The 68,283-nt window shown below is 40.9% G+C and overlaps 3 protein-coding genes across 3 annotated transcripts in view; 2 read left to right on the forward strand and 1 right to left on the reverse strand.

The window, feature by feature from the left end:
• Window positions 1–27,565: 27,565 nt before the first annotated feature.
• On the forward strand, window positions 27,566–33,682 carry LOC129086801 (gastrokine-3-like). Its single transcript, XM_054593516.1, has 6 exons — window positions 27,566–27,583; window positions 28,804–28,857; window positions 29,031–29,165; window positions 30,810–30,917; window positions 31,864–32,005; window positions 33,588–33,682. The coding sequence occupies exons 1-6, from the start codon at window positions 27,572–27,574 to the stop codon at window positions 33,680–33,682; spliced, it is 546 nt and encodes a 181-aa protein (XP_054449491.1). The 5' UTR covers window positions 27,566–27,571.
• A 5,360-nt stretch (window positions 33,683–39,042) lies between these two features.
• On the reverse strand, window positions 39,043–45,641 carry GKN2 (gastrokine 2). Its single transcript, XM_054593517.1, has 6 exons — window positions 45,630–45,641; window positions 43,565–43,618; window positions 42,995–43,132; window positions 41,040–41,150; window positions 40,250–40,406; window positions 39,043–39,125 (listed from the first exon to the last, which is right to left on the reverse strand). Exons 1-6 carry the CDS (start codon window positions 45,639–45,641, stop codon window positions 39,043–39,045), a joined length of 555 nt encoding a protein of 184 aa, XP_054449492.1.
• A 20,127-nt stretch (window positions 45,642–65,768) lies between these two features.
• GKN1 (gastrokine 1) overlaps window positions 65,769–68,283 on the forward strand; it is a 4,479-nt gene continuing 1,964 nt past the window's right edge. Inside the window, exons 1-3 of the mRNA XM_054593513.1 lie at window positions 65,769–65,804; window positions 67,509–67,562; window positions 67,651–67,788. Of these exons, the coding sequence (XP_054449488.1) occupies window positions 65,793–65,804; window positions 67,509–67,562; window positions 67,651–67,788 (204 nt within the window). The 5' untranslated portion in view covers window positions 65,769–65,792. The remainder of the gene's footprint in view (window positions 65,805–67,508; window positions 67,563–67,650; window positions 67,789–68,283) is intronic.

Here is a 68,283-nt window from a genome sequence, read left to right on the forward strand (position 1 = left end):
TTTTAAAAGTCACCTTATTTATCTTGATTATAAAATCCCATTTCTTATACTAAGATCAGGTTGACACAATCATTTAAAAAAAAAACATGAATAGCAAATATGTATGACTTGATCTGGCTGAGTTTGGGAACTAGATCTATCACATAGAAACCACTTCACTTTAAATCAGTGATTCTTGAAAAACAAAACTGTGCAAACCATTGCATGGAAATGGGTATTAAAGGTGAGAGTTTCAGTCATATCTCTGCTCCTGTCCAAACAATAAAAAAAGATCCCAGATGAAAGAGGCTAGAAGTAACAAAGCTCTCCCTCCGGGAAGAGAGCACCATGAGAAGTCAAAGGAAGCTTGGGATCTTGAGATCTCACTCCACGTGCTAAGCAACATTACTACCGGGTCTAAACCATCTATAATAATAGATGCAACTTTGGTCCCTGGTTTTGATCCAGGGGATACATTTAAGTGATGGTTGTTTTGATGCATGATCATTGGATCTACTCTCAGGCGAATTCCACTGAAATGTAAATTTAATACATAAATCAGGGAGTGTTTGCAAAGCTACGGAGACAAAGATGATTAGTAGTTGCAAGGGGATGGGACTCAGGAGTGATGGCTAAGGAATAAGAGTTTTCTTTTTGTGGTGTTGAAAAAGTTCTAAAATTGACTATAGTAATGATTATACAATTCTGTGAATGTACTAAAATTCATTGAATTACACACTTTAAGTCAGTGAGTTACATGATATGTGAATTACATATATCTCACTTAAGTTTGTATAAAGAACAAAATAAAAAATGAAGAAATTTATTTCACAAATCTTTAATCCTACTATGAAGATACATAGCCTCTGTAAGTATTTTGGGGTGTAAGTATTCTGGAATTTTCCCATAATATGAGAGCTGTAATCTACCTTTCTGAACTTAACAATGCAACTTGAATATCTTTTCATGCCAATGCACATTTATATAAGTATACATTTATATAATCTTTATTAAATGGCTAGGTAAAACTCCATTTGCATAAAGCTACATTTGGTTAGCCAATTTCTTATATATTTAGATTGTTCCTTTTTTTAGAAAACTATGTAAATACTTCTTTGTACCAAAAGAAAGATTAACAGGGGAATATTTGATAAGCAGACGCAGACCGGATGAACTCATAACTTGGTCAGTGGTACAAGCAGAGGAGTTGACTTCTTCCTTGCATTAAAATGAAAGCTTGCATTGTATAAACATGTTTCTATAATACATAAGCAAATACTGTGTGCCAGGCACTGTGCTTTATGCTAGGGATTCTGCAAATGTCATTAATTACCTGTCCTTAGTTTAAGCCTGAATTACCACGTCATAGGAAATAGTCCTAATTCTTTTTAGGTAAAAATTCACAATAATAACATATCATATACCAGACACTAGTTCATTTTCTGAGGTGAATTATACTATCACAACCCAAACCATAGAGTCCAAGCATGTTAGTACCTGCAGATCATCTATTGAAGCCTTCCATCATTGAATTGTCGATGTGAAAACTTAGGCCTAAGGATGTTTAATGACTTTTCCCAGGTGACTTAGTTTGTTGCTAAAGGAACTGGGATTTGAACCCAGTTCTCGTTGAGTCCAGAGCATTTCCACCATTTTACATTAGCATCCCACAGCTAATCCCTTCTCGACCTTCCCTGCAAGGGCTTGATTCAAAGTCTTTGCCCTATCATGTGCCCTATCTGAGAATTGAACCGGCAGCCCTTTGGTCCACAGGCGGGCACTCAATCCACTGAGCCATACCAGTCAGTGTATATACCGGCCTTGTGGGCCAGGCCCTCAGTCGTGTGTGTGAGAGAGGCAACCAAACAATGATATTTCTTTCCCTCTCTTTCTCCCTCCTTCCCCTTTCTCTAAATATAAAATAAAATCTTTAAAAAAAAAAAAAAAAAAGTCTTTACCCTCCCAACCAGGGCTGTGAGAGTAGAAGTTTGATCTGAAACAAAATTATCTTTTTCTCCACTGCTAATTATTGCTAGGGATTGGAAGAATGCTATCTGTTAATACAATTAACACTAAGAAGTGAATGACAATAGGTTTAATCCTCCAGGGAATGTTTGTGTTTTAAAAGGAAAGTCACCAATAATACTAATACTCTTTGCCTACTTGTAGCCGTTGACCTTCTACACAGCACTTTCCTGTTGGAGCTGCCTAAGAGTAGGATATTTATTGTACAGACGGAGAATGTGAGGTTCAGGGGTACACCTTCCTTTCTCCTGAAAGAAATAATAGGCGGCAATGCTGTGTGGGGGGTGGGGTGCGGGGTGGGGGGAAACACCCAGATCTTGCTCACTGAATCCCGAGCTTTTCCACCAACAGCTAATCCTAATGAATGAGTGGGATACCTGCAGGGGGTTAAACAGTGTAAGCTTTACCTTCTTTCTCCAGGAATTCCTGTCAATCACCTGGCTCTTTATTTTGAAAATTTGCGTCCTCCATCCCACCTTAAACCTAAAAACCTGGGGTCCTTAGACTACAAACTAAGAGGTTCGACTATTTCCTCATTTCCAGAGGGTGGGTGCTGTTTATACAGTTCATGGAGGAGCCCAAGAGGCACTAACTTTTAAGTTCATTTAACACTGCTTTAGAAGAGGCCAGGTCGTAAGATCAAAGGGCAGCAGCTATGAAATGTTAAAAGGATAGATTTTCTATTTCTTTAAAAAATGAGGCCCAGGGAAGCAAGACCTCCTAACCTTCTCTGCATTCTTCCCCATGACCCAGGCCCCGCTTGCTGGCCACACCCCGCCCTTTTCATCAGGACTCCTCCGCCCTGACACGTCCCGGGCTCTGCTTCTTCCAGCTTTTCAGCAGCAAGTGTGGAACACGCATTCCTTTTAGAGGCTGCAGCTGCGCCTCGTGCGACAGGCGACAGGCGGGCGCACAGTGCAGGCGCACACCACAGTGCACCGAGTGGTGCAACGGGTTATCACAGTTCAAATTCCTGCGGCAGTCACTTCCTCTCCTTATCGGGGAATCGGGGCTTTTTATGAGGGTCTGGTGGGGTGGATGTAAGTTCCTGCAGGGCACCAGCTGTCCTAGTGAGCATGACTTCTGGGCAATGCAATCTGGAAGTGAGCTCTCAGCTGAGCTACCGGAGGATGCCTCTAGAGAGGGGCTCTTGGCCCGCCTGGGCGATACAGTCATGCACTCACTCACCCACAGGCCTGGGCACAGTGGAAGTAATGAGTCAGGCCTGGTGCTTGCCCCCGGGGACGGTGGGAGACAATACCGTAAATGTGCAGAGAGCTGTACGGACCCTTTGTTACCTGACTATGAGAAGACCTAGGGAGAGATCAGGTTTTAGTAACAAGACTGACACTGGGGGGGCTTAAGAATCTGTCTCCCGATCCTCCGTGAATGGGTTGTGGAGCCAAAATTAGAACCTAAAGCTGCCTCCTGGTTCAGCGCACTCCCTGCCACCAACCTCCCACCCATCCCATCCTCTGTCTGAAGGACAAGCCACAAGGAGGGTTTCACAGGGTCTTTATGTACAAATTGCTTTTGTCGTTTCTGGGTTAGGTCATCACAGCTTGCTGAGGCTGTCGTTGGACAAAGATTATCTACTTGGGAACATGTTTTGGTGTAAAATTTTCAGGATATTATTTCCAGGTTTATTCCCTTCAAATCTAAGTCAGTTCAAATACTCACCGTTAAGAATATTCAAGTAATACAGTGCTATGGTGGAAGAGTTTTCCCTCTTTTATCTTGCAAAAAAAAAATTATGCTCTTTTAGTTTTTCCCCTTCCCTTCCTGTACAGTTTAATAGCAATTTCTTCCTAAATCCATTAGGTGGGCAAGACAAAGTACCCATCCATGCTGGGGAGGTAGGGCCAGAGTGGGAAGCGGAGGCCCAGAGCAGGAAGCCAGGGTCTGAGTGGGGAAGGAGGGCGTCTGCACTGGGCGGGGAGGGGCGGGGGGGGGGGGTATGTGTGCTGGTGGCCATGGGCCATTGGCCACTTGCAGGATGATTGATTATGTAAGTAAATATATTAAGGATAATGGAAGCCAGGTTTCTCACTGCCAAAGAAGGGAGTTTTAAATATGAAAAGTGAGAAACTATTGATACAATGAGCCCTGTGGTGTTAAATTTAAATTGTAGGTATCACTGTGAACTATAGTTTTTTATAGATATGAATGATAATTACAGATGTGAAAGATACATTGATAAATGACCTATATGTAGATATAAAATGTGACACATACACATCTATATCTGTGTCTCAATCCATTTCTAAATATGTATGATATACTCCCTGCCTCTGACCAGCAGGCCTGAGAGTGCAGACACTGCAACAGCAACAAGCATATCGAGAGACCAGATCCTGGTTTCTGAGCACCACTCTCCAGTAAAAGGAGCCATTGGTCCTTGAAGAAATGGCTGATTCCAAGACTGGAGCAGCGAAATTACAAGATAGCCTGGCACACCTGTTCTGCTCAATAAAACACGAAGGAAACGCTCAAGGGATGATGGGGGCCTGTACAAGAGAACAAGCCAGTATGAAGCACTCCCTCTGACCAAACTGGGGACAATTTGCTCATCAAATAAATAATGACATTAATGGATATCAACTTAATGGCATTAATAGATTTCACCTTAATGTATGCTGTGTTTTCCAGATGGGCTTACATTGGTCTAGAAAACCCATCTAGACCATCTAGAAAACACAGCATACATTAAGTTGGACCATATCGAATAAAATAGCAAACCAGAAGTCCAAATGAAATAAATAAATAAATAGAAAAGAATACTCAATGAAAAATGAAATATTTACATATTCCTAAAGTGTCTCTCAACCAAAGCCTTATTAATTATTAAAGGCTGAAAGAGTAACCTACAAGTGAAAAGCTTGGCAGAAGCCGCCTCAATCAAGTGCTTAAAATGAGCATCATCAGGAACAGAACAAAGCAAAATCATGCATAATCTGATGTGATATAATGGGAAGGCCACAGCATCATATCAGTGATACTCCTGTCAACGATGTATAACCTGAGTCTAACCATAAGAAACATCAAATCAACATACATTGAGGGGCATTCTACAAAATAACTGACCTGTAATCTTTAAACCTGTCAAGGTCATTAAAGTGAAGGAAAAGCCCTGGATGGTGCAGCTCGATTGGTTGGAGTGTTGTACCATGACCAAAGGGTTGCGAGTTCTATTCCCCATCCTGACATATACCTAGGATGTTTGTTTGGTTTGGTCTCCTGTCTAGGAGCCTACAATTTCCAGCCCAAGCAGGAATGGGAGGCAACCAATTGATGATTATCTCCCACATCAATGTTACTCTCTCTTCCTCTTTCTCTAAAAAAGCAATTAAAAAATGTCCTCAGGTGATGATTAAAAAATGAATGAATGAATGAAGAAATATAAATAAAGTGAATGAAAGATGGAGGAATGTTCCAAACTGCAGAGAACTAAAGAGGCATGACAACTAAATGCAACACATGATTCCAAACTGGGTCTTTTTTCCATAAAGAACCTTAATGAGACAGTTGGTAAAACATGATTGGAGCCTTAAGGATTAGATGGTAACAATGTTCATGTCCTGATTTTATTGGTTGTATTGTGGTTATGTAGAAGAATTTTCTGGTTTGTAGGAAATACAATTAAGAATTTGGGGGCAATGTGCATCAGAATGGCAATTAACACTCACACGGGTCAGAAAAATAAAGTTCTTTGCCCTCTAATTGCAACTTTTATATAATTTTTTAATTGTGTCAAAGTAAAAATAAATAATCAATAAATAACATGGAACTCTGCTCACCTAGTTGACAAAAACTAGGAAGCATTCTGCTCTGCCTGTTCTTTCTTACTTACATTAGCATGTGATATTCTGTTCCCACCAAATGAGACCATCAAGATGGGATGTTCATTTATTTCATTTATCTTGTGGTGATACTTTGAACAATAAAAGCCCTTAAGTGGTGAGCATTCTCCCAGCATTTACCTTCTTAACAAAGGCATGTGAGGTGAGGACATTCATTCGACCAATACACTACTTAATTTTTAAAATTAGGTATCTCAGCGGAAGCTAACTAGATTGTCTCAATGCAGTGAGCACACTGGATCTCTTCCGTGGAGATCGCTTAGTCTATATCTTGGTCTAGAAAACATGGTCAGAATGGCTGCAAGGTTTACCTGTAGCTGGCCCTCTGAGAATATTTTTCTCTGTGGCAGCTGACATTGAATATCTGTGCTGTGTGTGCGTGTACGCGTGCACACTTAGGGTCGTGAAAGTGGGTAGGGGTGGAGGAAGCCCCGGGAACAGTAGGCACTTGGTAAAGCCTTCCAACTCTAACATTCTCAAATCTCCTTTTGGACCTGTAGGGACTGAATCCCCGCATGCAAGGTACTGAGTGGCCCTCAGACTCAATTTTCCAGTTTTATGATACAGTATTATAATTTCATAATATTAACTTTTATAAATGACAACATAGAATGTATATGGAATCAAATTTCAAGCAAGTTATAAAAATTAATAAATAATAAGACTCACTTTACATGGCTGGTGTGAGAATTTAATTAAATGCAAGAGGTTAGTGGGGGGTTGGACCCACAGGAAATATTGAATGATTTGTCACTGTTGGGACTATTATTTGGTTTGAAAGGAGGCACAGAAAAAAATAGCTCTGTGTCCTTCAACAAGTCACATAACCTCTCCAATTCTCACTTTTCAATGTAAAACACATAGTTACTGTTCCTTTGGACACCACTGTCCTCTCCTGAGGAAGCAGGCTAAACCAAAAGCTTTAGTACTTGGGGCTGACGGTGCGATGGATTGGTCTAGACCCATATCACTCCTCCTGGGTTAGTTCCTGAGAGGGAGGCAAGCGTTAGAGCTGAGTGAGGCAGGTGACTCAAGTGTAATTTCTAAGTGAACGAACCTGGTCAAAGAGCTGTGGAGCACAGGTGCAGCCCATGACCTCCTCAATTGAATAGTAAGTCCTTGTTTTGGATCACTGAAGCTGTTTGCCAAGAAATGGTGTGGAAAGTCGGACAAAGGATGACTTCTGAGTTTTAACACATCACAAAGAGCAGTCCTCTGATGCTGGATCGGGCAGGTTCTTTTCTCCTGCTGACAGAGCAATAACACCTTCCTTATACCATCTTTGCCTTGCCAGGTTGTGCCAGATAGTCTTTCTGGATGGCTCACAGATCTCCCAGGAATGTTTGGGGATGTCACTGATGCTATGTGATAAGCTGGGGAAATGGAGTTGAACCACATAGATGCTGTGCTTTGGAGTCTCAAGGGCAAATTAATAACACCCTTGTTTCCAAGCTCAGGCATGAGAGTTAGACACAAGAGCAGTTACGTGGAGGTCAAGAAATCATCTTTATCACTAATAAAAGCTTGATTGGTTTAGGTGTTTTCCCACATGGACTCTTAATATTTGGCCAGCCATTTAACTCACTGACACCACCTCCTTCACAAGGCCTGCCACCGAGAGCTGACCCCACAGCCACTTGCAGAAGATGCCAACTCTCTAGGGACACATAGATCCTGATGCGAGACTAGTAGAAGTGAGCTCCCTGTGCCACCTCCTTCTCCCATATCACCGATCAGACAAGGCACATATCTTCTAAGAAGAAGGGAGGAGAATGCAGAAAAGCTGGAAATATTTCTACCATATTGTTTTCCTCCTGAAGAATAGAAGGCATGCCCTCCCCTCCACGGAAACACAAAGAGCAAAGGTGTGGTGCTTCCCCCGCACGTCATGTTGTAAGAACAAGCCCCAAAACCTTCAATAACAAAAATGTGTTTCTTGCTCATAACATGTCCGTTACATGTTGGCTACAGATTTACTCCTTGGAGTTTTCACTCAGGGATCCAGGGACACAGGGCAGCTTCTATCTGAAGCATCACTGTTGCTTTTGGCGGAAGGAAAGGGAATATGGTGGATCAAATGCTCATTCCTTAAACTTCTACCCAGAAGTGACACATCCCACTTTTGTTCACATTTATTAACCAAAATAATTCACACAGGCAAGTCTGCCATCAAGGGGCAGAGAAGTGCTTCCCTCCCTCCCAGGGAGGGGCAGTCAATATTTGGAACAATAATACAATTTCCTCTATTTCCCTGCACTGAGAAAAGGGGAGAGATGGCTGGCAAGCACAAGGAGATGACATAAATAAATTCCGCTGTGATAAATCAACAGTTATATAGAATCAAGGAAACAGCTGGTGGTCTACTGTGAATGTACATCTGCCATCGTATGAACTGCTCCGCTTGGCAATTGGTCTGTAGGTCCCAAGCAGTAAATAAGTAATAGTGAAGGGCTTTGAACAGCTCTTTCCAAAACGAGGACACTAACTAGAGACAAAGATCAGCTATCAGTTAATTTCAGAATTCTGGGGAGTGAAGGAGAGGGGCAGAGGAATATCACACTACTGTGAGAGAGGAAAAAATAATTTTTCTTCTACCCTCCTAAGTTCTTCAGGCTAGTCCAAAAGCCAAATTGACATGAGACTGATTAACAGGAGAAAGTAACCTAATTTATCCCATGTGTATACATTGGGGTGCTGTAAGAATATGGGATCTGAGACCGAATCTGGCAGTTTAAACTTCTGTGCCATCTTGAGCTATGGAGAAAGGGGGATAATGGTTTGGACTTCAAAGGGGAGGAAGATAGTTCACATGGAGGTGGAGAAGCAAAGGTTTGGTAAATGAATGTTTGCTGGGTCATCCTTAACAATAGGTTACAGAGAGGACTTTGATCGAACAGGCCTTGCTAGATTCTTCCCCGTCTATCACATCTAGTTCATATTAAACTACAGTTATCTGTGATGATAGCGCCCTTCATGGAGCTGGTCCTTTATCTAAATTCTTTTAGGTTAGGGGGGGAGGTCAAAGGTTTTTCCTCAGTCTTTTGTTTCTCAAAAATAACAGCTTAAAATAATCAATATCCCCAAAGGCATATTTTGGGATGGGAAATTCTGCTTCCCCTCACTAACTAGAAGGTGTTACAGTGAGGGATTTAGGCAAGGAGATAAAGTGGGCCTTTTGATAAGGAGATAATTGAATGTTGGGTGGGTAGGTTGGATACACAATATGTGTGTAAAGACCTATCAGGGCAAGGCCTGCGCCTGATGTCCGAGGGGCCTAAGGTGGTCCTTGACTTTTGAGTAGAAACACCAGTGAAGGTATTCTGGCTACAGCCACCAAAGATATCCATGGGTCACCCCCAGTGGTGTGAGTGGGCAACAGTGTGTGTCCAGGGAAATGACTTGATCAAGGAGGGACATTTGGCTTTGGTCTTCCCCAACCTGTCCCAATAGCTCCAACTTGTCCTTCTCAGGGGGCCAGACCATCCCCCAGTTCACTTGGCAAATTACTCAGCACCTACTGCTGCCAGGCCACAGGGTAAATTAGAGCCCCAAAGAGAGCAGATAAAGGTCTTTTCAATTCTCTTTATTTTATTCTGCTTGCTTAGGGTTCTACTTGCATTCATTTAGAATGTGGGGCTGGATTGCAGATAAGAGAGGAATCAAGTGAGGATGTTTTGGCTTTTTTAGACTGTCTCTTAAACAAGGTGGGTTTTGTTTTTTGTTTTTTGGTTTTTTTTAAGGACATGGTCTTACAAGGCTAGCTTAAGAAATGTTTACCATGTGGTTAAATCTTTTTAAAATCTAACACAGTTGCTGATTTCTGTTCACCAGACTGGCTAAGGTTTCCATGTTTTTCCTGCTCCTGCTCCTTGTTGGGCTCTTAGACACAACATTCCTTTTAGAGGCACAGGTAATGGAGACCTGCTTCCTAGGAGGTGAGAATGAACACCCCCAACATCCATGCTTGCAGTATGAATCCAGGTTCTGCGAGTTTATTTTTTTTATTCTTGTTCATTCTATTACTGCTGTCCCAATTTTTCCCCCTTTGCCCTCCTCCGCCCAGCCCCCCGGCCCCGCCCCCCCCCCGCTCCCACAGTCCCTCTTCACACCGTTGTCCATGTCTGTGAGTCTTTCAAACATGTTCTTTGACTAACCCCTTCCCCTTCATCCTACCATTCCCCCTCACCTCCCTTTCCTGTGGTAGCTGTCAGTCTTTTCCATGTTTCCATATCTCGGGTACTGTATTGCTTGTTAGTTTATTTTGTTCATTAGATTCCTCTTATAGGTGAGATCATATGGTATTTGTCTTTTACTGACTGGCTTATTTCACTTCACGTAACACTCTACAGTTCCACCCATGCTGTTGCAAAGGGTAGGAATTCTTTCTTTCTGCTGCATAGCATTCCATTGTGTAAATGTACCACAGTTTTTTAATCCATTCATCTACTGATGGACACTTAGGCTGTTTCTAACCATTGGCTATTATATATAACACTGCTATGAACATACCCTTTTGGCTAGGATCAGATGTAGTGTGTGCTTTAAATCAGGTTCTGTGAGTTTATAGGAAAAGAATTCACAGAGGACAAAGAGGAGCTGGGGTGGGGGTGTGTGTGCGTGCGTGCGTGTGTGCGCGCGCACGCACGCATTACATCTGATCGGCGCTTACAAGGAAAGCTTCTCTCATGAGTCCCCGCAGGCCTCCTTGAGTCACAGCCCCACCTCCCCAGAGAACTGCTCCAAATTACCTTACAAGGCAAAACGGAGGCTTTTAATTTCTCTTGTTAAGGTTATAGGAAGTAGAAACAGCAGGTGCTGAGAGGCCTGGCCCAGGGTCACATTTCCATGGTGACTCAGCAAGTCTTCCTGGAAAACAGGCTCCCTGGGAGGGGCTCCTGTTTCAGCAGCCTGCCAGTGATTGGCAGTGGAGGTGTTGCCTGTTGCTCCTGGTGCTTGTTCAGCGTCTTTGTCTGCTCTCCCCATTCTCTGGGGTCGAGAGACAACATGCTCAGGTCCTTGGAGACACTTCAAGAGACTCCCGTGGGTGATTCATGAGAAACAAAGAGAGGTGTTCTGGGCAGAGCCACAGCAGGTGCAGGGAGGATGTGAGTTAGGCAGGCAGAGCCCAGGGTCAGAGCAGATGTTCAGCAGCAGGAAGGTCCAGTTAGGACTTGTAGGCAGAGCAGAATGAGGTAGCAGGGAGGACTGGGTAAGAAAACAACCGGAGATCCAGGGAAACGAATGTCTAAGCCAGCGAGACCTGCAAGGCTGAGTTAAGACCAAGCCTGCAGGCCCTGAAAGAACCATGAAGTAAGGTCCAAGGGAGCTGGAAGAACTGAGGGGCTGGGCTCAGGTACAAGACCATTAGTGGGCCTGGATGGAAAAGAAAGCCCCATTCATGAGGGATGTGAGAAGAGCTCAGTAACAAGAACCAGGAAACAGAGTCAGAGCAGCACAGACCCTGAACTACCAGGTCCCTGGCTCATGGGCCCTGGAATTAGCATGGGCCAAAGCATCACTGATTCCAAAGCCAGGGCCACAGGTGAGTATGGCTGTGGTCCTGTTGCCCCACAAGATGCGAACTGATTTCCTGACAAAACCATAAGATCCATGCCTGCCTAACTTTGGAGAGCCCCTCGCTTGCCTCCTGTTGCTTCTTCCCTCCCCAAACCCCATCAGATGATCAGATAGAGACAATTACCTGACCATTTCTCTGCACCCCATACCTCAGCATCTTGTGCATCAATACACCCAATTGCTCTTGGAAGGTCCTTCCTGCTTTGGAAGCCCCACAGACTTCCCCATTCAACCCCAGTCACCTCATCCTGGAAAAAAAAAAATAATAACCTTGTTTGTCATCAGTTTCCTTGTCTCTAACAAAAATTATTAGCTTGGTGAAGGGGATGAATTGGAAGGGAAACTTAAGGTCGTGCATGCCAGCTAGAGTGAGATGAAGATGGTGATGCTAGGAGGAGAGAGAAGAGAGATGTGAAATATGCCAAAAAGGAAAAATTCAGAGGTTTGGGGACCGCCCAAATTAGTAAGTGGAGATGAGAGACCATGGGAGGTGGTGCCAAGATTTGGAATTTAGGGATGCTCTTCCTGCACACATTGGCCTGCTGCTCCTTTGGATTTTAGTTGCTACTTATTTTTTTTATTCCTCTCGGATTGGGGGAAGAAGGGAAATCTGCAGCCTGCAGGGGGATGTGGTGGGAAAATCATCTGACCTGACGCAGGCTCTCCTCCCGTGGAGGCTGCAGAGCCCGGAGTGGGCGCTTCACCTCGCGGGTCTATTTTTTTCCTATAAAATAGTGAAAGGTCACTTTCTCTGTCAATTTTGAGGGAAATAATGTAAATAAAATGTTTGTAAACTGTGCAGAATAACTGCAAGTTATTATGTGCAGATAATTACAACCGGATCTTTCTGTCTGGCTCATTGATTCTTGTTGAGCCTAGGTCACCTTCTTTGCTCCTACACCCACCTGGTGGCTGCTTTGTGAATGCCAGGCCACAGTTGGAGTAAAGAAAAAGTGACAAGTTTACAAATAAAAAATTATTTGTAGTTCTCCCTAAATTAGTTAATACATTCAACACATTGCCAATCATAAGCTCTTGACAGGCTGATTCTAAATTCATATGGAAGACTGAATGGGCAAAAATGGCCTAAATAAATTTGAAAAATAAAAATTGTGGAGGGGGGGAGTGAGAGCTGTTATTATGACCTAGTAAAATGCCTGTCACAAACCAATATCCAACAAATATTTGTAAATGAAGAAAAAAATAGAGGTAAAGATAAATATATTACAAACATATGGTTATAAAAACTGGTATTTTCACAATAGTAAGCAAATGGATCAATGTAACATAATGGAAAATCTAGAAGCATATCTGTATATATAGAAATTTAGCGCATGATAAAAATACTATTTTAAGTTAATGGGAAAGTAATGTAATAAATGGGATTGGAACAACTTGCTATCCATTAAAACATAGGTCACACATTCATAAAACTAAATCCGAAATGAACTGTTGATCTAAACTTAGAAAATGAAACCACACAGCGTTAAAAATATTTTGGTGGTAGAAAATGCTTTCAAACAAAATTTTTTAAAAAACACAAAACTAAGCCTTATATGTGTGATAAAACTGATTATATCAAAATAAAAAAATTCTGTTCAGTAAAAAACCATAAATTTAAAAAGATAACTGCCAGTCAAAGAAAGAGAAACACCACATGATTTCACTTATATGTGGAATCTAATGGACAAACTGAACTAAAAAGCAAAGTAGAGACAGACCCATAGACGGAGAGCAGGATGCCAGCTACGGTGGGCAGAGGAGTTTAGTGGGTGGAGGGACTGAGCAAAAAGGGAAACGGACTCACGGACACGTGCGACAGTGTGGTGACTGCAGAGAGGAGGGGGTGCCAAGGGGCTAAATGGCAATGGAAAAAACACAATAAAAATTGAAAAAGATAACTGAAAGTCTGAAAGAAGAGTATAGCAATGAAAGAATAGTATATGAAGAAGCTCATAAATTATTTTTTAAAGGGAGCAAAGTATAAAAATACTCAATTCACAGAAGAAAATCAGGTGGTCCATAAATGTATGAAAAGACATACCTAGTCAATTATTAAAGACATTCAAAGTAAAACAATTATGTAATTTTAACCAATCTGATTGACAAAATTGAAAAAGTTTTATATACTTGGCAGTCTGGGAAAAAGACGCATTCTCTGTTGGTAAATAGGGGGATTACTCAATAAACTGTGATATCTATACCATGCACAAACGCAAAGGGATAAAAGTAGATATCAGTGCATGACATAGTTCTGGTTCTGTACAAATTGAGTGAAAAACACATTGAAGTAAAATACACGCAGGATGATACTGCTTATGTGAACATAGATTTACTGTGGGCTTTCTGTGGAAGTGTGGGGGCATGTGCGTATATGCATGTATATCAGCACCTACTAAAGGTCCCATTAGATGTCCACCAAACAGAATATGGTGGTCACCTTTGGAGAGGAATTGGGATTGAGGTGCCGATCCAAAGAGTCTTCAGCTATACCTTTTGTGTTTTAATATGGTGCATTATTTGTAATTACAGACTTATTTAACGTGACAGATGTATTTTCCAAAGTTGGCTACAACAGTATCTTCAATCTCTCCTGCTCTTGACAGTGTGACTTTGCCATCCCCCTTCAGCTTCCAAATGTGAGAGTCAGCATCCAAAGATGGGTAGTCAGATGACGTCTGAGCGAAGGCTGCAACCACCTAACACTGCTCTGATTATTTAAGCCTCACAGCAATCCTATGAGGTAATACTGCTGATACCTCTGTTTTATAGAAGAGGAAGCTGAGGGTCATATAGGAATTACAAATATCAAGCAACTAGTTAAAAAAAAGGAAAAGAAAAAAATCTTGTGGGAAAATATTCAGTCTTCTCATCAAAAATCAATGAAATAAAATTAAAATAAAGGTACGATATGACATATTATTAAATCATAAAACTAAAAAAGGATAATATTTATTGCTATAAAATGTGTATGCTCATACATTTTGAGTGGAAGTGCAAATTAACACAATACTTTGGAAAATAATTTCGCAGTGAGGATCATGTATTATGATGTGTTTCAAATGCTTTGATTTTGATCTACTTCTGTGAGTTAACCTTATAGAAATAATAGAGAGGAATAAAAGTGTTTTTGCACAAAGAGGTTCATTGCAACATTAAGCATAAAACTATAAAACAACTCCTTGTTTATCCTGGATTTGTATAATCACCCCCTGCCCCCACACAGACTTAATTAACCTCTTGGAATGATTAATTAAAATATATGATTATAAAAATCTCAAGATGCACATTTATTTATAAAAATCATGTTAAGAGATAAATTTCCATGTGAAAAATATCAGGGTAGGTTACGCAAGGATAATCACAGCTTTTGTGAGAGTGTTAGGATCAACTTTATTTTCAAGATGCTTAGTAATGTTCTCATCCTGTTTCGAATGTATTTTTATTGTAAAAGGACAAAACTGTTTTGATGACGCTTGTCTGTCTGCCAATCTCTTTTGCTAAATTTGTAGTTTCTGCCTTAAAGAGTCTGGGCCAGAGATCTTCCTCTACAGTCTGGCCCAGAATAGGTTTCTACCAGCCCCCCGGAGTATGATGATGACCAGCCGTAACGCACCCCGGGCTGCCCAGGGGTTCTTGGGCGCCGTCCCTGTGCCTGTGGCACAGGGATCGGGGCTGGAACGTCCACGGTCCCTGCCATGCGAGTCTGGCATTCTTCATCATCCAGGCCTGTCAGCTGGCGGCTGAGGCCCTTGACAGTTGGTTAATCTCCAGTGGGGTTTAAAGTCAAAATCTGCAATTGAATTATTCTGTTATCTGGATTGAGGATTAGCACCTCTATTGATTTGATGTAGAAAATGGCTCAGAAATCCCCCTTGACAAGCTCTCTCTTTATCAAGAAACCACTCCGATCTCACCCACTTAGCAATTTGCAGTGAGTGCCTATATTAACTGAAATTAGGTAGGCCCCCATCTGCCCGCTCTGTCCAACCCCAAGAGACAAGGCAGCAATAACTCGAGCCTGCCCCCGACCCCCACTCCCAGGGCCTGGAGTGACTCTGACTCAAAGCTCATAAATCCCAGACCCCCTTTCATAACACTTACTACCTGGAGATAACAAGTATCCACAGTACAGCCTTATAGGCCTCCAATCATTCTCCACCCATAGCTAGAAAGGGCTTTTAAAGGGCCGTCTGGTGGCCTCCCATTGCACAGAGGACAGAAAACAACCCCTGGCCCAGCTTACAAGGTCCTGCCCAGCCTGACCCAATGACTTCTCCAGTGGAGCATTTGCATTTGTCCCAGCCTTTGCTAGAGACACCTTCTTCCTATCTCTTCTAGAGTGACCAACCAGTCCCCAGCAATCCAAGGCAGTTGATATGGCTCCTTCCCCACCCAACCCACACTCCTAACCTGGTCATGTTTCTGGAAGGTCTTAGCCCAAAAACTACATCTGAGGGAAACCTGACTCCTCCCCTTCTGCTTTCCCAGCATCTGAATGGGGTCCTCATCGCTATTCTCTCTCATGGTACCCTTTTCTTTTGCTGAGGACACTGGTATGAACGATTTACTGTCATATCCACAGTCATTTACTGAGTCCCTCCTGGGTGCTATGCATTGATTGTGTGAGGGCTGAGGATAAAGCAGTAAACAAAGCATACCACAGTTCCTAACTTCGTGGAGCTCACACCCTAGTGGAAGAAGTAGGTCTGATTATATAGGTAAACTACAAAGTATGTTAGGGCATCCTCAGTGTGAGTGAGAAAGTTAAAGCAGGAAGGTAGAGAGTCCAGGGGCCTAATGCAGTGTGCAGTGTTAGATGGAGTGCCCAGGGAAAGCCTGACTGAGGTTATATCTGGAGCCTAAAAGAAGAAGATGCAGAACAAGGATTCCTGGGAGCAAAGTTCCAGAGGGATGGAATGAACCGTGCAAATGTCCTGAGGCAAAGAAGCTAGAGTGGCCAGAGCGGAGGGATGAGAGCAGCAACAGGGGGCAGTGAAGACACAAGACATAATGGAGGTCCGACCCTGGAGGTCCCTGTGACCCACATGGCTTTTACACTGAACGAAATGGGAAGCCATAGCCAGGTTTTGATTAAGAAATAACATGATCTGCCTTAGGATTTAACAGAAGAGCTCTGGCAAACACCTGGTAGGGGCCTTCAAAGTATTCCGGTGACAGATATGGGGAAAAGCTTAAACAAGGTAATAGTGGCAGGAGAGTTGATGAGAAGTTACCTAACCCTGTATATATTTTGGAGGCAGAGCTGAAAATATTCCCAGATAGATTGCCTATGGATGGGAGAAAAGAGTTGAGATGACTCCGATGCCATTGGCCTGAGTGCGAGGGAGGATGGCGCTTCCCTTCACTGACATGGACAGGAAAGACCAGGCAGCAGGACGGTGGGCGGTGAGACAGCTCAGGTTCAGTTTTGAACATGCTGATTTGTAGATAATTAAATATCAAGTAAATAATGAGATATATGAATCTGGAGGTCCAGAGAGAGCCTTGAGTTGTAAGAATATAGAGTACATTTCAAGCCATAGCACAGTGGATGAAATCACAAAGTAAACTAAATGTGAACAGACAAGAGGAAAGTTCCAAGGAAAAAAGAAACAAAGCAGGAATGGCCGGAACAGTGGGAACAAATCCAGGCAAATGTGGTGCCCTGGAGTCCACTGAGGGGAGAGGGGGTGCTCAACTTGTCAAATGCTGCTGGTTTGTCAAATGAGAGGAGCACTGAGAATTGACCTTTGCACTCAGTGTTGCAGAGGTCATCAGGTTTGTTAAAGGCTATTTCAGTGGCATGTTCAAGGTTAAGCCTGATGGGAGTGGGTTCAAGCGAGGCAGTCAGGAGACCGCACGGACCTCTCTTTCAAGGAGCCTTGCTCTAGATGGGAGGAAAGGACAGGAGTGGTACACAGAGAGGGAAATGCTGCCGAGAGGAATTTCTTTTTGGTTTATTTTTGTCACTACTATTGTTTCATTTTGTTTGAATGTAGTTGAAATAATAGCATGTTTGGGTTTTTCTTTGCTATTGGAATAATTCAGAAGAGAAGGAAACATGGAAGACACAGGGAAGAGAAGCTGATAAGAGATAAAGAAGTGCATGAATGGGAGGGAAGGAATGGGATCTAGAGCCTAAGCAGAGGTGAACTTTAGCTGGGAATACAGAAAACCGATCCTCAGAAACAGGAGAGAAATTGGAGGTCACACATACAGGTGCTGTAAGGGGGCAGACGTGGTGGTGGGAACATGCAAGCTCTTTTGAGATTGTTTCCATATTCTCAACGAAATAAGGAACAAGGTTTACTAGTCAGTGTTTAATTTGGAAAATAAAACACACTCTGAAGCAGAGAGAAATTTAATATAAGGAATTGGAAGGGCTGAAGAAGTCGATGGGAAATGGGATGTTTTCTGTAAAGGAACCACTGATTTTGTGGTGAAGTCACTGCTTATACAGAACAAGAGCTATCCCCTTAGTAACAGCTGCCAGTTTCGGCAGCTGCCATTGCAGGAGCCAAACTTAGAATGTCTTCTTCCTCTCTCCTGCCTTCTAATCTTGTGTCAGCACCTTCTAAAACAGCAGGTAGTGGGGCTCTGGAAGTTGTAGTTTTTAGACTTCCAGCCCTCTGCAATACAGGAAAGATCTTGGAAGGCCAGGAATGGAGCTAAGAACCACAAACCACATCATCATCTAGATTAAGGATAGGGAAGAGATGTTGAACATTTAGGGAGAGAGAAAAAGGCATGCAATTCTGTCTAGGAGAGTGGAAATATGATTGGACTTGAGGAATATGGTACTATTTTTGTCAGTTTTAAGGCACACAAGAGTAAGTGAATGTGATTTTATCGTTAGACCACTCAGCGTGACTGCACGTTCTTTTCCAGCCTCTGAATAGGCAAAGATGTGGTTTCATTGAGAGAGTTCTTTGAAGCAAGAGTGGGGCAAGGTTGCAAGGTTGTATTTAAGGTAGTGATTAAAATAATTAGCCATAGAATTTAAGCTGAGTAAGGAAGGAAGTGAAAACATAGGGGAGGGATAGATGACAAACATGTTTATGTGATAAGTTTCTATCTCCTCTGTAACTGAGAGCTTTTTGCCATCAAAAACCAGCTCTGTCTAGCTCACCACTATATTTGCAACACCTAGAATGCTGCCTAACACCCATTAGGAACTCAGTATAAATATTTGTTGGATAAAGGATAAATTGAATGAATGGATGAAAGTGTCTAATGCCATATCCCTATAAGGCTGTCAGCTCCATGAGGTGAGGGACCATGTCTAACTTGTTCATTTCTGTCTCCTCAGTATATCAGAGTGTCTGGCACATTGCAGGTACTCCAAAAAAAAAAAAAAAAAATCTATCTATCTATCTAATATCTATCTATCTATCTATCTATAACTATATCAATTATATGTTAATTGAATCAACTTCAAAGGCAAGGAAAGAAAACCCAGTAAACAGAAGCAGGCTTTGTTTACTATCTATTATGTCATAAAAGATACAAGGCAGGCTGTGTAGGACCTGCAGACTCCAGCCAGAAAGAAGAGAGAGCAAATTAAGGCCGGGTGGTAAGGTAAATACGTAGGCCAATGCTGAGTTCAAGTTCAGCGTAAGCAGATATTACAATTTCCAACCTGTCTAAGCCAAAGGAATGAACAGAAATATGGCAGCACCAAAACAGGCATGGGCCATTCTTGGTGCAGATGAAGTCTGCGTTAATGCCGTAGACAAGAGGAATAAGCCTCACCTAAAGCCTATGTTTAGGGTTTTGAATTGGGAGACAATGAGCAAAAAAGCCAACCTTCTCTCCCATTGACTCCCCCAACTCTAAACCCCAAGCCAAAAAGGCATATTGTCAATTGTACGGTCCTCCAGGAGGGGAAAGCCAGATCCCGCCCAGATGAGCTTAACTGTGCTGAGAGGCGGGGGAGACCTGGGGTGGGCGGGTATCACAAGCAAGTGCTCATCCATTCAGGCTGGAGGATATAGCCTCAGACAAAATCGTTAATTTGGCAATGTTGTCCCATGAACCCTCAGAATCTTAGCTTCTGGTTCCCACCCAAATCTTATACCTGGCTCCCTTAATGTGAAGGTAAATCTCCTAACATTTCCCTATGTCTCCTTCAAAACTGCTTACAGTCAGGCTATGTTACGAATTCATACTAAGCTAAACAACTCATTTCTCCCAGTTGACCGAAAGCTTTACAGGGGAAAAGACTTTCTTCTTCATCTTGGAGGCCACTGCAGAACCAGGGCTCGTTCTATAGAAGATACTCAAGGAATGTTTGTTCAAGAAGTGAGTGAACAAATGAGTTCCTGACATATTAAGTGCATACATTTTAACAGTGTCAGCAAATTAACTCCTCTTACCTGCTCCAACCCAAAATAAAATACATGTATTTCCAAAAGGGTTCTTCCACCATTCATTGCTTGATGAAGAGGAAGTAAATACCAATGGAATTGGTTCCAACTTCTTATCGACAGAGCTTCCTGCAGCCATCCAAGATGTGAGCCAAACTTGCAAACTTTCATCTTTTGGAGGACAGAGGGCAGCCTGTGGGTATGGAATGTAGCAGACAAAGCTGAGACTAAAACCCTGGGTTCCAGAGCTTGGGTTTGGTGCTTTTTCCAATACTCCGTATTATCTTCCGAAACATTTAAGATAAAAATGCAAAACAAGGTATACCATAACCAGAGAAATTTTTAGAGAATAAAGAGATAGAGATTGCTTTGAATACAGTTGATCTTACTTTTCTCTAACAGTTTTTTATTTTTTTTCAAGGAAAGGCACATGGAAATAGTGCAAGTTTACAGTTATAGTATGTGTATCATGAAGGCATACAGGTCCTTACTTTACTCTCTCTCTCTCTCTCTCCCCCGCCCTTCTCTTGAGAAGGAAGATCAAGGTACATAAAATCCAAAGAAGAAAAATGCCATATTTTCAGAGAAATGCATTTTCAGAGAAGTGGTCTTCCCCTCCCCCTCCAAGAGATTATCAGTGAAAGGATAGTCCATTAATGAAAAAAGAATAAAAATAGTGTAGAAATCCATTTTCTACCCCTCCCTTGTTGGAACTGAGTCTTGGGGCATAAGCTGAGTGATCTAGTGCTGGGGGGTGGGGATGGCTTACTCCTGGGATGCCCAACACAGGAAAACTAAGAGAAACCACAGGGAGGCCCAGAAGAGAAGCCACAGGTTGCTGGTTCAAGGCCATTGGTTCAAGGCTACTGCTCCAGGGAGAGCTGGCCCTCTGCATTCTTTGGTTTGTTTCTCTATAAAGTCCAGCTCAAGGCCCCCATTGGAGAGCCTTGGGAGACTACCTTTCAGGAATGATTGACTTTTGCCCAGGAATCTAGAGGAAGATGAGCTACTGTTGGTCTGGTAGAGGCCCTGGGTTAAGGAGAAGGGAAATCCCTAGGAGGGGCAATGCAGAGCCTGGAAGAATGTAAGTCTAGTGGAAAGGGCCTGGGGCCAGCAGCCAATGCATATAGGTCCCAAATCTGTCACTATCTTGCTACATGACTGTTGGCCAGACATTTACTTTACTTCTCTGGTTCTCAGTTTCTTTCTTTCTTTTTTAAAAAATTGTATTTATTTTCAGAGAGAGGAGCAGGGACGAAGAAAGAGAGCGAGAGAAATATTGACAAGCCAGAGAAACAGCAATTGGTTGCCTCTCATACGCCCCCAACTGGGAACCTAGCCCCAACCCAGGCATGTGCCCTGACAGGGAATTGAACTGGAGACTTTTTGGCTCGCAGGCCAGTGCTCAATCCACTGAGCCAAAACAGCCTAGGCTGGTTCTCAGGTTCTACATTTATAGTAAGATGGGTAAAACTCTGCTATCTCCACCTCCAAAATGGTTTTATTACCTACAAGCAAACTTCCTTACTATTCTTCCCTTCTGAAGTTTTCCCAAGTGAACTAAAAAAATCAAAGAAAAAAGATAAATATATATTTTCAATGGGAAAAAGAGAATCTTTGAGGAAGTAGTTCTTAAACTCTTTAAGATAAAGCTCCTTAGAAAAATTCGATAATGGATACATGGCCCTTCTCCTTGGGGAGAACAAACGCTGTATATTTCCACAAGTAAAGTTTTACATGGAATTTCAGGAGGCTTAGTTTAGAACCAGCCACAAGTTATGGGTGTAGATAAGATCCCTTGTTTTAAGAAAAGCTCTATTGTAAAAGTTAACTTTGAAAAAGATAATGTCAGCTGCCTATCAAGATAGGGCACACTGGATCCTGGCTGCCATTTCACCTGGAATGAACTTCAGGAAGAAGTGGGAGCCATCAAGCAATTGCAAGCTGGGTAGACATAGCGATAAGTAGCTCAGGGTAGATACGAGATGCAACAAGATAAAGTTTGCTAGACAATCGTACCTGCTCAGGAAATACAAACCCAGGGGTGCCTGTTTTGGAGCATATATTTGGATCTGGGACCAGGGACGACAAAAAGAAAGGCAGAGAGAATATCGAGGAAAACAGCCGAAAAGGGAAGAGATAACAGGAGATGGGTGGATCTGGGCAGTCAGTTTCCTAGAAGCCAGACCCCGGTGTCAGGATGGATGGAGAGATGTAAGAGGAAAAGGGGGCTGAGAAGAGAAATTCCAAAGGGCAGAGAAAGAGGGGAGTGAATGCAGACCTGGAAAACAGCCTTAGGAAACTAACAGAATCCTAACTAACTGTAGGCGTGTAAAATGAACGGCACCTGGGTGAAGTCCACCTTCACTAGGTATCAGGCCCTGGAAAGGACACTAATTAAGTAAAACCAAACCAAACCAAACAGGAATATCAGAAGGAGAGTTTGTTTCTGGCAAAAATTACATGACTGATTATTGATTTATATTTTTCATTTTTCTTAGAGATTAGGGAAGAAATACAAGAATAGAGGAGCATGAGCAAAGCTTTGTGAATTAAAAAAGGAATACCTCAGTTGTGATGCCCACTGAGTTCTGTAAAGTTGGAGAGATTAGTTTAATATCAACACCATTACAGGGATAAATATAAAAGTCTGAATTCCAAGACAAAACTAGAAAATCTGAAATAAGGATGAGGAAGTTTCTGGTTTACATCAGGTAGTAGGTACATGACAGAGAAAATCAAAGTGTGTTTAGCAAACACCTAGCAGGACAAGGGATCCGGGCAAAGGAGTCTTGCTCTTGCCAGAGGTTCCAGGATGTAAGATAAAAGGCAAACAACTTTGCAAACTCCTTTTTCTTCACCCCCTACCCTCAAATCCAGGGACAAAAATGTTAATGTCTCTCTGCTAACCTTATAATTGCATTATAATTGGAGCTTATAAAGAGGGCCATTTTTCCTTGTTGTGCATGCTATTTTGTTTACATTTTAATTGTCTTCATCTTCATGTTATTATTAAATACTTGATTCCATGACTTGCTATTAAATATAACAATAATTTACGGTGCACTCATCACGTACCAGACACTACAAGGTACCTCAGGAGAAAGATGGATAATATATCATTAATGCAATCCATTCAGTCATTCACTTAAAATATATACTTTTTGAATACCTACTCTGTGTCAGGTACTGTCTTAAGTATTAGATATTAGATTGACAGCAGACAATAAAGCAGTCCGCAGTCTTAGGGAGTTTATAGTTTAGGGACATAAATGTGCCATTGAGTGGCCTGATCAGACAACTATACACGTAAATACAATACAATGAAGAATATAAGTAGCAAACAAAGGTACAAGCAGGAAGCTATGATATTTTGAAAGAAGAGATCACAATTGGCTGGGAGTGAAGAAAGGCTGTGGAGTGGGAGACTGTGTAAATTGGCTTTGAAAAATGCACAGGAGAAAGAAGTAGGGTAAGGAGTCTGCAGGCATGAATCAAAGACTGGAGTTATGAAAACATGGGCTACAAATGGAAAACACTGGAGAGCCAGATTTTGTTAGCATCTTGGCATAGCCTGGAAAGAACTGGAAGACGGAGCGGTGAAGGTTAGTGGGAGCTAAATCATGGAAGTCCTTGAATGGCTTTTGAAGAGTGAAGTAGCAAGACTGTAAGAGTTTGTGAAATAGATTGAAAAATAGAAGAGAGAATTTAGGGCAAGAAGGAGGTGTTCTTCAAACTTTGTTTTGGCCAACATTCCTTAGCTCATTCCTTAATGAGACTCCAGGGTTGGAATATATTGATTATTCCTTTGTACGCATGGCTGTTGGCCTTTGAAGAACTAAATGCAGAATTGATTATGTGGCTGAATTGTTCATTTAACTTACATATCAATATTTTAACAAGCATTAAACATCCTTACAATCATCATTTCTTTTAATAATAGAGTCATTTACAAGAGTAAGGTAATCTAAACATTTGTTACTGCTCACCAGGGACCCCAACAAATTGAGTGTAACTCCAAAGCCTGGAATATTTGTGGGGAAAGGAGTTGGATGACAGTCCTCCAGATGTTCACACCCCCCTCACACCAGATACTCACGAGTGGGGAGCTCAGAAGTGACTAAGTTTGTCCACCTCGTGGCGTTCTGATTTCTTGGGGCCTGATCTTCACATCTCTTTCTGACTCCTGTCTCCGTTTTGTTTGCATTCCTATGTAAGTGCTCCTTCTTTTTTGGATAGATCTATGATTAGAAGCACATTTGGGATCACCTCTTGTTCTGCTTGTATGACAGAGCCGCCTTTATTTTTGGTCCCCAGGCTCCACAAACCTGGACTCAGGGTCAGGAGGAGTGAGCTTTGGCCGTTTGTAACTTGACTGATTCCTGGCCCCTGTTTGGCTAGGGAGAGACTACAAGAAAATTAGCTGTTGCGCCTGATTATCTGAAAAGCAAATGCCTATAAACTGGGATATGAAAGGAGAACATTTGTTCTTCAGGGCCCTTGCACTGTTCATCTACAGCTTAGTTAATGAACCCCAAAAGGCAGCACATTGTTGGGAAAAATGCGTGTAGTTGGAGCCTTTGAAGTCCATAGACCAGGGTTCAAATTTTAACTCTGCACTGATAGAAGTGGTTGCTGCCGAGCTAGGATTTGTCCTTGGTTGGTGAGCGTCACTCTACAGTCTGCATGTCCTCATCTATAAAATCAGTTAGCAATTGCTGTTTTTCCTAACTCACGGTTAGTAATAAGAAGCAAATGAAGTCATGACAATGAAGGTAATCAAGTGTCTTATTAATACATACAATTATATTTCCCTTTAATATTCTGCAACTCATAACCCTTTCTGTTTTCTCTCCTGGTGATTTCTGCAACATTTTCATTAGAGAATCCACACTGGATTTTAAGATCCCTTCTGCATGCTAATTCAGTTGCTCTGTAAAGCTTCTCACAAACTCCCTGGGCCTCAAAACAAAAGGTTTGACTTTTAGTTCTTCCCCACTCCCACCACCTACTTAGAAACAAAGCTTGCTGTTTTGTTAGACCCTGAAAGTTAATATTTTATTTTTAACTTTATTGAGAAATAATTGACAAATATAACTGTATATATTAAAATATAAAATGTTATGATTTGATATCCATATACATTGTAGAACGATTACCAAGAGCAAAACAATGACCACCCCTGTCACCCCACATGGTTAATGTAGGTAACTCTTTTGTGTATGTGGTAAGAATACTTATCTACTCTCGAGAACATTCAAATATACAATATTTTATTATTAATTATAGTCATCATGCTGTACATTACATCCTCCAAACTTACTCTTACAATTGAAAATTGACCTACATTGCCCTATTTTCCCTTCCTCCAGCTTCTAGAAACCACCATTCTATGAAATTGGCTTTCTTTTTATTTTTTCTTCTTTTTTTAAGATTCCACATTTAAGTGATACTAAACAGTATTTGTCTTTGTCTGGCTTATTTCACTTAATATAATGCCCTCCAGATTTATCCATGTTGTTGCAAATGTCAGGATTTATTTTTCTTCTTTATTGCTGAATGATAGTTCTGTGTGTGCGTGTGTATACATGCATGTGCACAGTCACATTTTCTTATTGATTTATAAGTCAAATGACACTTAGTTTTTTTTCCATATGTTGTCTATTGTGAGTAATGCTTCAATGAGCACAGGTATGCAGATATCTCTTCAAGCTGGTGATTTCAGTTCACTCAACTATATCCCCAGGTATAGGATTGCTGGATCGTATGGTAGTTCAATTTTTAATTATCTAAGTAATCACCAGGCTATTTTCTATAGTGGATCTACCAATTTACATTCCCATCAACAGTGCATGTTTCCTTTTCTCCATATCCTAACCAGTATTTGTTGTCTCTTGTGTTTTTGACAATAGTTATCCTAATAGGTATGAAATGATATCTTATTGTAGTTTTAATTTGCATTTCCCTGATGATTAATGATGTTGAGTACATTTTCATATACCTATTGGCCATTTATATGTCTTTTTTTGGAAAAAAGGTCTATTCAGGCCCTTTGCCCAGTGTTTAACTGGGTCATTTGCCTTTTTTTTTATTGAGTTGTATGAGTTATTTACATATTAGCGAATATTTTCTGCCGTTCTGTGGGTCACCTTTTTAATTATTGATTGTTTCCTTTGCTATGCAGAAGCTCTTTAGCTTGATGTAGTGCCACTTGCTTATTTTGGCTTTTCTGCCTATGTTTTGGTGTCTCAGTCAAGAAATCATTGCCAAGATCAATGTTAAAGATCTCTTCCCCTATACTTTCTTTTAGGACTTTTGTAGTTTCAGGTCTTACTTTTAAGTCTTTGATCTGAATAGCCAAAGCAATCCTGAGAAATAAGAACAAAGCTGAAGGCATTATACAACTTGACTTCAAACTATATTACAAAGCTATGGTAACCAAAACAGTATGGTACTAGACACATAGACATGTGAAACAGAATACAGAGCTCAGATAACACACACACACACACACACACACACACACACACATTCAACTAATTTTTGACAAGGGTTCCAAGAGCACTCAATGGGAAAAGGATAATCTCTTCAATAGATGGTGTTGGGAAAACTGGATATTCATATGCAAAATAAAGAAAGACATTCTTTTAATATATTTTACTTATTCAGTCAGTAACTATTGAATGCAGGCTCTGTGCATTTTTTTTTTTCAAAGTACTGACAGTAATGGAGATATTAGCTGAATCTTGGGTGACCTGATAGTTGCCAAAGCCCATCTACTTCAGTCTTCCATTGCCAATTTACATTAAGCTCTGTAAGGACTGAGATATCTGTCTTTCCTCTTTGATCATTTCAGTACCTAAGCTCATCCATATATTTCATCTTCTCTCAGAAAAAAAAATTATCTATTTGGTTCTGGACTTTTGGACTTTGACCCAGATAGTTGGGTCACTACAAGTCAGGGTTTTGGAGGGGGAAAGATAATGTAGAAAAAGGCTTGAGTTAGTGCTTGACTCATCATAGAAAGGTTTTCTCATTGTCTCAGGAGCTCCAGGGCTGGTCAAATGGTCCTTTATGGAGAAAATCACCATGAAATGAAAGTTGGTGGAAGAAAACAAAACATAGAGTGAAAGCAAAACACTAGAATATTAGATAAGTTAACCAGAGGTGAATGTTTGAAGAGGTAAAATGAGGCCAGCTTGGTGGGTGGCCAGAAGACATTGAAAGACCTACCACATGATTTCGGGTATGGATGAAGAGCTAACCAGATTGCTTTTCAATCTAATCTTGTAATTCCAATCTGTTTCTTTTGGCTTCATGAAGTTTTTCTCAACCCTCCACTGTTAGTATAGAACTTCTCCGGAACTGAGAAGTTGAAAGGGTGAACTCACTGATTTTGTACCAGGACCATTTTGCGGGATCTAATTTTTGCAATTCTTACCTTAATCGTTAAGGTCATGGACATGCCAGCCCACAAAGACTTGTTCATTTGCCATGTTTGCTTTGGAACCAGTAGAGATACCGCAGTAAAGGGAAAATATTTAGAAGTAGTTAAAGAAAAGTGATAACTGTGATTACATAAATTTGCCTTTCCCCGGCCCCGCCACGCAAAGTATCTGGATTTTGGTTAACTACCAAGAGTCCTTTATTATGGCAATAATTGAAAGACCCAGGACTATATAAACCAGACTTAAAAAAATAAAGGGGACATTGCAAATTCTATTATGCATGCAGTTGCATGGGATCTGGGAGAGAGGCAGTATGAAACACCTTGTAAGTATATTTTCTTGTTTTGAATGCAGGTGATTATGTTTTCGGAGCCAAAATTGCCAGGGAGCAATTATTTTCCCCCACTATGGACTCTTCAAATTAAACCCAAGTAGAATTTCCAAATATTAATTTGACACATAACTTCTCTGGTGGCAAGGGTCTGTTCGGGAATATCTATATGAACTAATAACTAATTTAAAAGGTCAAGAATATTTGGGGGTTGAGTAGATATTCATATTTTAGGGTCCTCTCTTCATAGGCTTATCTTATTTAAAAATTGCAAATAAAAGAGAGTTTCAGATGCATTTGATATATGGCCCTAATTCTCAGAATAGTTTAATAAAATGCTATCAGCATCTCATGTATCTCCTTGCTTAATCTCATTTCATTATCATTATTGTTTATAGTGTAGTTGTTTTCTTCTCCTTTGAAGATGAACCTCACTTCTATGGTGTCATGGCATGTGGAATATTGCATAGGGTGTTGTGGGGATGGGGGAGAGGGAGGTTGCCTGTCAATTTTTGCTAATGTTTTAAGTGCGCTTGAGCTGAGTGATCCTCAAGTGGGGAAAGGCTCACTGTCATACTCTCTTATTCTAGCCTGTTCTTTCCCTACTAATTCTCTTTCACGTACTCCCTGATGCCTGAAATCCCCTCAACAGGCAAGGCAGGCCATTCCAAGAGAAAATGATTCACTGAAAATATCTGAAGAACTAATAATATTTGCATAAAATCTATTTCCAAATGAGGTGTAAATAGTGGTGCCTGGTCATTTATTCTCAGGCAAGGTGGAGAAGAGAAGGATAGCAGGTGCCAGAGGGGGCAGAGAGGGGTTCCCGATGGTTGGAAGAGAGAAAGGTACAGAAAAGGAAGGCTGAGAACCTGAATTATCACTTATTTTACAACTTGTCTTAAGATTGTCCTGCCCTGTGTGCAGAAAAAGTGGTTAGTAAGTTGCCTAATATTTGGCCCAGTGACTTAACAGTAGCTATAAAGAAAAAAAAAGTTCTTGAGTGAACAATAAAGCTTTACCTTCTGGGGGGCCAGCTCAATCCATAACAACCACACTGAACAGTTCTCCAATGCACACTGGGGCTCCAGAGGTACAAGAATCTACGAAGTCATTTTAAGAAGGCTCCAAATTTGGGGCCCTTTGAGTTCCAGGCTCTGGACTCATCTGGGACTAAGGTAGCGAGGGTGCATTGATATCTGTTTCCATTTCAGATTGTGTCTTCCATCCTTGTGGTCTTCCTTCTAACTCCACCTCTGGCCCTGACGGTGAGTGAGGGTGGAGTCATCCAACCTGTGTAGTCTTTTAGCAGAAATATTTCATAAGTGATAATCCAGGGTGACTTTTCTGAAGTTCCTGAGTGTCCTTTTAAACCTGCAAGATATGGGCAAAGCAGAAACTGGACTTTCAATTCTTCTCCTTGTTGCTTGGTTTTCTCCAGAACATCAGTGATAGCCATCCTCTGGATGGATCTGTTGGGACCCAGAGCATCCATGTCAATGCCTTCCGAGGTATGGTCAACATCCGAGACAACAATGTTTTGAGTGAATGGGATGGAATCTTGGACTACAAGAATGTAAGCTGTGGAACACATTCATTACAATGCCAAAGACAGCCTTGTCTCCTCCAAAAGTTAGCCTTATGCTTTGCCAGAGAGAAGAGGACATGGTCTATATTCGCCTTCTCTAGGTTTAGGCTTTCGATGGAAATACCTATTTCTGGGTAAGGGACTAGCTTTCCTCTAGTTATGTGACAGTTTTTTGAGCCAGCACCTGTAGGAGGGACTTCTATAGTATGTAGGGATCCCACATCCATTTGTGTTCCTGTGAGGTGTTAACTTCACATGGCTCCTGTAGGTCTCTGGAATAAGAGAACCATTTAAAGAACCCTACTTCTTATAACTGGTATGTACTATAAAACTTCTCTTGTCTTGAGCTCAGATTTTTATCAGTTTAATTACCAAGAAGAACGATTTACTTTCACTTTTAGGAATCTTGCCTTAACCTGCCTGCCTGTGTTAGACCTAGCAGGGAGATGCAGGATTGGAGAGCGAATGCCTATGTCCTTGGCCTGGTTCTCTGATGGAAAAACTCTATAATAAGAGACATCACTCAGCCTTGCTGTGCCTTGGCTTTCTCATCTGCAAAAGAGCATAAATAGCTGCCTTTTCTACCTGAAAGGACTCTGTGAGGATTAAATGAAGTAGGAGCCCACACTCTTCACTTTGACCCAGAGGACCCTCTGACATCCAGCCACTGCTGGGTAGAAGCCCCTCCATCTGCCTCCACACTGGGCATCTCTGGACAGACATCTCATATTCAGGCTTTGCCTCTGTTCCCACTTGTATCTCCTACTGTGCTCTCTTCCCCCAACACATTCTCCTTTGCTCTTCACCTAACATGCTCCTGACCTCCTCAAGGAGACATGTCCTGAATCCTCCTAAATGGCATGCAGTTTAGTGATTTCCAACTCTGTTTCATGCCATAGAAACATTTTTTTCAAACAATATATTCTGCAGAATTCTATTATATAGAACAAAAGAAGTCAGAACTGCTCTGGCGAGAGGAGGGAGATTCAGGTAAAGCAACCTTGGGCTCAGCTGAACAGAACTGGAGGACCACTTTTCTGATCCAAAGCTGAAAGAGGCTAAATGACAAGCTCAGGGCAATGTGGAGGAACAGTTGGTGGCAGGCACAGGCCTAGAATCCGGGTCTAGAGGGTATGACCCAAAGATCCTGATCAGCCCGGACATTTGGAGAACATTGTGTAACGTAGAAGCTGTGTTCGCGAGCAGTAGTGTCTCAGCTCCTCCTCTCATCGTCAGGACAACCCTGTCGGGGGAGGCCTATGGTTTCTTCTTTACAGATAGGGAGGCTGAGGGCCATGAAGAGAGCTGCTAAGTGCGAGAATAGGACCTTAAAGTCAGCTTTGCTACCAGGCCTGGCTCCAGTGCCACCCGTCTGTGGGTGACGTATAGAGGGCCCTGGGGGCTTCCTTCCCGGGCCTGCAGCCGTGACAGGGCCGCAAGCCCCCGGAAGCCGCAGGATCTCTGTGCGGTGCTAGTCCCGCTGCTGCCCCCACTCCAGCACTAGGGCTGCACACCCCTGGGGCGCTCCACATCACCCTTTAAAGGACAGCTATGTGCCAGCGCTGATGGCGAGTAGGAGCCCGCAGATACTGTGACTAAATGAATGACATGGCTCTGCTGTGTTGCTTTAAGGCCCTCTTGGTGGCTAAGCTGTATGGCAAGATGGCTTGTGTCTTGGCCAAGATGGACCAAGCTGCCTTTCCAACTTTGGATGACATTAGGAAGGCCCTGGACCACCAGGTAAGTGAGACTAGGAGGGGACTGTGGTCTGGTGTTTTCCACCTCTGCATCCCAGCCTCCTAGGGCTATTGTACACACACGGGGGAACTCAGTTCATGCTTGTGCTTAATGCCCATGAAATCCTACTGTTGTGCAAAGGGCCCCAAGTCCAGTTCATGGCCCATTTAAGTCCAATCATAATTGGATCAATAAAAATTCCATGTGATGACAAAATTTTGACGTATTCCAAAAGGGTGTGAGCTACATGTTAGTGAATAGAAATTGTTGACTATAGGTATTAGAGTGAACTAATAGAGTGTTCATATCCCCATGCCTTCTCTCCTCCCCTGCACACTCCTCCCTAACCACATACATACATACCATCTTTAGATGAAAGTAAGCCCTGGCCTGCTGAAACTCTCTTCGTTCAGCCTCTTAAATGACAAGGGTAGTCAAATAAATTAAAAACCAGCGTGAAATCCTTGCCAAGTCATTGAAACATGCTGTCATTTCCTTTAGTAACCTGCCCAGATCACCTGAACAGCACTAATGTCCATGGCAGGAGAGGCACTGAAAGTGAGGGGGAAATGCACTTTGGGTCACATTAAAAAAGTGGTGGAAAGTATTCGGCTAATCTGATTTATAAAAAGTAACAAATAATTTTTAAGCTATTCTATATTATCATCACAGATGAGAAAAGCATTGGCAGTTGTCAAATTGAGAAATTAAGAGTTAAAGGAACACGAACTCAGTCACAGACTCCCTCATAGATTTTTCTGGAGTAATGTTGCCACCTTGTGGCCAAATAGAATATTACAGCTAGAGGCAAAGCATATGGGCAAGTTTGGGTTATAGCTATTTTGGTAAAATGAATCGACTGCGTGCTTAAATACATTTCTTGTCTCTTTTTCCTTGCTCCTCCACCTCTGTATGCTGTCTCACTATTTCCAAATGCCACCTCTCCCAGGATTTAAAGCATTACCCACCCACTCACGGCCTCACCTACACTGTCCTACCCAGCCGGGTCAAGAACTTAGCGCAGTATGGAATGGTCATCAAAGACCTGTGTCGAGAGGTCCCTACCTACTTTGCCCAGCAGCAAAAAGAGGGTATGTTAATAACTAGGCCCCCAAGACCATTGGTGAGACAAAAGGTGCAATACAATTTTTAGGTCATGGCAATTTCTAATGACAGTTTTCAGGTCTATTCCTTGTCTTTGCTACTGGGTATAAAAAATAATGTGGCCTGAAATATATTTCCCCTAGTGGCAGAGGTGGTCTCCTGACATTAGGGCTCGTTGAGAACAGGGAGCAGAGGTAACTTAGCTTTACCAGATGGCTGAGGATAGTCACATCATCGGTGGGATTTGGCAGTTGGTGGATACTGTCACCTGACCCAAAGCTTCTTCACCTCCTGCCCGAACGATGCAGTGCCTGGTGTCCCACCGTTACAGGTCCATTGCTTTGGGGTTCTCAGTCCTTCCATTTCTCAGGCTTCCCAGAGTTTGGAAAGCAGGGCCCTAATAGTTACAGACTGCGCTGGGGAAGGAATACCCCAGCAGCTGGCACCCCTGCTGGCGGGGGGGATATAGTGAGGACCAGTGGTGGCCAGCTTGGAAAGCTACCAGATGAGATTTCAAAAGGACCTTCTATTCCGGATATAGTCAGTAATCTCTTCCCATTAGGCTATTGCCAGTCATTTACATCTTAGGGTAAATTAACCCAATGAACATGACTTCTTAACAAGAGGATCCAGCAGGAAAATGAGGAGAACTTGAGGGGCTGGGGGTTAAGGACGATGATTAAAGGTCAGTAAAAGAAACGGAAAGAGGGGGTATGGGGCCAGCTGTTGCAGCTGAGGGGAGCGCTCCCTTTTTAGTCCCACAGCCTCTTGCTAGTAAAGCTCTTCTGAGCACCATACCTGACTTAGGTGCGAGTCATAATATGAGGCCTGTTCAGAAAGTGTCCAGCCATGTACTATGAAAAATAGACATGTATTGAAGAAGATAATGAAATTCAAGAAACATTGTACATAGGACAATGACACTTCAGTCCTCTTCAAAGTAGGCACCTTGGGACCTCACACAGTTCTCCGAATCACCATCAGCTGCCCCATCATATTTTCCAGAATCTCATTGATGGTCTGAAATTTATTCCCTTTCATAGGTAGTTTTAGTTTTGGGAAAAGCCAGAATTCACAGGGCACCAAATCTGGGATGTAGGGGAACTGAGTCACCTGGGTGACTATGTTTTGCCAAAAACCTCGGCACAAGACTTGATACATCAACAGGTGTGTTGTCTGATGAAGCTGCCAATCACCCGTAGCCCATAGATGTGGCCTTCTGAATCATCTGAATAGTTTCCACAGAGGGATGTTCAAACTAATGCAAAATTTGATGCACATCCATTACTTTACTTGCTCAATCATCTTGCATGCGATGCTCACACAGTACACATGATCCCTCAATGGCATCTACCGCCCCCACTGACTAGTACAGTGATCATTATTCACACATGTGCATTCTAGTCCACTTTCCTTGGCTGCCAGGTTACATCAGTGTTGTGCAAAACATTCTTGTTATATTAACAGTGGCTGGGCTTCTTCTGGACAGACCTTGTATATCCACTCTACCTCTGAGTCTTAAAGTGATTAAGTAATTATTTTGTAAAATGCTTCTCTTTCTTCTTAAAGGTGCTGCACTGGCAATTGACCCCGATTCATGTTTTGAAGTCCAACTCCTGTCCTTTATGGGGCTCTCCATTTGTGGCGAGGTTCCTGGGCTCTGAGCCTCCATGTCGGCCATGTGGAGAATGGACCGGCCTGGTGGGGCGACCGGCCTGAACCCAGCACGTAGGGCCTCAGCACTCTCCCTCTGCCAACGAAAAGCACTTTGTTCCCACCTTCTTCCTTTCAACCAAAGATCCAGCCTTGCAATCTGGAAAATTGGGTACAATTTCTCCTTCTGGGTTAGAACAATAAAGTTTCTTGCCTTACCGGTTTAGCAGATGATAACCTAGCCCTCCCTGCCTTCACTGGCCTCCCTGGAGTTACTGAGTTACGGGCATTTCTATCCACGTGCAGTCCACAAAACTGCACACCTGCACCGTGGGAAAGAGGAGGTGCCTCTCCTAGAACGTGCCTCTCTAAGAGCCGCTCTTTGGGGTGTCCCTTAAAGAGTCCCTTGAGAATTTTGGCAATAAATAACAAAAAGACACTAGCCACAGACAAACTGTCAGGTATGAGGCCACATCACTGTCTCCTGCAAATTGATGCTGAGATTCTATGAAAGCCTATTCACCATGGGGACCCAGCTTGTACCATGAAAACCCCTGAGGGAGATCCAGGTGAAATTAGGTCCCCCAGACCTCCCTTTGGAATTGCTCCAAACCCCCTAGTGGTGACTCACAGGCATTTCTCTCTGTTACAAATGAATAAGGGGCCTGGTCTCTTAGCACTGGTTCTTTAACTGTCTATTACTGTAGCTGAGAGGAACAGAGACAGCTCCACCCACACCCCACAGAACATCCTTGGCTCCCTTTACCTTAGAAATGGGAATAAATAGAGGAAGGAATATTGGAGATACAAATACAGATGTCCACAGAGGTTATGTTGGAGTTTGGAGCACTTTAAACAGGGTGGGACTGGGATGGGGCTGGGAGGAGGGAGTGCTAAAGAGTGCGTTGGCTGGAGCAGGAGAACTCTGGCTGATCTCAGCACCAATGTGCAGGGGACAGAGCTGAGCGCCAGCTCTGTGAAGTCACGACATGGTGTGCCTACCTGTAGTCATGAATGAAAAGGCAATTGCAGGGGAAGGTCCAAGATAAACCTCTAGGCTTCACTAGAGGTTAAGAGGTTCAGAACTTATGGATTTGGTTCCATGTGGCTTGTTGAGGTTAAGGAAGGTGGAGACATGTGAGAGGCCAAGCTTTAGTCAATTGGAGACACTGAGAGGACCTCAAAGTAGGGTCTAGCCTCAAGGCCTGGCCCAGTGAGTCCCCAGAGTTAAGTCACCATGGCGGTCAGTCCACCCAAACCTGTAGACACCTTGTCCCTGACAGCCAGCCTCCGCCTTCATTCCACCTCCAGGAACCTGTCCCTGTCTTATCCCATGTGCCTGAGTCCCTGTTATACCTGCCTGGACCCCTGCTCCCGAGCCCTCTGCAACACTGTGAGGACTAGCCTACTGACTGCTCTTATGCCAAATGCCAACCCCTCCAACACCATCCCAGACGTCGGATCTTACGCTCTTCCTGAATTTCCCATTACCTTCAGGTTCCACTTGACTATTGTAATGTACCTGTTACTTCCGGAAGGTTTCAAGGCCCCGAATGCGCCCATCACATTTGTCTCCATGTTACCATCCTTGCAGATACTCAGCTAGCGAGGCTACATTTCTCCCAGAAACTCGGGGTTCAAGGCCTGTTGCCCTCCTGTGCAGCATCACTCTTGGCTGTCACTAACGTGGCTACAATAGCTCTGTCCTGAGAAACAGCAAGCCCTCTAGACCTTATAGGGCTTATCAAGGTAGATTTTAGTCCTTCAGGTTACAAGTTCAATTATTATTTTATTAAGACTCTCCCATGCACACACTAAGATTTATGTCTTTTACAAGTTGGAATTGGGAGGGCAAAATTCAAAAATTCCATAGATTGGGTGGCTTATAAATAATAAACATTTATTTCTCATAGTTCTGGAGGCTGGAAAGTCCAGATCAAGGTACTAGCAGGTTCTGTGTCTGTGAGAGTTCTCTGTCTGGTTCAAAGATGGCCATCTGCTCTTTTCGTCCTTCTCTCTGTCCCCACCCATGGTAGAAGTCACAGGGGAACTCTCTGGGGACTTTAAAGGGAGACACAAACATTGAGTCTATAGAACCACCCTACTGATGACCACTGTTAATGTTTATCTAATCCAGCACTCAGTCAAGTTACCATATTTGAGTATCAGTCCAGGGGCCCTGATCCTGACCCAGACATAGTCCATGTGTCTCAAGGCTACCAACCTTCTGTTTAAAATACGGTCACACTAACATTAATGACTAACTGTGCCCTCCACCTGTGACTGAAGAACCCAGCTTCTTGCTAAAGTCCATTGGACTAATCTTTAAGTTGCCCTGGGAGTGCCTAGAGGTGGCGAAGAATTTGACCATTGATATTTCAAGAAGGACATTTTTTCCTTTTCTTTTCTTTTTTTCCTCTCCTGGGGCAGCTGCTGTCATTGAACCTCTGCCAAAACTGCCAATGCTGCCTCTTCCGATGGGGAGAAGGGGGCTGGGAACCCAGAGCTGAGCCATCTCTACTGCCCACTGCCCCGCAGGCGCTGCCATTGTGGCCACTGATTAGGGAGCCTCCGGGGTCATAGGAGCACCGCCTTCTGGACTCAGTGCAGAAATAGGGAGTGTGTTGTTCCCCATGCTTTTGTGTCAGTTGTTCACATTGCAGCCACACATGCTCCGGTTTCTTAGAGAAGCTGTGGCGAAAAAAGGCTTTTCTCTTTTGTACCTTCTGTTTCTCTTCACAGTCCCAACCTGCCACCCTGAGGCCTCAAGCATGTGCCCACTGGGACGTGAACTGGGCGCTGCCCTTTCCAGCCAGGATTTGGTGCTGTGATAAATTAGTTTCTCAAATTTCCTGAGGTTTGTCCTTATTCTCCTGCAAACATGCACCCCGAGGGATCACCAGAGGCCTTTGTCATGTCTACATCCCAGCTGGGAAGCACATAAAACCCTCCCTCCAAGAAATCTTTGAGATTCTTGCAAAACTTCCACCCTACCTCAAGAGACCCTTTGCAGAGAGAGGAGATCCAAGGCAGAGGTCAAGTTCCATGGCCTCTGAGCTCAAAGAATGGCATTCCACTGACAGACTTCCCTTCAGGGGGAAATTCGTGTTCCCTTCCCTACTCCCTTCCACCCCAGATGTTCACACTCCTTACTCTTCCTTATCGCTCCTGCTTCTCTGCAGCCTCAGAGAAGAACCACTGGCCCTGAGCCTCAGGTTTGTGGGGGTTGGTGAGCTTGATCACAGCTCAGGGCAGTAGCTGCCCATTGTCTTTTCTCTAGCTCCCTGCACACCTGTCCTACGTTTCCCAAGGATCAGGAGCTCCGTTCTATATCCTGCCTGGAATGCCCTGCCTTCTGCCTGGGCAGAAAAACTGTGGGGGAGGAGAAACCACCCCCACAGTTTACATCTATCTTGGTAATTATTTCTATAGAGCCTTTTCATTGGCCTGTCGGTTTTGGTGGTGCTTTTATTCAGGCTACCCCCCCACCCACGCCCCCGCAGCCCTCTCCCTCACCCAGGCTGTCCCCCCAGCCGTGTTCCTTCAGCAGAGCTGCCACTGTCTGTGAGCCTATATTCCCCACAGCACTGGGCCCTCTGGCCTGCCTCCAAGCCCTATGCAAGTGGAGCATGAGCCTTTCAGAACTGCTGTGGACTGCCTACAGCAAAGGCCAACTTGTGATGTTTCCTGAGACTACCACATGCGCCTGGTCCCCTCTCCCAGCTGCTCCTAACAGGTATTCAGTATGATACCAGCACTGAGCAGGGTTAACTGACTTAAAGAAAGGAGAAAGGAGAACTCTAAGTTTTGTTTTTAAAATGAGGCTCTCATTATAAAAATCAATGAGGATAACACATCTCTGAACTGTAGCTTCAAAAAGGGAGTTGCCAACTCATACCCCTTCTTCCCACCCCCGGCCCCCATCCCCTCCATTCCTGGCCACGGGAGTAAGAATATGCTCCCAAGTGATTCTATGAGGGTCCTTTCCAAGTTTTTAAACTTGAAATTCAAACAGGAGGAGTCCCTCTCTGTCTGAGGATGATGCTGGGGAGATGGGGACTTTGGGGCTGACAGCGGTGTTGGACTCTGCCCTCATGGAGAAAGCCAGCATAAGATACCGAGGCTGACACGGAAAGAGAAAGAGAGTGGAGACAGAGGGAAAAAGAGTCTGGCCACCTCACAATACCTAGTTCTAGACAGCCAAGGCCAGAATATCCCTCCTTCTATGGTAAGCTCAAACATCACATTCCACTCCAATTAGACCTGGATTCCATCACTTGCAAACACCCAGATCCCAGGTAGTACATGCTACTATTCATTTGGCAGTTTATTCTACACTCTTTTACTATTATTACAAATGCTTTTATACAAATGTATCCCTTCCCAAACAAGAAAATAACTTTCTTGACCATGGCAGTTTTGCCTTGGGCCTCTTCCTCTAGCAAACTTATCCCAGTCCTGAGCCATGGTGAGTGCTTTAAATATATTCAGTAATGGTTATTAAACAGTACAGTGTTAGGAATAGGAGCAGTCAATGACAGATAGTTCTTGTTAAATACTTCTTTCTTTTTCCCCTGAACTTGTACCCAGTTGATTCATCAACATGAGAACCAGCTATATGATCTGGAAATTTGTTCATATTATGCAATTTCTTTGAAATAGTGGAAATTGCTTCCCTTCTATATATGGAGTTGGCATTTCTAATTAGGTTCTCACTTCTGCTAAGATTTTCAATAAGGTTCATCTTTTTTTGAGTGATGGGTATTCCAACCTCCTCCTCTCGCTCTGGGACAAAGTACTTCATGATAGTGTTTGTTAAGGTTGAGTTTACTGCTTTGATGAGCTAAAAGTCATGCAAATGGGCCTCAAAACTTGATGCTTTGTCAGAGGGGTAGTTTCCTTCTCCTGAGCAGTCAAATTGTTTTCTAAGGGCACCCAAATCCGCACCCCTCGCTAGGTAGAGGCCAGTGCTGCCCGAGCCCATGCTCCACCCTGGCCACCCAGGGTGTTGGACAAACAAATGGGCCACTGGTCAGTGAGCAACAGTCACTGGGTACAAGTCTGATGGAGACTTGTACTCACTGACTGGCCTGCCTGTGACCCAACCATATTATCCGGAAATTTTCACACTTTAGGTACTTCACTTGAAATCCTGGCAATTTCTTTTCTTCTATATATTGACATAAACATCTCTTGACATCCCTTTGCCATTTACAAGAATTCAAACACTCAGATATCTGTAAAAGTAGCATTTATGTTTTACTACTGAGTCTCAAAATTAGTTGGGGCATTAGGAAAGAATTTAATTTTACTGCTGAGTAGAAACCAAAGGATGTGTTTCTTTGAAAAGATGCAACCAGTGGGCTAATGCTTAAACATGAACGTCTGCGCAGATGGAAATCCCAAAGATGCCCAGGAGCCCAGCCTTTGCACAGCCTTGAGCACCGATGTTATCTGGAGAGGGGAACATTTTTGAAGAAAAATCATTAAGAAATACATTATTAGAATGCAGCAAACCAATCCCTTTTTGTAAAAATGTCTTGACTAGAAGTTGTCCATGTAATTTCATGTTACCCAAGATTTTAGCTATACTTGCATTGCAAAGGATAGTAATATACTAACTTAAATAGACTGACAATTCCAAGAAGTGCTGTCTGGCTCAATTCAATTGATGTTATACATTAATGTCATTCCTATGAGTCTTTACTTATAAATACTAATGACCTTTCAAAAAGAAAAATGTCTTAACTAGTTGTTTTTTCTGGGCAGTGCAAATGTATTGAATGTTATTTGTTTCTTCTTTATCCACGTTCCACTACCCCGGGGAACTTCTGTTGTTGTTACGATCAACATCCGTGGCCCAGCCTCCCTTTCACTCTGGCCTTTATTCTGTATTTGGAAACCTTGTGTAAAAATACAGTAATGACTGCAGTGACCCATGGTACCTGGATGACTCAGGGCTTTTGTTCCCCATCAGTGCACTTTACCTGCTTTTTCTTGGACCAGCTTGATCCTAGATTCTGAGAATATTACTTTTTTGAGAAATAATTGGCAAATATATCTGTATATATTTTAAGTGTACATTGTGATGATTTTATATACATACACATTGTAGAATGATCACCAAGATCAAGACAACACAGCTATCATGTCACATAGTTAAAATAGGTAACTCTGTTATGCATGTGTGGTAAGAATGCTTAAGATTACTCTCAGCAACTTGCAAGTATACAATACCATGTTATTAACTACAGTCACCTTGTACGCCATGTATAGTACATTAGAGAATCCAATAGATTTTCCTTTACACCCAGGAATCTATTTTTATTCCATCGTCTGTGTTAATGGATCAGCTTTTCCACCAGACCATGTGTTCCTTGTGGGCAGTTTTCTTCATTTCTGTATCTCTCCTAACATTTAGCACAATTTCCACATGTGGTTGGGATTTAATTCCCAAAGTAGGCCAAATTGAGTCATGTTTTATACTTATTTGTATTTCACCCAACACCTAGCAGAGTGTTAAGCACATTAGAGTTTTCAGAAAATATTTGGTGAAGGAATAATTCATTGGTACTCACGTGTCTTTTCAATTACTTCTCCCTTATACAAAGGGATATGTTTGCAGAGCTGCTCAATGGGTGACCCAAACAGAAACCATTTCACGTCTGTGATCAGAGACTGCAGTGGGTTGTACTTGACCCAGGTATATTTGTTGGAGAACATGGTTTTCAGAGCCTAGATCAGTATAATAGAGTGGGATTGGGTAAAAATAAGTTGATGTAATCTGGTATACCTTATTCTAACTGGTGAGTTTTTCTCTTTCAGATTACTAAGTAGAAGGTAGTCAGGGATCTCTAGATATCACCTCTTCTCTGACCACTTGGTCTTCAGAGAAGCCTCATTATTACCAATATTATTCTGCCGGTGACAATGAAACATGAAGAGGGTGATTCCTGTGCCAAAGGTGGCACAAATGGGAAGCTGCAGAGGGAGAACTGCACCCCAGGTTTCTAGCTTCATGTAGTGTTTGTTTTTTCTTGCTAGACTATATTGTTTCTCTGCACCTTGTATCATTGAATATCATAACTCCACTTCTTTTTTTGCCATCCACTACTTCTTAGAGCCCTGCTCTGAGAAAAGAACTTGGGCAGCCTTTTCTACAGAAACACTGGAATTTATTATAAGGTCTTGTATTTGGGGTTGTATGGTGGAAATCAAGGTAAGAGATATACTCTGGCAACAAAAACAATAAACATGAAAACACCCTAATAAGTGGGGAGCAATAAGGTATGATATTATGATCCCTTTACCCTCTTCATCTCTCCATAGTCACCAGTATTCCTTGGCTCAATAACAGGAAATACTTACCTGCCTTTCGTAGATGTACCGTTTGAGTTGGTCCAGGGCAGGGATAGCTTCATGGTTCATCTTCAGGATGTAGCAGGCTCTTCGGGAGAGCATCCTGGATGCAATGTAGCCCTGAGGCAGCAAGAGTACAGTTACTGCCCCTCCCAACCACCTGGGTTCTGAAGTTGGTGAGAATGACATATGAACCTTGGGAAAGCCTTGGGCATGCACAGTGAGTGCATGTCACTCTTTTTCAATATGCAATCAATCCTGCCCACTTGGCTTCTTTGACATAGTATTTCTACTTCTTCACTTGTCATCGCTATCTCTGAAGTTGTGAAAACCCAGGATTTGTGCCCTACTTTTCGTGTCATGGAAGTAGGACCTGCAGTTTATGATTTGAAAGATTGAGAAGCAGAGCTCCCTATCTCTTTCTATTTATTTTGGCCAGCCTCTTCCTGGATTTGGAGTATACATAAGATTCTTTAGAGCTGTGCTTTCCAATGTGTTAGTTACTAGCCACATATAGCTCTTTAAATTTAAAATCAAAACCAATATGATTGAAAATGTACTTCCTCTGTCACATTTTTCAAGGGCTCAATGGCCACAAGTGGATAGCTGCTTCCCCATTGGAAAATGCAGATGTTGATCATTTCCATCACTGCAGAAAGTTCCATTGGACACTGCTGCTTTAGAAACTCTCCTTATCTTACCTACACCTATCCTCCTTACCGCCCCCCCGGCCCGGCACATGCTTCATATATTCTTCCCTCTTCTACCATCTTCTCTCCATCTTTTTCCCCAACTCTAACATAAGCTAGGTGGGTAGGGATGGGTTGGAGAAAGTTAGAATTGGAAGAGCAAGGGAGGATGAGGACCATGGAGCTAGAAGGAACCTTAGGCCACCTAATCCTCAGCTAGGGTGGAACTCTTCTGGGTTCCAAATAATTATACATCCTGTAAGACTGTGGAATGTAAACCCTTCCACTTCCTATTTTTCACTTCTCACAAATTGCCAGTTCCCAAAATTCAAAAATAGACAGAGACCAAGCATGACGATAGTGGAAGAGGCTTAAACCAAATCGTCACCACTCCATTTTTTAAAACACTTTTAGGATTTCCTTGGCATCTGCTTAAAAACAATTTCAGTACAACTTCTTTTTAAACTGTATATTTTTTTTGAAGACCCTACACTCTCAAATGTGTCCCAGAATTATCAATACCAATGGGAGGAAGTGTGTGAGGATGTTTCTACAAGAATAGAAGGAGAAAAGCATGTTCAGACATCCAGTGAGATGAATGACAACCCACCTCTATCCACTGGGCACAGCTAGAAACAAACCCACAGTGTTGGTGCAACAAATGGAAAATAGACAAAGGAAGACATGGATAATGGACAGAATAAGTTTTCTGAGTAGGTTTCTGAGACTTCCTGTTAATAACAACAACTAAAACTTGGAAATGGTTTGGTGTTTTTAATTAACATACTTTCCCTCTTACAGAAAAAGCATGATTTACTGCGTAACCTACATACATAGTTAAAAATATGTATAGTTATTCTGGATTTCTGACTATTTGTGACTGTTTTCATGATTGTTCTTTTCCTGCATAATATTTTGTGTTAGAAACCCTAATTCATTCTTATTTGTTTGACAAACATTTTTGAGAATCTGTGAGCCAGGCATTGTTTTGGGCTTTGGTCACTCTTTCTGAGCCTGTAGTGAGACAATATCATCACAGTCACAATTTCCACCTGAAAATGTCAAGTAAACATGTGTTCCTATCATGTCTTTTTCTTAGAAATGATTTTGTTTTTGTTAATCAATAGGTTGATTATTTGAAAGGAAAGGCAGATGTAAGGAAATTCTGATGGAATTGCAGGATACATTTTAGAATTCAAATGTGTCCAAAATGCTTGCCCCTCCACCCTTTAGAAACCCAGTCTTGAAGAATATAAAAATACCCTCACTGCTTACATGTTTATAGTCAAAAACCGTGGTAGAGGAGCACGATCCTGCATGGACGTTAACAATGGCAACATTTTTTTCATTGTCAATTGTTACTGTCTCCTGAGTATTGCCACCGTTGTTGTTTGGGCTGATGATATTATAAACCTAGATTGACAACAAAGACATAATGGTTTTTCCATAAACCCTATGCATTTGAAAGGATCCCTCCCAGCAAAATAAAGCCTTCCACCTTCTATGAACAAGAAACTGAAGCCTAAAACCTCTCCACTGCAATCCCAGACCAAAACTGCATGTTAAAATAAGAATGAAAAACTCTTTCCCATAGTTGACTATATATTATATGGGAGAAACAATGACATCACAGGAAAAATGAGATTTGTCACATTTTAAAGTAATTGTTTACATTTTTTAAGGTATTGCATTTGGAAAGAAATAATCTCATTGTTTCTATTATTGGTTATTTCTGGGATTTTATCCCCAAAACATGGACTCTCAACTGTCCTTCAAATTATCTTGTGTCTTCATTTTCCTCTCCCAACATCTCCAAGCTATAAAGTTCATGATAAATCAACTCACCTCAAATCCATAAGATTGTGTTCCAAAGGTGGCTAGCACCACCAGACATAACACCTGAAAAACAGACCAGCCACCTCAATTCCCTATACAGTAATCATTGAAGATAGAGGCATGAGGGGACACTGCACAAGACAAGCATAAATATCTCAGAAAATGTACACCTAGAGACACTGGTGTGTGGTCATGGACGGTCAACAGTCCATTTCCAAAGTATAAAACACACACACATTCACTCATTTGGCAGGTATTTATTGAGTTCATGCTGTTACCAGACACAAGGTTCTACCTCTGTCACCCAATTCTGAGACCTTTCCAACATCAAAAACTTATATGTAGCATGTGTTCTTATGCCAGGAAGAATTGAGGCAGGTAAGAAGTAAGAAATGACTGATTTTGCTATGGGGCATACCCGGGTGTGATTCATTCTGGTTTTGGATTACAAGAAGTCAATTTGTGCCTTCTGGTTTAAAAAAAGGCGGGGTGGCGGGGGGTAAAGCAGATTAAAGGTAGATTCATGGACAATGGATACAATGGATTTCTAAGGGAAACTATGAAAATAAGATGTTTGGGGACATGATTAACTTTTGAGGCTGACATTAAGGAAAAACCTCCTTACTCTCCTAAAACTTGTGCGTTAATGTTACCATCAGACAAATGTTAGGCCACAAAACTGGCACCGAGGCAGTTCCGATATTTTGCTGTAGTTGTATAAAAGTCAAATGAAATACCTGATCCTGGCTTTGCACAGTCTCTTCGGACATCACAGTGTACTGCCCTATTATTGAAAATTGCAGCTGGAGGGAGTCTGCTGGAAGGCAGGTATTTTTAAGAACTGTCAGTGGGACTTTACGATTGCCCTTTTTATATTGCCAAACACATTGCTCTCTTGATGACTGGCGGTGGGGCGGGGGGCGTCTAGCAAAGACCTGTATGCAGATATCCCACCTGCTTCCTTGTGTGGGGTCACATCTCTGGCTCTAGGTGGTTCCAGTAACCTCTGACACTCCCAAGCTATTCTATTAATGGGTTTAATACAGGGGCATGAACAGGTAGCTGGAGGTCTGACCACCTTAGTGGTATGATTGGAGAGAGTTCAGGAAATAGCTCCTGCCTCCAAATAACCACCTACCCAACACTGTGATTAATATACCACAGTTATAAGTTTGTGCTTCAGGTTAGGTCTCTTCTTAGAAAATCAAGAGACTCCTGGAAGAGGAAACCCTTTAATCTGACAGTCTTTAGCACCTTAAGGGGAGGTACTAATCATTCTGCTTCCTCCCTCAGCTTCTGAATGAGAATAAGGGATAGAGACTAGGGGAAGGAGTTCTGATATAGATCAGAACACAGTCCAGTCACCCGTGGAGCACAGCAGTGAGGAGCTATGGGAGAAAGTGGAGCTGCGGCTGGGGTCAGTTGGAGGAGTAGGAGTGGGCATGACAGAGAAGGTTTGTCATGATTTCTCCTGTAAGTGGGGCGTATGGTGGGTAAATTTCAAGGCTAAATTCCAAATTCATTGTCTTGGGAAAATCACATTCTTCCATACCTCAGTCTTTTCATCTGTAAAACGGGGTAATACTACTCAACTCCTAGAGTTGTTGAAGTGAATCGATGAAATTATTCATGTGAAATGTTTAGCATAAGGCCTAGTATACATTTAGGAAATGATTGCTGCTATTATTACTATTGTTAATATTACTGATATTATTATTTTTAAGTTGCCACTTCTCTTTTAGATAGTAAATGCAGCTATCCTAAAATATCTATATTCCCTCTAAAGCTCCTAATAAGAATTATTATTAAATATCTTCCAAATGAAAATTCTCTAGATATTTCCAGCATTTTTTCTCTGTTTTTTAGTAAACATCTCAAAAATAGACAATAGACAAATAAACATTCCACTTAATATTCAACACTACTCCTGACGAAGACATCATTAATTCAATCACAGAAGCTTGGAAGCATGCACAGTGTTTGTCTAAGAACCCTGAAATCCAAGACACATTGGCTATGAACACTCTGCAGGCCACCACCACAAGAGTATAAAGAAGCATAAGCAAATACTTACAAGGATTTTCATTTTGTCTGAAGAGAAAAGGTGCTGGAGCAAGTAAGGCTGCCTGGAGCAGCTTCTACCCTTTATATTGGCTTTAAGGTGTGGAAATCTCTTTCCAAACCGATCACTTTGAAAAAAGCTGTCATATCTGGCACACCCTAGGAAATTCCTTTATCGGGACTGAGACCCAACCACATAATCTGATATCAATGAAGTTCATTAGTCAGTAATGAAAATTCACTACTTGGTCACTCTGTAAATATTCCCTGCTTATCTGCTCTACATTGCACTTGAGAGTTCAATTTCCACCCTTTAAAAACATTGCAAGATGCTTGTTTTACACAAACATGTCACAGACACATAAGGGCATATTCTTAATATTGCCTCCAATGGTAAAGTCCTCCCTTAAGACCTAAGTTGGGCCCTACTCAGGGTCTTTTTGTCCCTACTCTGCTTGTTGAATTCCTCCACCTAAGGAATGGACATGAGGCTAGAAGCGAAGATAGTGGTTGGGGGGAGCCTGTTTTGAGAACAACCAACCTTGTGACTTTATTTCTCCTTCCCTTTAGAGTTGGTTCCAATTTCCAGAGATTTGTGAGGAATAAGGCTCAGAGAGTTCTCTACCCAATTACCAGAGTTAACCATATTTTTACATTAAGCTTTGTCCCAAACACTGTGAAAACTGTGATTTATAGATCTCTAGTTATCTTGAGGGGCATTGAGAAGTTCTCAGATTTTAAAAAAAGGCAATAAAGTTTAATTTGTGTAACTTTTATAATGTCACAATCAGAAAAGTCTAGTTAGTGTTAGGGTGGGATCATGAACTCAGATGGTGGGGAAATACAAAAACAAACAAGAAATTGCAAAAGTGTTAAATACTGTGAATCACTACAGTAGACAAAGAAATAACATATGTGACATCTTTGATCTACAACTACAGTGACATCTGGGCAATTTGGGCGCTACCTAGTTCGTTGGAATTTTGCAATGCAGACTGTTCAGCTGGGGTGGACATAAAATATGCTTTTTTTTCTTCCTTTTATTTTAAGCTTTATGAGATAGCAGCAGCAAGGATTGCAGTTTTGTGGTATGTCTGCCACTTTTCTCCCATATCTGACTCCAAAACCCCCCAAAAGCAAGTCGGCTCCCACACCTATAGGCATGAGGGCAGACAGAGGTATTACCCCTGCCCTCTACTTTGTCTCCGGCCTGCTTGCCTGTAGGAGTTTTGAGTCTATAGGCTTCCTAATGATAATAGTTAGCATTTATGAAACACTTGATATGTTCTAGCACTTTCTAAGCACTTTAAATATATTGATTCATTTGATCCTCGTAACAACCCTCTAAGTTACTATCTATCCATGTTCCATTTTTTGATAGGAAAACTAAGGAACAGGTAAGTTAAAAGTAACTCCTCAGCATTACACAGCTCTAGGGGCAGGAGGAGATTTCAGCTCAATCTGACTCCACAGTTTACACTTGTAACTACTAGTCTTATATGGTCTCTCTGCTAGTTACTGGATAAGTGTAACTTCTTGCCTTCCTGAGATGGGAGCATTAGTAAGGAGGTTGCTGCTTCCGGAATGTTTCTTCTTCTTTTTTTAATGTAAATCACTTTTAATTTTTTAATTACATTTGACATACAATGTTATATTAGTTTCAGGTGTACACCCCAGTGCCTAGATATTATATAACATACTAAGTGATCATGCCAATAAATCTCATACCCATCTGACACCATACATAGTTATTAGAATATTATTGACTATATCTCCAATGCTGCACCTTACATCTCCATGACTGGTCTAAAACAACCAGTTTGTACTCCTTAACCCCTTCACCTTTTTCACCTATTCTCCAACTCCCCCCTCCCAGAAACAGAATATGTCTTGACCAAAAGATTGACTTGGAAAAATCAGACCTATCCACAAACTCAGTGATGAAAACTTTTAAATAGGGAGAATGAGACATTGTGTAAAAGTTCTTATAACTGAAATTCATGACTAAGCTTCCCAGCTCCCCACTAAGGGGATGAAATTGCTGTCCTGGAAGAGCCTCGTGCTGGCTGCACCCACATCTTGGATATTCTGATGTAGTAGGTCTGCGAAGGGGCACAGGCATGTGGACTTTTAAACCTCCATGGGTGGTTCTGATTGAAAGCTGTTTTCAAATCTTGTTCAAACCTCTCATGGGGAAACTAAGACTCAAACAGGTTAAAAAAAAAAATGGCCAAAGTCATATATATAGTTAGTGGCAAAGATAAGACTTTTTCTTGCTATTCTATTATTCAAACTAAATAAAAAATTTACTGGGTTCATTGCCTTTCTTTACATAAGTTTAAACCCATTTTAACTGTTACCTTTTTATTATGAGAACTAAATCCTCTATTTTTGCAATAATTTTTCATTTTTTCTCCTCACCCTTACTCTCTCCTTTTCCTTTCTCTCACGCAATTTACTTTTGCAACTCCTTTTTTTATTTTGCAGGCATTTACATTATATCTGGATGAGCCATAATATATAAGATCAACCTGTCTAAAATAAAGGACGTTGCATTGTTTTTCCCCAAAGTTGCTCTTTTTCTGGACATTTTTATTTCTGTTGACAATTTTTCCAGGTCTACAGGCTTACCTTGAAGTTGTCCTTCACTCTTGTGCCATTTTCCCTTTCTCTCCAATCCACTGGCCTATACTCCACTCTTTGTCATTACCACCACACATGGTCCCTGTCACAATCATGTTAATTAGTCAGAATAATTGGCACTACCTGTTTTAACAAGTCACATCTAAATCTCAGTGATTTGAATAAATAAACTTTTATTTCTTACTCGCATAAAGTCTAATACAAATGACTTCTTGGTGGGTGGCTCTCCTCCAAGTGATGACTGATGGATTCCATCTTCTTCCTTAGGCAACTTCCCTGTCTTTGCTATGTAGCTCCATGGTAGTCTGACCTCGTCAAACTGGCAGATGGGAGTGTAGATGAACAGCTTGAGAAGACGTATCTGCTTTTAACTTCTTCAGACCAAAAATGACCATATCTGTTAATCATCCATTGGTAAACACCAGTCACATTGCCATATCTAGACGTGAGGGAAATAAAGCTTAGCTTTGCCAAGAAGAGAAAGACTCTCTATGCCAAAAGACCAAAATTGTACTTCCTGCTTCCCGGCTGTCCATTGTTTTCATCTTTACAATCACTTTTAAGTCATGGTTTAAAAGCACCACTGTGCCAACATTGCTCTTGTGTTCAAGACTTTTTAAAATTCTCTATCAACTTTAAGACAAAGTTGAAGACTCGTAGGTGGGCTTTTAACTAACTCTATAGTCTTCTTCCAAACTAATCACCCCAATGGGCATGAGTGAGGAAGTATTCTAAATAAAGGAAAGAAAATGGGATTCTAGACATAGAAAGAGCTTCATGTACTCAGTTGCCACAAAAGACACTCAAATCATTTAACTATATGTTCTTTCCCTCTATATCCTAGACTCCCCCACTTTTTATCATGTTATTTTTCTTTCATACTACCTTTATGCATTTTGTCTGTCTTCTTCCTCTCCTACTCCCCTTCCTTCCTTTATCTCCTTTCTTCCTACTACTCTTAGTGACTTCCTACCTTATGAAAATCATGGGGAGAATATTGTGAAAGGGACAGAAGGATGAACTAGACCCAATGAATCTTGGCTCTCAGAGAATTTGCTATCATGAAACACAAATAACTATTAAAATATAGTAAATGTTAAGTACCAGAGGAAAAGCATGAATAGAATGATATGATAATCCAAAGTAAAAATTGTACTGGTCATATCAATTGATGACAAGCAAAATCATATTTATATTCTTCATTGTTTGCTATGTTATATAAACAATCATTCCTTTTCTTTAGTGACCCTAAATTCACATACTAAGACCATAACATAACCCTTCCTCTGCTCCCCAACTCTTCCACAGTTCTTCTTTGATATGGTGCAGCTTATGAATTCATTACCATGTTGGGTTTTTTTCTTTTCTTGCTATAACCAAGAAAAGGCCCAAAACTTCTGTTAGGGAGAAAAAAGATTCAATCTAAATAGTCCTGGGATGAGGGTATAATCATTTGGGCAACCTAATGTAGACCCTATCATAAGAAACATAATTCCCAGTTTAAAAAAAACATGTAAACAATATATGGGGGGATAAATGGTGATGGAAATAAATAAAATAAAATTTAAAAAAGGAAGCAGATAAGGAAAACACTCAGAGAAAATATAAGTAAGTTTTGGTATAATTTTGGCAATACAAAAGATTTTTTTCCAAGCCTAAAAGTATTAGAATAGATCACAAGAATAAAGATATATAAGACTAACTGCATAAAATATAAAAAGATAATTATTTTTTAAAAGCAAAAATTAAAGACAAATTTAAAACTCAGGAAAATACTTTTAACACCTATGAGAGACAAAAGCTAATATTCTCTTGTTTCCTTAGGAGTAAATAGCATTCCTTAGTTTTATTATTAAGAAACTATGAGGGGCTTATTAGAACCCTCCAAAAGGTAATATTTTCAATTTACAAAATTTTTTTACAAATCCACAGGAAAATAATAAACAAAAACAATTTTTTTAATGGGCAAAGATTCTAATTAGACGACAAGGAAGAGGATGAGGATGAGGACTAACAAGAGGCGGTGAAGAGCTGAAGTTCCAGAAAGATCCCATTTGAATTCCAACTTCTCCAATTTCTCATGTGGAAAGAAAGGATAGCAAAGTGCCCTGTCAAAGCATCCTTGTGAACACTGATGACTCACATATATAAAATACTTACAACTGCCATAGAAAAACCTCTCAAAATTTACCTAATATTATTATCATTTGTATTACAAATAAAACATTTGAAACTCATAAATTATTAGAGAGTTGCAATTTCAAAGACTACTATTTAATTAAATTTAAGTGAATTTAATAAATGAAACTATTATATCTGGAAAGTCCCTAATTATTTGAACATTTTTTATAAAAGCACTGCTAAATAAGCCATTGGTTAGAGAGAAAGCAACAAGCAATTGAAAATATTTGTAATGAAATAGAATTAAAAATACATGTCAAAATTTGCAGAATGAAGCTAAAGCAGTGCTTAAAGAGAAATTTGTAGCATTAAGTTCTCATATTAGAAAGATGAAAGGTCACAAATATATATATAAATATTCTTCTTAAAAAACCTGAAACCAAAGAGGAAATTAAATCCAAAGCAAACACAAAGCAACAAATAATAAAGAGCAGAAATCAATGAAATTGGATATAAAAAATAAGGGGAAAATCAATGAAAAACACGGATGGTTTACTTTAAATAATCAAATTGACAAACTCTCTAGCCAAACTGTTCAATAAAAAGAAGATATGAAGCTAGAATCAAGATGGCAAAGGAGTGAGCAGAAGTCACACTGACCTCCTCCTAGGACCAACCTGGAATTACAACTAAATTGTGGAGAAACCTGGAATGAATAACTGAACAATAGTGAGAGAGGAGCCATAAAGCCTTGGACAGACAGAAGAATCAGCTTTAGCACAACCTAACTGGTAAGGAGTGTGGTAGAGACTCGAGAAGGTAGGCAGGGTGCCCACAGGTGGTAGCACCAGAAGGATATTGAAATGGCCAGTTGGATCCCCCTGAGAAGAGTGGGGTCTAAACTCATAAGCGGGGATCTCCAGCCTACAGCACCAGAGCCCAAAAAGTACACAGATAACAGCCAGCTGCAAAAAGTGGCAGGGTTGCTCTCTGATAGATGGGCAGCTAGAGGTGCAAAAAGCCATTTAAAGGAACAATACATAAATTTTTGTTTGCAACCACTTAACCTGCACCCAGCAGAAGTGGGTGCAGAGTGGGCTGGAGGTGCCTGGGGGGAGACTGGGGAGGGAGGCTTTGTGGGGAGAGCAGAGAGAGTGGCCACCAGGATCCCGGTGCGGACTCATCACCCATGTACCAGCCGCCATCTTGCTCAGGTAGACCACTCTCCTGAGTGGGAACAGCATGAGAGGACACAATAGCCCCACCCCTAGGAGGCTCTACTTAGGCCCAGTAGTGCTAAAACCTGATGGCTGAGTACAGAGTGTCAGCCACAGATAGTAGATTCCTGGCTAAAGGGGGTGCAGAATTGTCTAGAGACACTTGAGGAGAGACTGGAGATGGAGGCTTTGGGGAGAGAACTGAGAGAGAAGCGAGTGGGATCCTGTTGCTGACTCCTCCCCTATACGGCAGCAGTCATCTGGCTCAGGTGGACCACTCCCTTGAGTGATGGCAGTGTGAGAGGACCCAATAACCCCACCCCCAAGAGGACTCTGCCCCACCCTGTGGTATCTCTAGGCTGGCCTGCTGAATGCAGAGTGACTAGATTAACAGCTGAAGGAGACAGCCACAGACAGTAGATTCCTGAAAGTCTTGAACAGACTGCCTAAGGTCAGACAGGGTTATCATCTGACACCATCAGAGGCAGATCCAGAAAGGAAAAACAGAGGTCTCCTACCACAGAAGTTCACACCACAAAGTCAGCAAATCAAGACCAATTTAAGAAGCAGAAGCAAAAAAGAAGTCTCACAAATAATGGGAAGACCAAGAAATACACACACCCAATTGAAGGGAAAGGAGGAATCCCGAGAAAGAAACTAAATAAAATAGAGGTAAGTAAACTATCAGATATTGAGTTCAAAACAATGGTTCTAAGGAAGTTCAATGAGTTCAGTGAGGTCAGAGAGAATTACCAAAAACTACAGGGAAACTACGAGGAACTTACTGCAAACTGTATCAGCATGAAAAAGGACATAGAAACTATCAATAAGAGACAAGAGGAAATGAAGAATACAATTTCTGAATTGAAGAACACAGTAGAAGGAATCAAAAGCAGGCTTGATGAATCAGAGAGCTGGAGGACAAAGTAGAAAAAACCTCCCAGAAAGAGCAAGAAAAAGAAAAAAGACTCAAAAAGAATAAAGAGGCATTGAGGGAAATGCAGGACAACCTGAAACGTAATCATATCCATATAACAGGGATATCAGAAGGTGAAGAGGAGGAGCAAGGGATAGAAAATCTGTTTGAAAAAGTAATGATGGAAAATTCCCTGATTTGAGGAAAGAAAAAATCACACAAGTCCAGGACACACAGAGGGTCCCATTCAAGAGGAACCCAATGAGGACCATTCAAAGACACATCATAATTAAAATGGAAAGTATCAAAGATAAATAGAGAATCCTAAAGGCAGCAAGGGAGAAGGAGAAAGTAACATACAAGGGGGCCCTGGTACGGCTAGTAGCTGACTTATCAACAGAAACACTACAGGCCAGAAGGGAATGGCAAGAAATATTCCAAGTAATGAAATGCAAAGGCCTGCAACCAAGACTGCTCTACCCAGCAAGGCTCTCAATTAAAATGAAAGGTGAAATAAGGAGCTTCTCAGACAAAAGAAGGCTAAAAGAATAGACCTCCACTAAACCAGCACTGCAAAATATGCTAAAGGGACTGCTTTAAGATGATGAAGAAAACGATTCTATGAATACTCCGTTCCTTTCACAGTCACTAATACTTGATATTACCAATCTTTTTAACATTTATTAATCTGTTTGTGACAATGATGTGTTATTTTAATTGTTACTTTATTATTTGTTGAAACTAAACCTGTTTTTGTATATTTCTTGCCCATTTCTATTATTTTTTAAAAAAGCTTTAATTGACTTTTTGGTATTCTTTTTCCATTTTTTGATTAAATGTTTGTAGAATTTTTTCCCTAAAATAACCCCCAAAACTAAAAATTATTAACTCTTTTATAGATGTGTTGCAAATACTTTCCTATTCTATTACTTGTCCTTTTTTTACATGAATATTACTGTATAGTCTTAAATGTTTAATGTAATCATATTATCAATATTTTACTTTGCAGCTTCTGGGTTTGAATATGTTACTTCAGGGTAAGAAAGATATAATTTTGTATTTTCTTCTAAAACTCCTTAGATTTTACACATTGATTTTTAACTCACCTGAATATTTTTTGTATACTGTGTGAAATAGGGTTCTATATATGTTTTATTTCAAGTAATAGTGGTCCATGCTAGTTATATGTTGAATAAACCTTATTTTCCCCATTGATTTGAAATACCAATTTAATCATATATTACACTGTTAGACAGATACATATGTTTGTTTCTAGAATGCTCATTTTATTTCATTGATCTGCTCGATTATTTCTGTGCTGGTGTCATGATTGCTGAGACTTTATAATGGATTTAAATTTTTAAATATTTTATCATGGATCTTGACATTTAAAGAATAAATAAAATCCATCTGCATTTTTTTAAAAAAGGAGAAAGAAAGAAGGAACTCCTACCTTTTGAGACAACATGGATGGAACTGGAGAATACTATGCTAAGTGAAATAAGCCAGTTGGTGAAAGACAAATACCATAGGATCTCACCTATAAGTGGACTCTATTCAACAAAATAAACTAACAAGCAAAATGAACCACAGGCAAGGAAACATGGAGCAGACTGAAAGTGACCAGAGGGGATGGGGAAGGAGGACAATGGTGGAAAGAAGGAGAAGGAACTAAACAAAGAACATGTATGAATGACGAACGGACATGGACAACAGAGCAGGAACTGACTGTGGCGGGGGGTGCGGAGTGGGGTGGGTCGAGGAGGGCAAAGGGGGAAAAACTGAGACAACTATAATAGAATAAACATGATTTAAAATTTAAAAAATAAAAATTAAATTAAAAAATAAAATTTAAAAAAAGAATATGAATTATTAATATCACTAATAAAAAGGAGACATCACTACATAACTACTGATCTTACACTCATTAAAAGAATAATAAGGAAATATTACAAACAACTTTATGTCCAAAAATTCAACAGCCTAAATTAAATGGACAAAATTCTTGAAAAAGACAAACTACCTAAATTCACTTAAGAAGAAATGAATACTTTGAAAGGTCCTATATGAATGAAAAAAACTGAATTTATAGTTTATTACTTTTCCCACCAAGCCAATTCCAGGCCCAGATGGCTTCACAGGCAAATTCTACCCAACATTTAAGGAAGAAATAATATCAATTCCACACAAATTCTACCAGAAAATAGGAGATAATCTAATACTTTCCAGTTCATTTTATGAAGCCACTATTACTCTAATAGCAAAAATAGACAAAGATATTATGAGAAAATAAACCAGACTAATATCCCTCATAAATATAGATGAAAAAGCCTTAAAAATATGAGCATATTGAATATAGCAATATATAAAAATAATAAAGTAATACACCAAGTTTTCCCTGGGAACTCAAGATTCATTTAACATTTTAAAATCAATCAATATAATTCAACATATTTAATATAAAAATAAAAAAACCATACGATCACCTTGATAGAAAAACATTTGGGAATTCTGGTCAAGATGGAGGTGTAGGTAGACATGCTTTGCCTCCTCAGTGCAACCATAGGAAGAATTACAACCATATCTCAAAACTAATAACACTCACAACTGTCAGAAAACCAAGCTGTGTGGAAGTCTAACAACCAAGAATTTAAAGAAGACACATCTGTCCAGATGGATAGGAGAAGAGGAGTCACAGAGTTGGGCAGATGAGGTGTGGTGCAGAAAGAATGCAGAGGAACCAGGCTAGAGACATACCTTGGGAGTGAGTGATCCCAGCCCCAGGCCAGATCACACAGCTCGGGGTTCCAGCACTAGGGAAGATAGACCCCCGGCTGTAAAAACCAGTGGGGGCTGGGAAGCAAAAGAAACTGCCAGATTTTCGCCACTTAAAAGGTCAGCATCTTCTAGAACATATGCAAACCTACCCACTCCAGGATTCACCATCGGGGCAGCAGCTGAAAGGGTGCCAGTCGCATATAGGAAGGGATGAAGTGACTGGAAACAGGATAAGTGTCCCCAGGCAATCCGCCAGAAGCCAGATGGTGGCACTGTCCCCTGTCCGAGCCCTCCCCACACAGCCACAAAGCAGTGAAGCAAGTTGCCCTGCCCTGGCAATTGCCTAAGGCTCCACCCCACACAATTTACAGGTTCCTTTGCTACACAGGCCATGCTACTAAGACAGGGAATAAAAGCAGCTCTACCTAATACACAGAAACAAACAGAGAGAGGCTACTAAATGGAGGAGACAAAGAATTTGGGCCAAATGAAAAAACAGAACAAAACCCTACAAAAAAGAACTAAGCAAAATGGAGATAGCCAACCTTTCAGATGCAGGGTTCAAAACACTGGTTATTGGGATGCTCAGAGAACTACTTGAGTACAGAAAAAAAAATAAAGGAAGAAATGAAGGTTACAATAAGTGAAATAAAGAATAGTCCACAAGAAACCAACAAAGGAGGGAAGGAGCCTGGATTCAAACCAATGATTTGGAACATAAAGAAGAGATAAACATTCAACCAAAACAAAAAGAAGAAACAAGAATTCATAAAGAAAATGAGAATAGGCTTAGGAACCCCTGGGACTTCTCCAACCATACCAAATCCAAATCATGGAGATGCCAGAAGGAGAAGATGAAGAGAAAGAAATTGAAAACTTATTTGAAAAAATAATAAAGAAAACTTCCCTAATTTGGTGAAGGAAATAGACATACAAGTCCAGGAAGCGCAAACAAGTTGGACCCAAAGAGGACCACATAAAGACACATCACAATTAAAATGTCCAAAGTTAAAGATAAAGAATCTTAAAAGCAGCAAGAGAATAACAGAGAGTTACCTCCAAAGAAGTTCTCATAAGACTGTCTGCTGATTTCTCAGAAGAAACTTTGCAGGCTTGAAGGGACTGGCAAGAAGTATTCAAAGTGATGAAAAGCAAGGACCTACAATCTAGATGACTCTACGCAGCAAAGCTATCATTTAGAATGGAAGGGCAGATAAAGTGCTTCCCAGACTAGGCAAAGCTAAAGGAGTTCATCATCACCAAGCCATTATTACAATAAATGTTAAAGGGACTTATTTAAGAAAATAAGAAGATCAAAATCATGAACATTAAAAAGGCAACAAATTCACAACTATCAACAACTGAATGTTAAAAAAAAAAAAACAAACAAATTAAGCAAACAACCAGAACAGCAGAACAGGAACGGAATCATAGCTACGGAGATCATTTGGAGGGTTATCAACTGGGAGGGGGAAGGACGAGAATGGGGAAAAGGTGTAAGAATTAAGAGGCATAATTTGTAGGGACAAAATAGACAGGGGGAAGTTAAGAATAGCATAGGAAATGGAGAAGCCAAAGAACTTATACACACAACCCATGGACATGAACTAAGGTGGGCTATTGCTGGAGGGAAGGGGGTACTGGGTAGAAGGTGGCAAAGGGGGAAAAATTGGGACAACTATAATAGCATAATCAATAAAATATACTTAAAAATAGAAATTAAAATTAAAAATTTTTAAAAAGCTTTTGTTAAAATTCAACCTATACTCATGATAATACCTTTTAGCAAACTAGGAATAGAAAAGAATGTCTCCCTCCTGATAAAGATCATCTATAAAAAACTTGCTACTAACAATATAATTAAAAATTCATAAAAGAAAAATTAATAAATTGGACTGTAACAAAGTTAAAAAAAATCAGCTCCTTCAAAGACACTCTTAAGAACATGTAAATAAAAGGCGGAGACTAGGAGAAAATATTTGCAAAAAATTTGACAAAAAACTTATATCTAAAATACATCAAGAACTTTCAAATTAATAATGAGAAAACATTCATTTCAATTTTTAAAACAGGCAAAATATTTGAAAAAAATAGTTATACACAGATGGAAAGAAGGTACATAAAAACTCTCATTGGTCATTAGGAAAATGCAAATTAAAACAACTACACACATATTAGAATGGCTAAAAATAACAAGTACGCAGATAAAACTGAAAATCCTAAGAGCTGTCAAAGATCTGAAGCAACTGGAAGAATCAGACATTGCTGGTAGGAATTCAAGGTGCTACATGTACTTTGTAAAACAGTTTGGCAGTATCTCATTAAGTTAATTGTAATTATCATCTGACCCAGATATTCCACTCTTAGGGAAATAAAAACATATGTATACATTAGAACCTGTACATGAATATTTATAGTGGCTTTATTTGAAATCACCAAAAACAGGAAACAGACCCAAATGCCTTTGGACTGGTGATTAACTAGATAAACTGTGGTACATTTATGTAATGAAATACCACTTAGCAAGAAGAAACTACCCACCCACTGATACAGTGGAGAAATGGAATCAGAAAATCTATGTGATTCTTCTAAGCGATATAAAGGGAAGAGGAGATATAAGCTCTCTGTGTTAAGAAAGTAGAGTTAAGGGAAGGTTTTTACACTTTTTTGTTCTGTTTTGTTTTGCTTTGTTTTGTTTTGTTTTAGCACTGGGAAGATTTGCCCATACAAACCAGAAAGAAGTAGCAAAGCAACAGGAAGGTATTGAAATCTGAGAAAAGGACAGCCATCTGATGGAGGAAGGTGAGCCTCAGAGGCGGAGACATTGGTCCTGGACTCTGTTCATCAGCACATTCCTCCAGGATGTGTTCATGGAGCACATTCCTCCAGGAGGAGAGGTGAGGAAGAAAAGATGAAGATAGAGACTAGGAGATGAAGGATACTGATACCTTCTGTTTTTCCATTGCAGTAGCAACTAAGTTAAGGGTAGGGCTGACATTAAGAACTTGGCTGGACTGGCAAACATTTTGAACAGTGGCTAAAAGGAAGAGGGGAAAACCTCACTACAGACAAGGAAAACTGAATTCCACTGGTACTATTACTGGTCCAATGGAGATTATTTTTTAGTTTAAATTGTTTTCTTTCATAATTCCCATTCAAGAATAGAAAGGAAATTGTATATCTTCTTCTAGATTTTTGGAAAGTGGCCAAAATTAGTAACATCTATTTTGTACTTGAATTTCAGTTGAGACCATCCTTGACTGAACACCAATCATGTGGCAGTAACTGTGCTAGACTAGACACAAGGAACATGAGTTCTGTTGCAGAAGACTTATAGCCTAATAGATATACGAGATGTCCACCACATGTTGTCTTTATACTTTCAACCTATTTTAAGGTGAGTCATGAAATTTTAAACAATAAATGGTATCTACATTTCTTAAATATACAGACCTGTTTAGATATCTCTTTTAATACGTGCCTTATATTCCTTTATGAAGAGACCAAATCAAATTTAAAGGTGTGTTAATTACAAAAGCAAATTGAGTGATTGCTCTTTTAGAGAAACTCCCATGGCCACCAACTAAAATATTAATTTACTGGGAGGAGCTCAAAGGTGTTGGAATACACCACACAGGTGTGAGAAAAAGGGCCTCAGGCATGCAAGGGTACACTGGAGCTCAAAGGCCAGGGAGAAAGGCAAGTTTCAAATGACTGTTGGTGAGGATTAAATCCATATAATAGCTCAAGCTCAGTGTGTAGCAAATTGTAGGTTCCTGAATAAGTGAAATAATTCTGACTCAATTTGTCTCTATCTAATTCTGATTAAATGGGATATTTCAGAAACATAAAGGTGAATCTGAGGGTGTTAAGAAAGTTCTAAGCTGGTCTTCTCACAGCTACTGAACTCCCAGTTCATACCACCTGGCTCTGCTGCTCCCCTAGGTGGGAGTGGCCTAGTCCTTCACACCTATGCATATATGTCCAGGTTGCTCCATAGGGTTCAACCAAATGTCCATTTTCTGCATGAAGCCTTCGTAACTACTACAGCTTAAAGAGCTCAAATTCCTCTGAGTATTTTGTCTCTATTACTCATTTGGAGAAACCACAAGGCATAAAGGAAGGAGTATAGGCTTCAAATTACATAAAACCATTCTATTCTCACCTGCCATGTGACCTTGGACAGCAAAGCCACTCAGAACCTTTTCTTCTTCTTACTTTACTGTGGTATAATCCATACTATGTGTGTGTCTTGCAAAGCCCAGTGCAAAATGAAAATAGGAGGCCCTTTGCTCAAAAAGCAGAAAAAAGCTTTCTCCTTTCTTCCAGAGTTTCTCTCTTTCTTTCGACTTATGATGGTGTATTTGATTTGCTGTTTAATGTCAAACCCCATTGGACATGGGAATATTGGCAAGGTAAGTGCAAATTGTCAAAGGCACCAGGGCCTCACCCTGTGGCTCAGCATGCAGATGTACGGGTTAAGGCTTGACCCTTCCTGCACCTGCACACAGGCCCCACCAGTGGAGGTAGAAGGTCTATCTAGGGAGGTGGGGGGAGGCAGGAGGTGGGATCACACATGAACCACAGCCCCAAGCCCCAGTGTGTGCTCCATCGTCTCATTAGACTTCACTTAAAAAACACATTCAAAAATAAAATTAAGAATTTCAAAATGGCACCTGCAAAGCATTAAACTCAAGTATAGGCCTCTCTTTTGAGCGTGAGCCCTGTGTAGCTACATTGGTCACATGTCCACGAAGCCAGCCCTGTCTCTCATATAGATTTCAGGATCCTGGAGTATGAGCACTGCTTGTTTTACATCTTTGAATCTTCTTTAGCCCTTGTGCTTAACTGGGGCATTGAGTTTGCCGGAGCATGATGACTTAATTGAAAAATAAACCTGGAATCTCAAAATTCCTCGAGGCCCCTCTGAGAATCCAATATCTTCATCAGAGTATTCTGTCCTTGCCAGGCCTGATTGCCGTGGTTGCAGACACATTCTATAAATGTGAGTGTTTTTACACCATTTTTTCTAACCTGCTTCAAATAAACACTGAACAAGGAATAAGTGATCTTAATTCTGCATTAGCTATGAGATAATTATAAAGCAACTTCATGATTTCTGTTATTATATGGACATATTTTCTCCAAATCCTTTTCAGAAGGAAGTACTTACCCAAGTTCGATTGTTCAACATTCTGTTTATCTCTACTTTCATATATTTTATATAAATGAAGTCATTACTCAAGAGACCTTCTTTTAACAAGATTTTTGCAGTTTGGTTGCCTCTGGGGAGGATGCAAAAGGTTTGGCAAATGCAATTGGACAGACATACAAGCAGCAACAGAAAGGCAGCCTTGTATATATTTTGGAAGGCAATGGTCCCAGAGGAAACAACAAAGGAGACTCTGAGGCTCCGTGATGCCGCAGGAAGGAGTGTCCTCCACTTTGCTGTTATTTGAGAAGAATTTCTCTCCTATACAAAAACAACTATGTAATAAGCATGGATTTTCTGGGATTAGGAGCTTTTTAGCAATAGTTATTAAAATGTTAATTTACATGTTCCTATTGCTATGTTTTTGGACGTGTTTCTCCCGGCCACAGAGGCACATGGAAGATTTGATACAAGCATCCCACTGCCACAGGCCCTGGGAGCCGTAGCCACAGGATCCATAACTGAGTCTTAGCTGCAGGCTGGTAAGCAAGGCCCTACACGGGGACAAAACTTTCCCCTGAGGTGACGGTATGTTCAGATCTCACAGTGAACCACCTGATTTGAGACCATCCCAAGGATCTTCAGACTGATGCGTAGAATGCTCAGTGAAACAAGAATCAAGGCAAAGAAACTGAGACAGAATTTCTGCGTGAAGGAGCTTCTACACTCAAGCAAATAAATTAGAATGTGAGGTCAAATAGGCTAAAGGCCAGCTGAGTCCTGAGTATCAGAAACAGCAGGAATTAAAGGGAAGACAGAATCACTAAGGGCTTCATAGGCGACTGTAAAGTCAGCCCATGGACATATCTATACAGGAGGGGGGATCTTGAATAAGGGTATTTAATGATGAAAACAAGCCCTGCAAATAAACATTTCCTTCCACTCAGAGAAAAGTCTGATTTCCGTGGAAAGCACTAAAGACCCTCCCTCTCTACAGTGTGAGCATATAATATGTTGACTGTATCCCCTGTTTGTTCCACACAAAGGGAGTTCTCACCCAATTCAACAGGACAGGGTGTGAGATAAAGCGAGGCCTTGGGTGTGTGTGCAGTGAGATAGATAAAATGACGATAGGGGCTTGGTTCTTGGCGTTGCCCCACATCAAGCTCTGTGGGAAGGGCAGGCCTTATTTACTCATGAGCTGGTTTGCCCCACACTGACCCTAGGGCACCGGGGCCACACCATCTCCTGGGACTCCCTTGATGTGTCCTTATAGCCAACATAGGTCAGTACCTCTCCCAGGGCTCCAAACTCAGAAATAAAGAAATACATTTTTTATTCTCTAGCTTAAGCATCTCCTTTACGCAATTACTATACTAAAAACAGGCCTATGGAGCTCTGGCTGGGTGGCTCAGTTGGTTGGAGCATCATTCCCTACACCAAAAGGTTGTGGGTTCAACTCCTGGACAGGGAACCTGCCTGAGTTGTTGAGGGTTTGGTTCCCAGTCAGGGTGCAGATGGGAGGCAGCCGATCGATGTTTATCTCTCACATTGATATTCCTCTCTCTCTCTCTCTCCTCCCACCCCCTTCATCTCTCTCTAAAATCAATAAACATATCCTCAGGTGAGGATTAATTTTTAAAAATTAAAAAAAATTTTAAATGAGCCTGTGGAGCATCATATATGTGCCAGTATATTCTAGGTTCTATAGAGGTGACAAAAAATAAACATGGATATGTTCTGTCTTTCTCCTGCAGGACAGAATCATGTAAGCATAGCTCTCAGTATGAGAGGGAGCCAGAGGCTTGCTCACGCTTCCTTAAGACTTTTGGCCTTGGGTGAGAGACAAGGGTTAAGGTAAGAGCTGACCATCCACCTTACCCCCACTCCCTCCACACACACACACACACACACACACACACACACACACACACATTCATACATATGCCACACAAAGTAACAATATTGTACACAGAAGGGATTTTTTTCTCTTTGATCCATAAGAAACCTAAAGCTTAGGAGGCAAAAAAGACTCATTGAAAGAAGAAAGCAGAACAGTCTCCTGGCTTCTAGTTCCAATCAGTAGCTCCCCAAAAGGATTTTCAAATCCAGGGTGCATCCTCAGAAGTAGCACATGTCCCCCAGGGATGTTAATAATATGTGTTAGAGAAACAAATAAATATAAGAAAAAGGAAAAGCAACTAAGATCTAAGGCCACTTAAATTTAGGAGGATCTGAATGAAACAACATGGCATTGATTGCCCCCCTACAGATTTCTGAGTATATTTGACATGCAAATGTGAATTGTCAACCTCTAAGAGAAGGATTATTGGATCCTGTGCTCTATCTCTCTATCCATTTGTTTGTCATGGAACATTTCATAGGCCCGCTGTAGAAAGTGTCCACCTCAAGTCCTTGGTAAGGTATGATACGCACGAAGGGCACAGGCATGTACTAAAATGACTACCTAGGGCTGACTGGGAAGTCGCCATGATGTACACTCTTTGACTTTGCAGTAAAGTGATAGTTCCTGAAGCAGGTGAAGACGTCTTTTCATATTTCTGCCTTCTACCGCGGGCTTATCAATCTTTTGCAACTAATGTATGCATTTGAAAGAAATTTGTGGACACATTAAACACATAAAATCTTACCACCCCACCAACATTTTGAGAGAGATGTTGGCAGTGAATCAAGCTTTAGAACCCTGTAATCACGCACTATGATTCCGATTCATTCCTAAAAGCGTAATCGTGGGCTCAAGAAGGTTTCCAAAGGGGAACTTTATAGTGATTAATGAAATAAAGTATTACTCTTCAGCAATTTGCTTTACTAGTTTAAATTTTAGGGAAGAACAGGAGAAAAAACTGAAATTCATCTCCTGAGCATATATGTGTTTGCCTGCAACAGTTGCTACTCTGCTTCTGATGAAAACATTTTTTTATTATTGTAACATAATTTCTGAAAATTATCTAGAAGTAAATCAAGGGACAGAGATTTCTTTTATAGCTCCTGGAAAAAAAGAAGTTCCCCCTAGAATATGGAGAAGATGTGATAGGAAGCAGAGGTAGTGAGCTGGGCTTTGAAAAGTAAATAGCAGTTTACCAATTAAAGAAAGGCAAGGTCTTGGTGCTCCAGGGTGAGAGAACAGGCATGGAACATCCTGAACATTCCTCGAATGATGGGAACTCTGACACAATGTAAGTACATGGCAGAGAGTGACAGATACAGCTTGGGAGGCTTTGGGAGCCTTATTATAGAGGACTCTGACACCATTCCAGTGAGTTTGAACTTTATCTCATGGGCTGCCAGTGGGAGATGCTAAGCATTGTAGACTCACGTGTTGAAATATAAAAGACGGTGACCAGAGTGATCAATTACCTAATCGTTGTAAAAGTCTAGGAGAGAGGAGTGATGGGCAAAGACAGACTCCACAGGCATTTCTTTCTTTTTTCTTTTTCTTTCTTTCTTTCTTTCTTTCTTTCTTTCTTTCTTTCTTTCTTTCTTTCTTTCTTTCTCTCTCTCTCTCACTCTCTCTCCCTCTCTCCCTCCGTCCTTCCCTCCCTCCCTCCCTCCCTTCCTTCCTTCCTTCTTTCCTTCCTCTCTCTCTCTCCTTTGTCTCTTTCTTTCTTTCTTTCTTTCTTTCTTTCTTTCTTTCTTTCTTTCTTTCTTTCTTTCTTTCTTTTTTTCTTTCTTTTTCTTTCTTTCCTTCTTTCCTTCTTTCTTTCTTTCTTTCTTTCTTTCTTTCTTTCTTTCTTTCTTTCTTTCTTCTTTCTTTCCTTCTTTCTTTCTTTCCCCTCCCTCCTTCCCTTCCCTCCCCCCTTCTCGTTACTTATTTGTTACTCTTAGATAAATCTCATTTTTGACAGGACTCAGACTTACAGGTAGAAGCTCTCAGAAAAGCAAGCCCTCATCTCTTGGCAATCTGTTCCTGGCTTTTTCTTTGGCCTCCTTCATTCTTTTGGCCAGAAGTTTAGCATATTCTGTGGCCTCTTTCCTATTTATTCATTCATTTATTTTTTAGTATGCTGTTTCTTCACAAAATACATTGACATTTGTGTCACAGAACACGTGGAGTAAGAAAATACTGAATCTTGGGTGCTTGGTCCTAGGTTTCTTACCTTCTTTTTTTAGAGGCTTTCTCACAATATATTGGTGGACATCATTTTCTTTAGAGAGGCTAAAAAGTTTGCAGATTCTGCTAACTTTTTGGGACCTCAGGTGAGGTACAATAGTATCAACAAGACCAGGAATATCTTCCTTCCTTCCTTCCTTCCTTTCTTTCTTTCTTTTTTTACAATGACCGATTTGAGAACACTGAGATTGGCATCCACAAGGCAACCTCAAACAGATTTATGCTTTCTCTTGCCAGTCTTCCTTAGTCTATAACAAGAGTGCCCCTTCCTTGGCAGCAGGCAGACATGGCTGTGGATTAAGACACACTGTTTTCTTGGGGAAACCTTGTTTGTTTTTCCCACCACTGATCCTAACCACATAACCCTTCCATTCTTCACCTACAGCATCAGCACCAACTTCTTGTCCATATGCTTCTCATAAAAGGTTCAAACTTTGTGTTCATTGTCTATTTCAATGAGTTTCAGGGACCCAGTGGCTTGGAAACTGATGTTCAACTTCATTCTGAAGAAGTCTGCCACCTCAGAGGCACCACAAAAAAAGAGCAAGGGGAATTCCTTAGATGAAATGTCAAGGCTGAGTAACTAACTGGATGTGGTTTTCAGAAGAATGGGCTGAAGACAGCCCCCAAGGTGTCTAACCAGAAGTATGGTACTATCATGGAGAGAGTCAGGGCTGCAGAAAATAGGATAGATTGGTGGGGGGTAGCTAACAGAACATGGTTAGCCTAAGCAAAACCATTACAGTGGGCTCCGGTAAAGGTAAGAAGATGAGCTCATTCCCACATTCTTACAGGAGCTGCTACCTGGAAGGCCCAGTGTGCTCATAGTTTCTCATCTGTGGCCTTGTTTGATTTTAGGGACTATTCCTTTTCTGAATCTGAATAATATCAATATATAAAATATCCACACCCACACTTCAGTTGGACTAAAAGTTATCATAAATCATATTGAGTTCATTGTGATATTTTCAACTTCAACAAATGATGAGTCAGGTTAATTCCGTGTTGAAGTACCTAACTAAACAGGCAGTTATTCCACAGGCTTCCTGGTACACTGGATTGTGGCAGAGATATGGGAAATGAAGGAAGATAAGTCTTTGACTCCACCTGGTCACACCTAGTTTGAGTAAAGCAAGTCAAGTACAAATATGAGAAGGCTTCTTGTCCGAGTCCATGCCTGACTGCCTTCTCCACTCTTTTGCTTTGGTGAAGCCAAGATGAGGTTCACAGTGAGTAGAATTTTCCTTTTGAATTTACTACCTTATAATAGGAGACTGTCAACATTCTGAGCTAAGGGCACCTGCTTCTTGTAACAATATTACCATAGCAGAAAATTTTGGTTTAAAAAAAGTCTCTTTTATTTTTATGAAATTGTGACCTTTATCAGCATCTCTGTATGCTGACACATCTCTGTAAGGATAGTAATATTGGGATCAGAGAGCTGTCTGAGCACCTTATACCATGCTGTCTTTAATAAAATTACTTTCCAGATCTCCTGATTTAAGTCCGCACAGAGAGTAGGCAGTCCCTAATCTCTAGAAAAGGTCTGATTTTCCCCCACATTCTTAAATATCTCTTTTTACCAGATTCCTAAGCATGTTCAGGTAAGATAAAACGCATATTATCAAAACAAATGAGTGAGGGACTTACTGTCACACTCTCTGTTGTCAAATGAATCTCCACGTGGGAACAGTTTGCCTTGGACCCTGTCCATAGTGATTTATTTGTGAAAACACCTGAAGCATGAAGCTAGTACAGCATCTCACCTGTGGTTCCAGATCAAAGACTAAGAAAGTAGCAAGCGGACCACAAAATTCTGCCAAAGTAACTGGTACCTTGTGTCTCTTTTGATGGCATACACGGGGCTTGAATCAGATGAGTATTTTTGTGTTTCAACATACTAAATACTACAATTTATGACAGCAGACTCTGCTTCATAATTGAGTGTAAAATTATTATCTAGAAATAAGTTACAAAAACAACAAAGTTAAAAAATAAAGGAGGTCAGATCTGGATCTCCCCTAGTTCTGCCATGAACAAGAGTTACACATTGGCCAATACAAACTGGGTCAAGTCACTTAAGTGACTTTTGAGGCTCAATTTCCTCATTTGTGAAAGGACTGCATTGTACTAGCCATCTCTAAACTTTCACCTCTTGACTTTTTTTTTTCCTTTGGAGACAAATTTTTACTTCCTTCTTAAGTTATCAGGAGGAAAAAAATAAGCAAATTTTAAAAATTACCTTAAATTACAAGGGCATTTCTCAAACCATTTTGTCCCAGTTGAGGGAAATGAGAATCGGTACTCAGAACCAGGCACCCTGCATAAAGCTCTGTGTTGTGGTAAGTAATATAGTGTACCAGTGGTAATGACTAAACCAGGTTCCCTGGGACATTATTGACTTCCCTTCTGCTAACCACACTTGACAGCCAGGCACTCCATGCTTTGCCTCTAAGCACCAGTATTCAACTTGCTTACTAATATATTCTTTTAAAAAATAAAAATTAAAGAGACCTCTTCTGTTATTAGGAGGTCTATGAAAAGAGGAAAGCATTCATATCAAATAGGAAAATTAAGTTAAATCATTTTCAGATGTGATTCTCAGAACTTATAACCATTTTCATATCATGTATGCTATTCACTTTCAAATTTATTTTTCAATATACTAATGCTTTATTATATTTTTCACAAGGCCTACATTAAAAATTCTAAAACTATATATCACAATAACATAATTACTATTAACCTACAATTCTACATTATCATTAAAACTTTCTATGGTTAAAAATATACAAGGTCAAAGAACAGAGACACCACTCAGCAGAATGGTGAATTTAGTAAATATTTTCTACAAGCTTGGACAGAGAAAGATGAAAGCGGACACTATTTTGCCACGTGACTGGAAACCAATGTTACCATATTTGTGATTTCAGATTGTCTTTGCTGGACTTCTCGGTGTCCTCCTGATTCCTGCCTTTGCTGACTATGTAAGTCTCACTTTTTAAAGTGTGTTACCAAAACATATTTGCAAAGAAATGTGGAATTAAATTATTATCAATTTCTTATACATTTCAGAATATCAACATCAGCGATAACAACAACAGCGGTGGAAGTGGGCAGCAGTCAGTGAGTGTCAACAATGAACATAATGTGGCCAATATTGACAACAATAATGGATGGGACTCCTGGAATATGCTCTGGGATTACAGAACTGTAGGTAGCCAACATGCAATTTCCATTCCTATTAACTATATATAAAAATAAATTCTAACTGCACATAGTGTAGTTATATGTCAAAGTACCTATTTTGCTCCCCCAGTTTCACCTCCTAGACATAAGTGCTCTTAGTAAGTTTTCCACAATCAGTTAAAAATCAAATCCATGAATAGTAATGAGGATCTACTATGTTCAAGGGATTGTTGGTGCCATAAGACAAGTATGAACATCCTCTTGCTTTGCCTGCAAGATACCCTAGTAAGGTTCAAAGACCATCACAACAGTGTTGCTGCCATAACATAGCCTATCTCACTATCTTCAATTTCATTTTAGAAAGACAGAAATTGACACTTCAACTGTAATTCAAATGACCAAAGGAAATGCAAATGACAATATTAATTGGTAAGGGAAGCAAAAAAACAATTGGCTCTGGTGAGAAGACCAAACTGTGTAATTTCCAGCTCTGTAGTTAACAAACTTAATACTTTTAAA

Source organism: Pteronotus mesoamericanus, unplaced genomic scaffold, assembly GCF_021234165.1.
Source record: "Pteronotus mesoamericanus isolate MK-2021 breed Mesoamerican mustached bat unplaced genomic scaffold, CSHL_Meso_final scaffold_45, whole genome shotgun sequence".
Classification (NCBI taxonomy): Eukaryota; Metazoa; Chordata; class Mammalia; order Chiroptera; family Mormoopidae; genus Pteronotus; species Pteronotus mesoamericanus.

Bases quoted from the DNA above. Each gene is read 5' to 3' on its own strand.
- LOC129086801 (XM_054593516.1), top strand. The intron at 29,166-30,809 runs GTAAGCTGTGGA...TGTTGCTTTAAG, and splicing joins GAATCTTGGACTACAAGAAT to GCCCTCTTGGTGGCTAAGCT. The intron at 32,006-33,587 runs GTATGTTAATAA...TTCTTCTTAAAG, and splicing joins TGCCCAGCAGCAAAAAGAGG to GTGCTGCACTGGCAATTGAC.
- GKN2 (XM_054593517.1), bottom strand. The intron at 40,407-41,039 runs GTAAGTATTTCC...ATACTGATCTAG, and splicing joins GGTACATCTACGAAAGGCAG to GCTCTGAAAACCATGTTCTC. The intron at 39,126-40,249 runs GTGAGTACCAAT...TCCCCTCTCCAG, and splicing joins AGAAGTAATTGAAAAGACAC to ATAACATCGGTGCTCAAGGC.